General features: G+C 37.3%; 5 protein-coding genes across 8 annotated transcripts in view; 3 read left to right on the forward strand and 2 right to left on the reverse strand.

Moving 5' to 3' along the window:
- Positions 1-2,821: 2,821 nt before the first annotated feature.
- LOC104444815 (prolyl 4-hydroxylase 1) lies at positions 2,822-15,259 on the reverse strand. The gene is made up of 13 exons (XM_010058571.3): positions 15,050-15,259; positions 14,848-14,930; positions 14,388-14,435; positions 13,158-13,226; positions 11,086-11,135; positions 8,493-8,558; positions 6,147-6,221; positions 5,951-6,025; positions 5,719-5,789; positions 5,582-5,633; positions 5,366-5,455; positions 3,885-3,977; positions 2,822-3,290 (listed from the first exon to the last, which is right to left on the reverse strand). Exons 2-13 carry the CDS (start codon positions 14,909-14,911, stop codon positions 3,183-3,185), a joined length of 861 nt encoding a protein of 286 aa, XP_010056873.1. The 5' UTR covers positions 14,912-14,930; positions 15,050-15,259; the 3' UTR covers positions 2,822-3,182.
- Positions 15,260-30,020: 14,761 nt separating this feature from the next.
- On the forward strand, positions 30,021-44,907 carry LOC104444812. Its single transcript, XM_039313199.1, is given in 4 exon segments — positions 30,021-30,038; positions 41,073-41,292; positions 41,295-42,253; positions 44,618-44,907. Coding segments are annotated over 2 exon segments (1,128 nt in total). The 5' UTR covers positions 30,021-30,038; positions 41,073-41,102; the 3' UTR covers positions 42,233-42,253; positions 44,618-44,907.
- Positions 44,908-56,032: 11,125 nt separating this feature from the next.
- Positions 56,033-56,760, forward strand: LOC120293840 (disease resistance protein RPS2-like). The gene is made up of 2 exons (XM_039313611.1): positions 56,033-56,106; positions 56,388-56,760. Exons 1-2 carry the CDS (start codon positions 56,033-56,035, stop codon positions 56,758-56,760), a joined length of 447 nt encoding a protein of 148 aa, XP_039169545.1.
- A 5,591-nt stretch (positions 56,761-62,351) lies between these two features.
- Positions 62,352-66,623, reverse strand: LOC104444811 (pterin-4-alpha-carbinolamine dehydratase 2, mitochondrial). 3 transcript variants are annotated; one of them, XM_010058564.3, is made up of 7 exons: positions 66,521-66,623; positions 66,393-66,439; positions 64,190-64,287; positions 63,574-63,659; positions 63,371-63,494; positions 63,194-63,262; positions 62,352-62,603 (listed from the first exon to the last, which is right to left on the reverse strand). In XM_010058564.3, exons 1-7 carry the CDS (start codon positions 66,560-66,562, stop codon positions 62,515-62,517), a joined length of 555 nt encoding a protein of 184 aa, XP_010056866.2. In that variant the 5' UTR covers positions 66,563-66,623; the 3' UTR covers positions 62,352-62,514. The 3 variants fall into 3 exon arrangements, with proteins under 3 accessions (XP_010056866.2, XP_039170022.1, XP_010056867.2); XM_039314088.1 differs by having other exon boundaries at positions 66,393-66,577; XM_010058565.3 differs by lacking the exons at positions 66,393-66,439; positions 66,521-66,623 and adding an exon at positions 64,807-66,378.
- A 4,524-nt stretch (positions 66,624-71,147) lies between these two features.
- Positions 71,148-72,089, forward strand: part of LOC104444810 (coatomer subunit zeta-1) — a 3,735-nt gene continuing 2,793 nt past the window's right edge. For both annotated transcript variants that reach the window (XM_018874155.2, XM_010058562.3), the window contains exons 1-2: positions 71,148-71,300; positions 71,843-72,002. In XM_018874155.2, coding sequence (XP_018729700.2) covers positions 71,298-71,300; positions 71,843-72,002 — 163 coding nt within the window. In that variant the 5' untranslated portion in view covers positions 71,148-71,297. The remainder of the gene's footprint in view (positions 71,301-71,842; positions 72,003-72,089) is intronic.

Genomic DNA, 72,089 nt, shown 5'->3' on the forward strand with positions numbered 1-72,089 from the left:
GAACCGGCGTTGATAGAATCTTAAATTGAACCAATTTTTAACCACTTTCCTTTTTCTCGATGTAATAATATATAAACTAATATAATACACACACGTGTCGGAACAAGAGTGCACGTGTATCATACTTGTTTTGATCCATCGCAAATGGATCATATAAAATTCGTCACTTACTATTCAGCTGATGTTATTTAAATTCACTTCATTCCTTTTCCTGTCTACCTGCACCTGCTTCTCCACGTTAAGAAGAGTATATGGGAAAGAAAATATCTTTTTTGGTGGACATAAGACTACATATGATAAAAATGTAAAGAGAATAAGTAAATAGATCCAACCGTCCAAACCAAGAACCACATGGACCGGACCGGACCAACCGGTTTGATTTGGCTCTTGGAGGGATTGGTCCGATTCCTTGTTCCATGAAAATGGAACCGGTGATTGTCGGTTCGCTTCCCAGTTTTGGAAGGGAACCAGACCAGAATGGACCAATGGATCAAATTAACTCTTTTTTTTTTAAATTATATTTGTTAATTTCTTAAAAATAGCAATGAACCCTAAAAATAGTAACAAATATAGTATTTTTTTTTTTTTTTTTTTTTTTTGCTAAGTGATCAACTCCATGAGACTGAACCGGTTCAGTTTGATTCCTGATCCTAAGACTATTCGATCCGGTCCTTGGTCCCCAAAATTAGGAACCGGTCCTCCTAGTCTAGTTCTTGATTATTAGGTGGAAGTAGATTGAATCGGGAATCGATCACCCCCAAAATAAATTTCATTTTCAAGTTAAATTTTTAACATAATTTTTTTGGTGCATCCTTGAAAGTGCCTCGATCAATAAGAGAAGACAAAAAGCAAAGGACTTCCTTTTCACAATATCTTGACCATTTATCATAATTTCGTACCTCACGAGAAATTTATTCATCATCGTTATATACGTTTCTAATCTAGATGAATATCAATTTTTTTTTTTCATTAGTTCCAAGGTCCAGCTCGCGAGTTGATCATGAAGCAAGCCTGTTCGGTTCCAAGCCAATTCTAGATTCAACAGGACCAATTTCTGATGCCAAAAATTAGGAACTACAAAGTAAATTCCAGGTCTAGAAATTGCCCTCCTTGAATCGGTTATCCCTAAATAGCACCACATTATCTATAAAAAAAAAAAAAGCTACGAGGTATTCTCCATACTAAGATTGGACTAAACTAACAAAAGTTTTAGATTTGCACCTTTTGGCTAAACTTTAAAATTTGATTGCACAATTGAAGAGTTTTAAGACTCGATTTTATTTTCGTTACAAGTCTTAGAACTTTAAAAGCACTTATCTCCTGTTTTTAATATCTCAACATTTTGATATACGCTTTCGAAGTTTTAATTTTATAATTAGATTCAAACATCTATCTTATATGTTACTACTAACAACATACATCTTAAGTTTACAAATGATCACTTTAACATGTATTGGTTGGTTTCATATCACCATTTTCACTTTAAAGTGACACTGCATCCCTCGTTTCTTCTGTAATTGCACTAAACAATTACGCAAAAACGCCGTCAACCGCTGTCGTCAACAATGCTTCCCAACTCTCCACGCCTCAAGAAGCCATGCCAGCATCTAGGTTGCACGGATACTCTCCGAGACCCTTCGTGTCGTGTCCAATACTCCGACACGTATTCGACATGCGGTCAACTGCCTTTGACACGCGAGTCGGAAATTCCGACACATGACTCCGACACGCATGGGATTATTTTTATAAATTTCCAAAACTTCTGGAGTCTAAATATAATTATATGAAAAAATAATAATAATAAAAGCTAAAACAAATTTCCAATACTTGTTTGAAGATGTTGGGGTGCTTGAAGTTGTAAATTTTTCACTTGATAAGCCGGAGATGGAGCCTGTTTTATTTTAAAAGAAATAGATAATGTGGATGAATAACTTTTTATTATATTTGATGATGGAATGTTGATTGTTTTTTTTTTTATTGGTAAATTTAAATTTAATAGTGAAACGTGGATTACTTGTTTTTTCCTCCAAGTTTTATGGATTATTACAATAAAATGTAGTTGAATTTGTCAAATTAAAACAATGAATGATATTAACAAATATATGATTAATTTTTTTAGTATATTATTATTAAGATTAATATCCTAAAAAACCCTAAACTGGTACACTTGTGACAAATTTACCCCAAACTATTTTTTTTACCATGAAAAACCCAAAACTGGTAAACTTGTGACAAATTTACCTCAACTGACTATAAAAAACCATAAACTTGTACATTTATGACAAATTTCCACAAACTAATTTATTCAACTGCAAAAAATCCTAAACTGGTAAATTTGTAACAAATATACCCTATGCTAAAATGGATTAATACCACAAAAAAATCATAAAAATTGTAAACTGTGACAAACGAAACGTAAAATTCTAAATTGGTATACCGATTAACTATCACGTGTCATTTAACTTAATAATTTGATAATAAAATTTAACGAAAACTAACATAGGGTAAAAGATATACCAGTTTAGGGTTTTTGATGATCAAAAAAATAATTTTGAGTAAATTTGTCACAAATGTACCAGTTTGAGATTTTTCAGGGTATTAACCTTTATTATTATTTAGTTATTTATGCATTTATATATAAAATATTCATTTAATATATAATGTGTCAAAATTCTCTACTTTTGAAAAATAACGTGTCGGCGTATTGTGCCATGTCATGTCGCATGTCCGTGTCGGTGCTGGTGCAACCTAGGCCAGCATGCATTTGTCACCGGCAAATACGGAACAAGCAAGTTATGTGATCAGATAGAAGATTAACTGATTCAATATGGAAAAATTAGGCTCTTTCATACGGTTCCTGGCCAACGAAAGATTCGGGTACTCGGGTTACAGCACTCTGATACAGTACCAGCAGACGGCTTAGCAGAGGGAAAAATTAGGATGACCCGACACGACCCATATTCCATGGAACAAAAAGAATTAAGTTCAAAAAATAGGGTTCCACGATCCATTTTGCCACCTTTAGAACACTTCATCGCTATATTATCCTCGCTCTGTCTATTTCATATCTGTCATCTAAATGAAACTCCATTCCTATTATGTTAATTTATGATGCTTCTATCGGGGTGACGAATGTGCAAGAAAATCCACCCCCCGTGTAATCTAATAACTCAGAAATCAAATTAGGAGGTAACTTTTTGCCTCATCCACTTAGTAGCTGACCATTTCTCGCCAGCTAGAACCTCGCATCCTCCATGTATGCTCTTTGGATCCGATTGACCGTCTAGTCCCTGAAAAGAAATGAAGATAAAGCCAATATCAAAATGAAGAAATTGTAATGCCAATCACATGGGACATGAAATGAAAATAGAATAACCAGAATCAAACTTGGACTCGGGGGAATTTAAAGGAAAAAATTGCTGCTTTGGTTAATCTAACATCTCATCCACTCATCTTGATTATCTCTCTCGCAACTTACGACTATAAATCGAAGTCTCCTCCTTACACTAAGAGTAACTGTGTCCTAAAACTTAGCATTCCTAATGCTACATTCCTAAATCAATCCACAAGCAATGCAATCTTCAGTCATCTCTCTTGTCACTAAGATCCTGAATGAATATGACTACTCAGATACACATGCAAGGCCCCCAAAAACTTGGTGTACTAAAGCAACTTGATGAACTTGGATGAGGACCAGAGGTTTCCACTGCACTGTAGTCCCTGGACCCACCAAACAAGACCCAACTTCCCCGTCTAGGTAATGCTTGTATGAATGATTGCTTAGCGATTTTCCATTAATAAATAGGCACTCTAATGTGTGCCCTGATGCATAATATCTATGTAAACAAGAAATGCCCAACTCTAATAAATAAAGTGAGACGAACCATGCTCCAGAAGAGCACTGCATCTCCTTTCAGTGGCTTTACTGATAAGCCCTTGACCATCTTTCCACCACAGCTACATTCACCTGTTCCAGCCTATCAATGCAAACACCGAGTCAAAGAAAGAATCAGCTTCTAATACAGAGATAATAGATAGCAGCAAATGACAAAATTCAAGAGCATTCGATGCCAATTTCTCGGTCAATGCTGGCCACATCACATGCATCAATGTAAAATTAAGAAAGTGCTAGCCCATGAAGAGAAAAGCAATGTCCATTACGAATTTGATCCAAAGCTTGTCGAAAACCACGGTGAGTATGTAGCAAACCAAAGTAGGCACCATGGAGTGCCAAATTTCAATCATAGCAGTAAGTGTAAAAAGAGCATCAGACAGGGAAGGATCCAAAAAATTAGGCAAACAAAATCACAGAAGTACAGCACTTGTACAGACTCCTCTCAAACGCTCAACTAAATTTGGGGCAAATAGGGCAGTGAATTCTGCAAATCACTACAGAGATTGATCAACCTAGACAGTACAGATTAAGAAGTGAAAGTCCTAGAAGGCCTCAACCCTCACCCTCCCCATAAGGCAGCTCCATATTGCAAGCCAACGTTACAGAAGAGAATCTGATCCTCCACACTATTGTGTTGTCCACACGATCAACATCATTCCAATTTGATATCGGAATTTTGATCATTATATGCTTCAAAATCGAAATAAATACATGTATAATGCATAGAAAAATTAATTAAGAAATAACGCAGACATTAAGAAATGCATATTTCTTATTAAAAGAAGAGTTTCTGAAGGTCATTTGTGTTCAACCCATGATCAAGAAAAAAAAAAAAAAAGATTTACTTGCCCTCATAAGAAACTGGAACTAAAATGACTGAGTTACAAAAGTACTTAAGACAAATGGGAGCTTTCAGGCAGTAACCGTATCCTTTAAAACACAAGTTAATACATATATAATTGGTGGCCACAAGAACATTTGAAAGTTCCAGTTATTCAAGCATTTACAGAAACAAGATACCCGTAGCATCGTTTTATGACCTGAATGAAATTTGTTGGATCTAAACTGAACCTCATGAAATTACTGATTCAGGTGCTATGTATCAATTTAATTTATTCATCCAAGAGTTGGCCCATTTTTAGGTCAGTGCTCTGTCAATTATATTTATGAGAAGCAACTTACTGAGGCAATATATCAATCTAAATCCAAATGATGACACCAACAGGACAGACACTGACAGTGTCCAAATAAATTGCTCATTGTGGCAGTAGGAACATCCTTGACATATATTGAAGCATTCATGAAGTGAGTTTCTGAGTTGTACTGTCACCCTAAAGTGACATGGTCAGTATCCACCCTTCCAAAGGACCAAACTCTGATATCCATTTAGTAGTGAAGAGAAGATACATCCAGCAAAAGAAAAACATAGTTGGAGATGGAAATTAAGAATCAAAGTGAAAAAATACTTACCATAGGAAAAAAAGTTTCTCCTCCCTCCACATTGTCACTCAAATACATAAGCATTGTGGCAACTCGCTGACCACCACGCTGCAAGTTGAACTACAAAAGGGGCAAATAAAATATATTTCAGTTTCATATATAGGCAACTGTCTTTATACAACAAGATAATAGTGCAACACGAAGCAAAAGAAAGTACAACAGCCGAAAGAGACTAGGTGGACTTACAGTGTCAGAGAAGTAATCATGGTGTGGCTTGTAATACTGATTCTTTTCATACCTGTGCTTCTGGAGATGTTAGCTTGGATAATGAAACATATTAGTCTTCTGCTCAGGAGCAACAGCTTACAGGAGAACGTTCCTACCTTAAGACTTGGATGAGCTCCCCATTCTCTATAGGAACTTGAGCATAGACAGAGATGCGCTTTTCAATTGCCTGAATTTGTTAAAGAAATGGTATTGAAAGCTTCGTCTTGAGAAAATTCTCCACAGGCCCATAACAAAGAAGGCAAATTGCACTGGAGGTCACTTAGTTGTATTCGTAAATACAGGCACCATTTCCAGGTTCAAAGAATAGAATCATGATCCTGAACTAACCTGCACCATAGGATATCTCCTCTCTGCATGATTCAGAAACATACCAGAGCTTGTCCTAACTTCACTCCTGATTCCCTGGTCAAAAGTTACAGAAAAGTTCACACTAGAAACTCAATATCATCCGATTGAGATTTTTAGGCACAATTTAAGATAAAACAATGAAATATCAAATCTAGAAAGAAGAAAAAGAGCACACCTTCCCTGTTTTTGCATCCACCACTGTAGAAACCTGAAGCCTCGGACGGGCAATGCCTCTGAGATAGTCACATTCCTGCAACATAAACAAAATTCCAGTTAACCAGCTGTAGTCATCAGTAGAGTGCATCCTCAGATTTTAATAGCAAACAAATCTTTGCTATTCTCCCAAGTAGCTAACTTTTGTAGCATTTTAAAATGCACAAGAAAAATTATGACACTATTATCACAAAATGATACAGCATTGATAAACTATGTATTATCCTTCTAATAATTGTTAGACAATAATTCAAGAAATTTGTTAAAAGATCTATAAAAGCAGTTGAGCCAACTGTTCATCCATTCATTGTCATGAAAGAAGATATTGTTGATAACTTCATACTCCTCCAAAATTATTTCACAGAATTATGGTAAGGCTGCTGTGCTCCACCTTGTTTTCCTTGGAAACTAAATAAACATCATATAGCCAATGTTCTAAAGACAAGCCTCCAACTCTTATACAGGATAAACAGTAGTCATCTTAGACCAAAAAAGGGGGGACAAGAAGATTCTCTGTGTTACAACAGCTTGTTCAAGCCAAACTGCAGATATTAACAAGCATCATATATGTCCTTATCCAGAAAAAGAAACGAATCTTATGTCCAAGAAGATTTTTAAGCTATTGCTGCAAGTCTCCATCAACAAACTCAAACTTAACAAAGGACAAACTGTCACAACTTGATAAGCATTCAAGACATGGAAACTGTATTAGTTTATCCAATTTAATCGAGGTTGGAGACAATGAATGCATGAGAACAACTGCCACAACAATAGGACAGCAAACACACAGAAGGTGGAAATGAGATCAAGAACAACAAAAATAAATTTCAACTTCATCATGTGTAGCAAAGTAAATCTCCTTGCGCCATTTATTAACCCTACTAAGTATAAAGTTCCTTGGGTTGTGGTTCATTTAGGTATGCAGTATGGTTATAGGCATGTGGTTTGGGATTGTCAAGACAAGTAATAAGAGATGATGGACAATATAATGAAAGCTTTAGGAAGGAAAGGACCAATTGTTGTCATCAATTATATACGTTCATGCAGGAACTTGAATGAAAAAAAAAAATTGTGCCTCTATCATTTGTGTGTTGTTTCTATTCGATTAATCAATACTCAAGCTAGTTTAGAAACAAATACAGCAAAGTCTACTCTTTTCTTAATAAGACAGGCAACAACGTAATTGAAAGATAAAAATAAATGGAAAGCATATTCCACAATCATTATGCTGCCAAGTCCAAGTAGCATATTCCACAATCATTATGCTGCCAAGTCCAAGTCTTTTCACTGTGTGCATCAGCACCACCATCAATATGAGCTCGTTACAATCAACAAGGTTGCTACACAGTCCTAAAAGTTGGAATTGACTCTGGAACTAGAGGAGGCTTCTTTACAGTAGATGGCATAGTTTTGCCAACTTCATGAATTTAGTAGGGTCAAAGTCATAGCCACATACAAATAAGCACCACTTCACATCATCTAACTCGAGAGTAGAATTATCTAAAGAATCATAAAAAAAAAAATTGATCATGCACCTTCTAGTGAAATAAGATATCAAATGAATAACAAAGTGGAACAAAACCATTTTATTTGCTATACTAGAACTTGACCTGTTTCTCTTCAAACTATAAATGTAGGAATGAAGTAGTCCAGCTCCACTTGGCTGAAAGCTTGTTATATAGGTTGGGACAACATTTTTAGCCACCCCTACCCTCCCCACTCCCCTATACCACGGACAAGAGAAACTCCAATTCAGCATACCTATAGCAATACCATCTATTAAGCAAGTTGTACTTTTTTTCTCTAGCTTGAATTCCAAAGGACGATCTTTTAGTTTGTGGGTTCCCTTTCAGCTATCCGTGTTTACTGCTTCAAATATGATCTTGGAACCAAAAACTTTGAATGAAAAATTAGTCTACATCGAGATGCTTAGTTATTATTCTCTAACAAGTACATTGAAAAAAAAAAAGTAATTTATAGCAACTAAAATGGAGAGATTCCACCTCATCTATTTCATAGGTTCAACAAACAGGGTGGGCAATAGTTGTGAACTATAATCACCATATAATATGCAAAAGCACCACGATCTTTGAGGTGGATTTCCAACAAGGTTCAATGGATGGAGCATTCAAAGACACAACATTTCTAATGATAACAAGGGTTGCCCATAAAATGGAATCTTCAACCTTTTGCTTGATTAAGATGTACTTTAAGGTCAGTTAATCCGACTAATGCACTTTTACAACTGCCCACAAATTAACAGATGGAAAATTGGTTAATGCAGTAGTATATGTGATGATAGACATACCTCCATGCTTAAAAAGTTGTGTAGTACAATGATTCGGGGTGACCAACTAATGATCTCAGGTTTGACCTACAACAAGAAATATATTCATAAAAAACCTTAGAAGATCTACCACCAAAAATATGATATAACAACAAAGTTAATTGGTACATTAAAAGGGCTACATTTCCAAAATTACAAATGTCAAGATTTATGAAAATTTTAGATGGTGTGACACAACATAGGGCACAATAGCAGCGAGGGATGCAAATATAGATGACTTTCTGTGGCTAAACACAGTTCTTTTACTTTTATGTGTGCAAAGTATGTTTCACAATGAAGATTAGACTTTTATACTACTCTTCTTATGTTAATAAAAGTCTATAGAACTGACTTTAAAATTTGGTAATAAGGTGTGACTACATAACAAAATCGCAAGACTAGTTGGCATAACACCGTTAGCAGGAAAACAAGAGCCCTCCAAGGATATTGATCAAAAAGATGAAAGCCTGAATAATGATCCACTATTTTCATCAGTGGATAAGAGTTTAAGCCAATCTAGCATGCTTGAAACCAGAACAATCTTAACTTGAGCAGGTAGCATGCCCAAGAAGTATAAACACATAAGACATCACCTAGGGCTACTCCGGGACACAAACAATGAACCCCTGACAGACTGATGATGTAAAAGAGTGAGCCAGTAGCAAGCAACCTCTGACATTGGCACATAAAGTGGATCTAAATGATTGATGGAAGGATGAAATAAAACAGCTATCCCAAGCTAAATGACAAGATCATATGAGGCTTGTTTATCACAGGAAGATTAAATAAAATCAACAAGTATTCTCTTCCAAACACAGAAAAAGAGGCGCTGTGGCGAAAAGCTTCCTTCACTCAAATCTGTGGTGACACACTACCAACCTGTCACAATTGTAAATATATACAGCCAACCATCTGTTCTCTACTAACCTCAGGAACTTACTACCAATAATCTTTGAATAATTTTAAAACATCGAAGTTGCACATGTGAATCCAGCAATCATTTCAAAAACAACATTCTTTCATACATATAAGTTGATGTTAGCTCCAAAAAGAGCTTCCTGTTGGGTACTTCCTCAATTGATCTTTGAATACTTGGTTGGATATTGAAATTGATTGTAAAACCAATTCAAGAAACAGGTCATCTACCTTCCACCCCAAAAGGAAAGATCTTAACAACTGGTATATAAGTATTAATGCCATCGGACCACCATTCTTTCATTTTTATTGCAAATCCATTTGACACAAGATTATCTACCAAAATTAACTGTGATCAACAAATATGTAACCTTGTGACAACACCATACTTGAAAAGAAGCACCAAAAGGTTAATTTCAAGAACAAAAGCATCCCTTAGAAAGAAAACACATCAACTTCAAGCTAGTTTTGATTTCACGGCGAGGTTCACTCAATTATGCATCAGAAGTGTTTGTCCACACTACAAAATAAGGTACAACTATGAATACACAAGATGCTAATTTTATAACACAGACCAATTGCCACTAAATGATGTCATCAAGGATCATGTAATTTCAAGGAAAGTTACATGAGGTCACCACCAAATAATGTATAATAAATGGGACATCATTATTAACTAAGTTTCCCTGAGATGCAATGGGCTTGTACCAAAGTGTTGTCCTCCTGCATTAGTTTCGTCTAATAATTCACTTTACTCATGAGAGACGAATGCTGAGAACTTGATTAAATTGATATATCAATAAGAATCAAGTGACTTCAATTTATAACAGTGGAATATGAGAGATAATAGACACTTCTATATCGATACATTGTTAAAGCAGCTCAAAAGCCAATCAATTTTTTAATGCACTGCTTATTATTAAACATTCATTTTTATTTCCTTGAGAAAAGAAGATTCTAGTATGTGAGAGATGTGCAATAGCCAAGGAACAAAAGGGCAAATAGAAATTATTACAACACTAAGACTAGGCAAAATTTGAGCCCATTGACCAAAGACAGCTGAAATAGTACAAAATAATAGCAATGGAAGCTTCTTTACCCTCAAACAATCTATTATTATGTTGTACAAAATCAGCACATTAGGCAAAGCGCTCCAAGATTTTGATTATTGAGATTAAATCACCACCAAAAGCATTCAAACACCTGAATAACTGGATACATTTCTAAAAATGGGGAAAAAAAACACCTTTGAAGTGCTATAGATAGACTAAGAATGATGCCACACAAAAGGAGAAGACTATTAAAACAAGCCATTTTGTGTGGCCAAATGGTCTTAGAGATGATTTTCAACCACTCAAAAGGTTGAGGTGTTAATTGCAAAAATGAGAAGGACAAGAGTGACTCTACAACTGACATGTTTCTAAAGACAATAAAGTTAAAAAACCTACGCCATCACTTTGAAGACTCTAGGCCAGTAATTTAGGAAAGGGAAAAACTCTGAACATTTTTGTCCACCCAACTGCAAAGCCTAATGTGTACATTCAGTCAATGAAATGGGAGTCACCTATAAAGGAAAAGGTTGTATGCAGAATATAACAAGCAAGGGCTTTCCACTAGTTGCATATGATAATAACAAATACCAAATAAAGTCTCTACTTACATAACCAAGGCGCAAGGTTTCAGCTTCTTTATCATTCCATAATGAAATGCCTGGAAAAATGCCAAAACAATTTGGCCTTAGTTAAACTAAAAAGACAATGAGGAAAAAATATCTCGTCATGCAGCTTCTGTAATATACCTTATACAGACTTGCCAAAACAAAGCAAAAAAGTTTGACTGAGAGATTTTGATATAGGACAACGAGTCCACAACAAGAAATAAATCTTTAGGCTTCATCACAAACAAAGGTTCCTAAGCATCACATAGAGGGTTTTTATAGCATCACACCTAAGAGAAGACTTGTATCACACAATTCGAAAGCAAAGAATTGCCAATTCAAACAATCATCAAATCTATCAAAATAATGTATCCAGACTTTCTAAAGTGCCAAGAATACTCCAAGTCAAAATATGAAACTTAAATATTCTAATAAAACTACAAATACATATTCACCGCCAACTAGGAAAAGGAAACATTAAATCCAATTCCAAATATAATAGACTCCAAACACTATATGAAAATTCCTAATTTATCAAAGAATATAAACAACATATCTTCATCATGCATGGCTTTTCTAAGTCTTCAAAGGTTGTTGCCATTGTTCTCCATCAGATTTTTAGGCTTACTTTTCAGAGGAATGAGAGCTATATAGAATTTGATATCCCATTGTATAAGTAATGTTTTTATTGGTGTAAAGGGAAAAGGGGAAAAGAATATTCTTAGGCTCCGCTTGTTTCACACAAAATGATATTTGGGAAAACATGTTCATTTTTTTGTGTTTGTGAAAGATTCTCAGAGATATTGGACTTGAAATTTTCACCAGCATCACCGCATCAGTTATTTTATTACTGACAATTACTATAAATTTAGATGTGTCTCCTCTCTTTCACATGAGTCAATTATTCAAGAAAGACCACAGTTATTCTAATTATAAGAGAAAAAATGGTTTATTTACAATTGAAAGAGATATTTCATTTCATAAATAAATTGTTATGATGAGATTGTGCTCAAATTAATGAAATAGCTCTTTAGAATTTAGATCACCGGTAGAGCTGAAATTCCCCTTATAAAGGTAAAATATTTTCATTCAAAATGGATGAAAATAATTTGACCATCATTTTCATGAGTTTAGCCAAACACCAAAAGATAATCCTTTTCCTAAAAAATGACTTCATGGTAAAAAATTTCCCAAAGTATCACATTTTCCATGAAACAAATGGAGCCTTAATCTCATGTCAAAATTATTTGAGTTCTTTGTTGACCAAGTTACAATCTTATCTAGTCATGAGATTTAAAATAAAATTTCGGGTTAATAGAAAAAGAAAAACTAGAAGAAGTCAAGAATCCAGAATTTGGGACAAATTGCTCTATCAGTAGGTGATCTTGCATGAAGGCAATGCAATCTTCTTCCAACATTGGCATACTAACTATTCTTTCTTTTTTTCTGCTAAGCATGGTAAATCTTCTTTCACCACCAACCATAACAAGAAGCTCAACCAGCTTACATTCAATTCATCAGGATAAAAATCTCATTCAGCAAGCCCTTTAGTATAGACTAGTGACAGGGAAAATATCAATCTTTCTCTGATAAATGAATATTGATTAGAACAAAACAAAATACCATTCACATACATCAGGAGAAATTTTGATACAATGAGACTATGCATACAGCAAATTTTAAACTCTAGAGAAGCATTACAAAACAACTTCCATTCTTTTGGGGGGAAAAAGAACAGACAATGGCATAAGTTTGGATACTTCCATCAATCAATACAGGCAACAGACAATCTTATCAGAAAGCCTAATTTTGTCCTGGACAATGTAGTCCAGAAGATGCAACCCTGTGCAGGACCTCTATCGTTATATTCATTATAACTACCATTAATAAAAGGGAAACAAATAAAGGATGTGATTAGTTATCACAGATCATCCTTAATGAGCTCAAGACCACATAATAGCTCATCCACAAATAAAACCACTATCTGACAATGCCTTTACAATGAAAGACAAGGTATGAACAAGTTAATAACGTGAACCTGTAATCTTCAAAGGGATTCAAGCTTAAATACATACCTCCAGGTAACTTAAGATAGCCATCTTGCTGAATTTTGCGAGATCCTTTAAAAGATGGAAACTTCGTGCCTGTGAATAACAATGCTTTAGAAGTCTGATATGATTCTTTAACAACCCACTTGCCCCCACACAACCCCTCTTTGCCAACCCTCACAGACCCACATGAACAAGGGAATGACAACCTACAATCGAATAAAGAATATTCTACCATCAATCATATCCAAGTCAGAGTTTATGTCTTCCAGTTCAGACCTTAATATGATGTCCACCTATTTATAGATCAACCCCAATATGCATCTTGAAATCCAGAGTCTACTTTAAGGTATACAAGTGAAATTACAGGTTGTACTTATCACCAATATGACTATTCCTTTTATTAATAAATACAACCAATATGACAATTCCTTTTATTAATAAGTAAAAGAAAGTCAACTACAGGACACCAAGAGGGGTACAAACCCATTTTCAAAAAGAGCTCAAAAAACCCAAGAAAGAGCTCAATTACAGGACAAAGCGTCTATTGTTTATGCTAGACATGTAACATATGGAACTATTCATTTGTTAGCAAGGATAATAGAAAAACTAACAACTTTAAAGGGAAAAGAAGGCACAAGAAACTTATAAGAGACTAAAGTCAGAGACAGCTTTACAGTTTCTAGAGACCACACCAAACTATATTCAAAATGCATAAAAAAATAAACAAAATAAGCAGGGAACGAAACCTAGTATGGCCCATCACTCCTCGTAGCTCCCAACTAATTAGTCCATAAGAACTGACTCTGAAACTGTCCTTGAAATTGACGTGCACAATTACAGTTAAATTCAAGACCTCAAATTCTAGCTGCATATGTAAAGAGACATGAAGAACTGACAGAGCTAAATTAAACTTTTGGAGCAAAATTCCAGCAAATCTTGCCTGTTAAGCTCTAATAGGTTCTAGGCCTAACCAAACTTCAGGCAAAAAGAGCAAAACATGAACCGGCAAATACCAAGACAAGAACCAACAATGCAATCATTGTCAAACTTAAAAGTATTCTCAACAGTAAGTGCAACACTTTGAGTTCCCATATTTCTGTAACTTGTTCATGTACTGAACCAATCAACCACCCTCTTGCGTAAGAAACTAAACGCGTGAAATGTATAAGCACAATAAGAACTCAGGAATAGATCACTAGTGAAAATGCTCTGATGCAAATCAACATGTATAAAATCGAGAAATATTATGTGTACCATATGAGTCTTCCAGCCGTCGAATGAATGCTAACTGAAGAAAAGCACCTGCACTCCCCCCAAAAGCAAGCCAGAGTTGAAAGATTATTAGGTGCAGATTTTATAAAGGGAAGTCAAGAATGGCCGTCTACAGTCAGACCTCGATCAGCTACCAAAATATATAAGAAGTTAATAAACAATGCCCCCTAATGGTCCGATCGCAATAAATCAACAAAGCTCAGATCCACGTGAATCAAGATCTGGCTTCAAACCGATCGGTCTCAAAGACAAGAACTCCAGTACTATATGCAAAAGTGATTATTCACGGCCAACACTATTTCAAGAAACGATCAATAAAATGAATCCCTGGCAAATAATGGCACTTCCCAGTTCTTTTTTCTTTTCTTTTTTTGGTTGGAAAAGCATAACCCAAATGACCGCAAAAGCAGGATATCACCGTCAATCGGAAACCTTTACGTACCGATGATCATCCCTACAGTGACGAACGTCAGCAGCCCGAACACAATTTTCATTGCAGGAGCCATATTGCCTGTACAGCACAAACTGGAAAACACCCCCTCTCAGTCACACAGAATCAAGAAAACGTCAGGAGGGATCGCGCAACGCAAGAATGCAAGAGGCGGGGACGATCATCAGGCCCGGTAATTCGATCCAATTTTTACCTTCCCAAGCGAGAGAGGTCGAGACCCGGCAACGACCCGAGCCGATTCGTGTGGTTGGTTCGAGGCGATCTTGGGAAACTGCAGAATGGAGAGATTCTTGCAACGCCGGACCGACAGAATCCTGCGAATTTCCACGGAGGGACAGGCTTTTCTTCCTTGTACTCGTAGGGTTTAAGTTGAGGTTGGTCAGAAAATGAGGATGGCAGAAACGGACAAAACGAGAAGACGTTAGCCCCCGAATTGCACGTTTGATTGTATTGACCCCACTATACCTCAAGTCCACCACGTCACATGCCAACTCTTGATTTCCTATGGCCAACTCTTGCAAGAAAAGGAATTTTCATTGTGATTAAGATGAGAACAAAGTAAGTTGATATTGTGGTAGTTGTGATTATATAAATTGAATCTCGAATGAATTAAAAATATAAAGTGACGTACAATTTTTTTAGGCTATACATAATTAAAACTCTAACCACAAAATATAAACTCCTACTTTTGTCAGGCCATTATGATCTAGTTCTCAAAAAAAAAATTTCAGAATCGCTAATTTTAAATGTCCTTGAACTCCAAAGTTCACCAATTTATAAAATATTTTAGAGTGAGTATGGGCACCGTAAATGAAAACTCAATGTCTAAAATAGGAGACCTACTCACCACTTTATGCAAGCGTAATATCAATTAATTTATTTAGAGGAAGCATCATGATTCAAGTGCTAATAAATTTAATCACAATCCAACATGTCAATCAATTGATCTCTTCTGAGCATTGTACGGTAACGTAAATTTACAAATATATATAAATAAATAAAAATCCAAACATTCATAAAAAAATTGTCACAAGCATATCTAACCATGTCAAATTTCTCTCAAAAGTTGCCCATTGCTGCAATAAGGAGATTAACATATTCACGACAATGCATATTCACATACACTTTTCAAACATATTATTTAAATTCATTTAAGATACTGTAATCAACCAGGATATTTTAATCATTTATGCATATAGTCTTGCCTATTATCAATTCATCATGTAATTATTAATTTCTTTTAACATTATGGATCTATGATATTATCCATACTTAAAGCTAAAATAACTAAAGGATCAATAGCATTAAATGGGTCAACCCACTTTAGTCCCTAGTGATTCTCTTACCTTAAACAAATAGATTTGTGTGTAGATAGAGTTTTGATCCACTTAAAATTAAGTGATAAGATCTTCAATTAGGCAAATGAAGCATCTAATCTAACCATGTTGAGGTAAAAGAAAACCTTATCTTAGAGAATCTTGATCAACAAAAATGGTAACTCTTAGCTAGCTTTGCTCGTGCTAGCATTGCGAATATATCCAAATGAAGACTTGGGCTCTTCGGATACGATTTTAATTAATGGAATTGGGTAGAATAATTAAAGATAATGGTTCGAGAGAGAGCATTATTGGGCAAGCAGGTGCATGAATGAGGAAGTTTGATTTGCAATTTTATCAAGAACATTAATGAGCTAAAGTTAAAAATACGATATCACACATGGCGTATTGCATAGTTAAAATGTGGTTGAAAATGAAGGAGACGTGTCAAGTTTTTTTTTTTTTTTTTTTGAAACTGCTGAAATATTATATTAGAGAAGATAGACATCCAGATGCTAAAGCATCACCGTACACTATATCTTGCAACATAAAAGGAGGGTAAAGGATCCAATTGCGGACCGGGCTGTGGTTCCTGTGGGCTTTTGCGGCCCAATCTGCAGCTGCATTCGCTTGTCTGCGGCAGTGCTTGAGAGAGAGATTAGGGCACTGGGATAGCAGTTCTTCGAATTCAGCGAAGAGGAGGCGTTCCGTCCATGGCGATGGCTTCTTCTCCGCTACCATCTCCACCAATTGTAGGCAGTCCGATTCCACTATTAGTCATTCCTGGTGACGCCCATGCTGGATCAAATGTTGAATCAAAAATATCAGAGCATAAAGCTCCGCCTGGAAAGCCGATTGAGCTGAGAAGCTTCGGGTAAAAACATCAGTGAGAATTCCTTTGTGATTTCTACAGATACAAGCCATTGAGCCTCGCAAACCCTCTGATTGAAAAGCACCATCAATATTGCATTTTAAACTGCCTTTGTCAGGAGGTTTCCATCACTGATCTAGGCTGAGGGATGAGATTGGAAAAGCGGTGAGGAGTTGGGTCGACAACCTTATAGATCCGGCTCTGTGCAAGGGCATCCTCCTTTGCTTGGATGGGGTCTAGACTTTGGTTTTACGAAGATGAAATTGTTGCGGCGCGCCCGGATACGCCACAACAAATTTGCGATCACCTCAAATTCATGGAAAGCCTTCGAATCGGTGGCTCAGGCTGCGACCCAAGCATCAAAACGCTGCACTGAAGTAGGTAAGATATGAACCCTAATATGAGGATGAGTCCATATCTTGCTAGTCCACGTGCAAAAGAAAAATAGATGTTCTACAGTCTCTGGCATGTTTTGAGTGCATAGGCTGCAAACAGGAATGGGTGAGATGTGTCTGTGAAAAAGGTTTGCTTTAGTAGCAAGGGCATTCTGACAGGCTAACCACATAAACACTCGAATTTTAGGAGTGGTTTTCATATGCCAAATCGTTCGCCATAACTTAATGGGGTTCTAATAAGAAGTTGAAGGCACATTGAGTTGGGTATTTAGGTGTGAAGACAAAAGATGGTAACTGCTTTTTACTAAATAAACACCGGAGGAGTTAGCAGTCCATACCGGTTGGTCGGTAAGTAAAGGATTAATAGGAATTTTAAAATCTCTTCACGACACGAGAGTCAAATAGATTGGATATAAGAGTTGAATTCCACGTGTGATGTGAGTTATCAATGAGATCAGCCACTAAAACCGGTTCGCCTTGAGCAACTGTGCCTCCCAATGTACCCATAGGTAGCCAATTGTCTTCTCTTATATTAATTTTGGAGCCATCCCCAACTAACCATCGAAGTCGTGGAAGAATGGCTTCTCTTCCTTTTAAAATACTCGCCAACCCCATGAAGTACGATTTCTGCTTGTGCACCTTTGAAATGATGAACTCTGAAATACAATCCCTTGAAAAGTTGACTCCATAGAGCGTTAGGTTGTTGAAACAGACGCCAAGCTTGCTTACCAAGCATTGCTTTGTTGAAACTGACAAGGTCTCTAAATCCCATTCCTCCAGAGTCTTTGGAGAGTTTTAAAGATGTCCAATTTTGCCAATGAATTCCTGTTTTGCCATTATTATTGCTCCACCAAAACATTGATATCTTTTTTTCTATTAATCTGCATAAAGATAGGGGGAGCTTGAAGATCGACATGGCATACTGAGGTAATGCATGTATAACAGATTTCAAAAGTATTTCCTTTCCACTCTTCGATAACAGTCTTTCCTTCCAGCCATCTAACTTGGCATTTACTTTGGCCAAAATCCAAGAAAACATCTCCCGTTTCGATCGCCCCCAATCGAAGGGATACCCGGGTACTTCCCATAACGATTCATCACGGGCATTCTGAATTCACTTGCTATATTTTGTTGTAGAGACAACGGGCAGTTTTGCTGAAATACAAACCAGACTTATTCCTATTTATAATCGGCCCGTAGCTAAACAATACTTGGTTTAGAATATTGGCAAGGTTTTGGGCTTGAGACCATTTGCTTTTAGGAAGAAAACGAGTCATCGGCGAATAATAGATGGGATAAAGTGGGGCATGCTCTATTGAACTTAATTCCTTGTAAATGACCCATTTCCACAGCTTGAGTAATGAGAGTTGAGAGCGCATTTGCGAGTAAAATAAAAATATATGGGGATAGGAGGTCACCTTGTCTAAGTCCTCGAGATGGTTGGAAAGAAGCAAGCTGTTCCCCATTGAAACGAACACTTAGGGAAGTCGTTGTAATGCAAGCCATTACCAACCGAACCCATCTGTCATTGAAACCCAGCTGCAGCATGTAGGCTTGGAGGAAATCCCATTCAACCCTATCATACGCTTTTTTTGCATATCGGTTTTAAAAGAAGGTTGAACTTTTTCTTGCTCTTGCGCACTTTAAGCGATGAAGCACTTCTTGAACCACCATTATGTTGTCATGTATCTGCTGTCCTTAACACATGCTTTTTTCTTTGGATATCAAATTAGGAAGCCAAGGTTTAAATCTATTGGCCATAACTTTGGAAATGATTTTGTAAGCGAAATTACAAAGACTTATTGGTGCATCTTGATCAATGCTTTACGGATGATAAACCTTAGGAACCAACACAAGTATCGTTACATTTAGAGAGCGAGGCATGATACCTGAAGTGAAGAAGTCTCGAACTGTTTTAATGACATCTGCTTTGATAATTTCCCAGTGCTGCTGAAAGAAGAGGCCATTAAGACCATCGGGCCCTGGAGCCTTTGAAGCACCCAGCTGAAAAGTTGCCTGGTATACCTCATCTTCCATTACTGTTCTCAACAAATGATCATTTATGTTCTCAACAAATGATCATTTATGTCTGTAATTACAACTTCAGGGTATTGATTTAAAAAGGGGCCAAAGTCGCGATAGCCGACTGACTTATATAAATTGGAAAAGAAACCCAATGTTAGCTCCTTTAATTGTTCTGGCTCCCTTATCCAGTCTTTGAGTTCATCTTTTAACGAGGCAGTTCTGTTTCTTTGTCTTCGTTATGCATCTTTGCGCGTGGAAAAATTTGGAATTTTTATCCCCACCGCAGCCGATTGATGCGAGATCGCATAGCCCGAGGCTGCTCCTCTTCTTTGCCCGATTTGTTGAATTTCGTCTCGGATTGAATGGGCCAGCTCTTTATCATCTCTTTGATAATATTTTCTGTTCATGATAGTCTGTAGCTGGTGTTGTAAATGAACTATACGAAGATGACCGTTACTGAACTTTGATCTACTCCAGCGTGCTAATTCATGAGAAACTGCCTGCAATTTTGCCACCATAGTAGTTTTATGCCTTTGGATATATTCCACGAATTTTGAATTATTTCTTTGCATTGTTGATCTTGGTTCCAAAAAGCTTCATAAGTAAAAGTCTTCTTTCACTTGACAGGACTTGTAGATGTGGTTAGCAAAAGAGGGCAGTGATCCGAACCTAAAGCAGGAAGGGCTAGCACTTCTGCAGTAGGATACAACAATCGCCATTCCAAAGAGCAAAAGACTCGATCCAATCTCTCCTTTACCAGGTCAGCCCATGTTATGTTATTAGACCAGGTAAATTCACACCCTTTGCTTTCCAACTCTAGTAAAGAGCAAGCACTAATCACTTTGCTCGAAAGGATGCTAGGCGAGTATATAGGCTGGTCTCTTACCCACTTTTCCCGGGGGTAGAGAATTTCATTAAAGTCGCCCACGCACACCCAAGGAAAGGTATTTACAGCACTGATCTCCCTGAGTCTATCCCAAAGCTCTTGTCTAGCCCTATAATTAGAAGGAGCATGCAAACATGTGATATGCATAGAAGTAGCTGCAGAAATATCATAGCAAAGCAGATCAAAATAATTCTCCACTGACTTCAAAATAGTTAAAGCATAAAGCTCAGTCCAAAAAATAGCTAGACCACCGGCCCGGGCCCACTTGGATCCCTTATCAAGGAGTGTGGAAAATGAAACCGACGTTGTAATCTACTTAAAACTGAAGCTACATTCTTAGTTTCCATTAAGAAAACTATTTCGGGCTTTTCTTTGGCCAAAACGGCCTTTAGGGCTTGAACTGTCAGTGGGTTGCCCAACCCCTAACAGTTCCAACATAGGAGTTTCATTTGAGATGCGGTGGCTGTTTGGGGCCAGCCGCCAATGCCCAATGTGTTGTCTCATGTGCAGCATAAACAGGGGTGTCCATGAGTTGAGTCTCATCCAGATCTGATGAGTAGCCAGTTCTAGTATCATACGGAGAGTATCTCTTTTGTTTCTTACCTGATCCCGTAGCATTATTTGTTTTCAGAATTTTTGGCTTCTTTTGCTTAGGAATCTCCAGGGAAAGAGTCTGAACACTCTTCAATTTTGCCATTGCGGGTACCAGGTCAGTAGTCCTTGGAGCGGGATTGACTATTTCCATCATAAAGGAGGATCTTGAGGGGATGATGGGGGTCGTTGCTTGAGCTGCTAAATCTGGCACAATGGGAGGCAGGGCTAGGATTGGCAGTTGCATGGCAGGGGGAATTTCAGGTACAGCTTCATCCATCTGCTCCATAGATTCCTGAGGATTATAGAACGTGTCCCAATACGGGCTATGTTGTCGAACCTCCGCACGTAACCAGTGACCATAGGCGAGTTTCGATAAACCATCGTGTTTGTCTTCCTCATAAGGATATTCTTTACAAGCTGTCGCATAGTGTCCTAGCTTCCCGCATGAATAGCAGAAATGTGAGAGTCGCTCATAGCGAAAATCTAACCATAATGTCTTTCCTTCGATACGAATTAGCTTCCCCGTCCTTAAAGGTTCTCTCAAATCAAGTTGTATGCGGACCCTCCCAGAAGTATCTAGTTTAACTTCGATTACACGACCTACCTACTTAACTGCCTTACGCAAAATGTGTTATGTGTTCCACTCCAAAGGTAATCCTATGGCATGCATCCAGAAGGCACAGTGGGAGAACTCATAGCAGTGTAATGGCGTATTTGGTCGCCATGGTTGGAAATGAAACAAATGTCTTGAGAACAGCCACGGACTCCTTGCAAGTACTCTTTGTTTTTCGATTTCTAACCAAAATTTGACTATATACAGGCCACCATCACAAAGGGAGATATCAACCTGGTCTAAACGCCATGCTTTCTTCATTGCAATTTGGAAAGCAGGAAGATTGACAGCAGGATTGGTAAAAATATTACCCACCAGGATGAGGCGACACTCTTTCAGCTTGTCTATGGAAGGTAAATCATCCCAAACTTCCAATTCTTGTTCTGAGCATAGTCGTCCCAGTCTTTGACACAGCGCAACAATGCGCGAGGAGCTGTCTCGCTCTTCCATTGCCATAAAGCTTACAAGTACGCAAAACCCTGTGCAGAATTAAGACCCAGTTGTTGCATGTCCAGAATTGAAGACCGACAGCGCTGTACATGCAAATTCAACCTAGAAAAACCACATGCGAAATTAAGACCCGTGTTGCATGTCAGGTTGAAGACCGACAGCGCTATACATGCAAATTCAACCTAGAAAAGATGATTCAGTGGACAGCGATGATTCAGTGGACAGCGCCATAAGGAGATGGGAAAACTCGGGACAGGGGAGAAAGAAGGCCTCGATGATTCGGTGGACTCAAAAAACTTCACATGCAAGCCACTCCAAGGAATAGGAAGGATTCTTTTGAAAGGAAAGGAGGTATCAGCGGGAGAGCGATGGAGATTAGAAGGAAGAAATGAAGCCGAACGGGAAGTGCAGATTGAGCACGAAAGGAGAGAAGAAATTACAGAGGAGGAAGAGCTCGAGCATATCGCGAGAGGAAACTCTAACATAGGCGAGAGGAAACTTCATTCCCACGAAAGGGGAAAAAAGTATCCGATACCACTATGAGACATGTCGAAGTTAAAACGAGCAATAAGTGACTATCTCTAGTTGGCAAAGCTTGTGGATATAAGAGAGGGGAAAGTGAATGTGATTGAAACATGTGATGAATATCAACAATCGTGCGAAAAATATAACAAGACTCATGTATAAACTAATCTAAGTTTGCATCCCCAAAAGCAATTTGGGCAAGATCTTGACTATTATCCACAGCACATAGAGTCGTATACATATGTTGTCACATCATTCCTAATTTTAATGTGAGTTTCGAATTTAAGGATTCATGAATTGGTTAGCAGAGGTGGATCAATTTTTGTATTACTCTAATAGCTTTGAGTATAGTAAAATTTGAGTGATGAAGAGACGACAAAGCATTGGTGACAATTTTATCGAAGAAGGGAAAGATACTAAAATTGATGATTTTGGCCTAGAGACTCAAAACAACCTTTCTTGTGATTAGAACTTAGAAGTGTATCCGGGGCTAAAAGCAAGTGCATCAATATTTATTCAATTGCTCAATTACAACCTACCTGAAATTGATGCTTTCTAAACCCAAGTTCAAAAGTTTGTTCTGCGCTAGCCTCTAAATTAGATTAGCCAACACATTGATGGAGTAGGAAGAATCAACATTGAAGTTCTCGAATTTTCATTCCAAAGTTAGAAGATTATGATTCGAAAGATGAATTTAAAGAGATTATTGTTTTGAAGACTTGCAAGGCGAAAGAATTTTCAATTGCTCATAAATTTTGCCAAAGTCGACTTTGTAGAAAACGATTCTCTATTGGCACATAACTTCAAAGGATCAATCACTAGTAAGGCTCCGATTATTTCATGAAAAATAAATGATTTCAAAAATATTTTCCTAAAAATAATTACTTATATTGCTTAAAAAAATAAATAAACGAAATATATTTTCATTGTATACAAAAATCTTTAAATATAAAATTTTTCAATTACAAAATATATATATTGATTAATTATTTTAAATAATATGAGTGATCGCTTATAGAAAAAAATATATTAACAGAGCCTAAGCTAGAAAATCTGTGCGGTGAAAAGTGCGCGGATCATTCTCTAGTCGAGGTAGATCGGTGCTTCTCTAGACGACGTGTCGGAGGGGAGCTTTCCCGGTGGGGAAGACTGATGTGGGGAGAGAGAATCATACATATTTGCAATTTTGTTTTATTTAGTTATGCATAGAATTTTTTTATTTATTTAAATATTTTGATTTGATTTCCTTTTAAACAATTATTTTGATTAGATATCGGTATTTTTTTTTTTTTTTTTTTTGGATTTTCATTTAGAATAGTTTTTTGGCACTATTGGTTGAGACGTTGGGGGACTTGCAACTCGAGTTAGACATCATCCGTCCAAATTCCACTAACAACATGCAAATTACTTTGGATCAATGTCATTTACATAGGCCAAACATCTAGATTTAACCGATTTATATGTTATATATTGTTGTATGGGTCTAGCGTAATTAGATCTTCCTACTCGTACCCTTAAATACAAAAAATGCATCTTTTGTGGGGTTATCCTAAGAATATTAGGTTATTATACATTAGTATTATTCTCTTACATAACACAACTTTTTACATGAAATTAAAAAAAAATTATATTAAAAGATTTCTTTTGTTGTGCTTCGGGCGTGTTGCGAGTATGTACTCAGCCTCGTTCTCACTGCAACTCTCAGAGAAAATGAGGAAGACAGAAATGGACAAAATGACAAGACGTTACCCCACAATTTGTACGTTTGAGTATTTTGACTTCACTAATCCTCGTTTTTACTACTTCACATGATATCGGAGCAAGTACTTAGCGAGGTCTGCGAAGCTCGACACCAGCGACTTTAGGGATAACCATCTTGCCGATGACAATTAAGAGGTGTAGGCTCTTTGACAACGGTCTTAGAGTATCTCAATGGGCCATTGACCGTTCGGTCGGAAGGCTAAGGTGACCATTAGTTGATTGGAAACATTGAGAGTGAAGAGAAATTCGGATTAGAATAATGAAGCGGCACTCGACAATCATGCTTATCGTTCGAAATAATTAGGATGTTTCCTTTAATTTCCCACGGCCAACTCTTGCTCCGATTGTGTAGTGCAACCGATGTCCAGCTTGGAGGAAAACTACTCACATGGTAATGAGCCGAATTGCAAGAAAGGAATTGTCGGTGCGATTAAGATGAGCACGGAGTATGTGGATATTGTGGCGATTGTGATGGCTATTGTTATGATCTGAATTTTCCATGCAAATTCATACTCGAATGCATACAAAATTTAAAGTCATGTATTTTTTTTTTAAGTTATGATCGCTCCACGAATATAACATGCATTCTGCAGGATTCAAGTGCTAGTAATCTAATCCCATTCGAACATGTTAATAAATTTATCTTTTGTGAACACGTGCTATGACGTAAATTTACCGACGTATAAAAAAGTTCAAATATTCATTAAAAAATCGTTACAAGTAAGTAGTAACCAATCATGTCAGACTTCCCTCAAAATTTGCCCACTGCTGCAATAAGGAGATTGACATACTTACAACAATGAATATTCACGTACAATTTCGAGACATATTATTTAAATTCTCTTAAGATAATGTAATCAACCATGATATTTTAATCATTTATACATATAGTCTTGCCTCTTATTAACTCATCATGTAATTATTAATTTATTTTAACAATATGGATCCATGAATGATATTATATCCATACTTAAAGCGAAAACAACTAAAGGATCAATATTATTGAATGGGTCAACCTACTTTAGCCCTTAGTGATTCGCTTACCTTAAATGAAAATATTTGTGTGAAAATAAAGTTTTGATCCACTTAAAATTAAGTGATGAGATCTTAAATTAGGCAAATAAAACACCAAATCTAACCATATTGAGGTAAGAGAAAACCTTATCTTAGAGAACCTTGATAAAAAAGAATGGTAACTTTTAGCTAGCTTGTGCTAGCATTGTGAAAATATCCAAATGAAGACTTTTATAGCTTGAGATTTTTAGATACTATGTGAAGAAATGAAACTGGGTAGAATAATTGAAGATAATGGTTGGAGAGAGAGCATGATTCGGCAAGTAGGTGCATGAATGAAGAGGCTTCATTTGTAAGCTTATCAAGAACATTAATGAGCTAAAGTAAAAAGGATGACATCACGCATGATGTATTTACGTAGTAAAAAGATGTGGCTGAAAATGAGGGAGGCGTGTCCAAATTAAAACGAGAGATAAATCTTTAGTTGGCAAAGCTTGTGGGTATAAGAGAGGGGATAATGAATATGATTGAAACATATGATAAATATCACCGATCATGTGAAAAATAAAAGACCCATGTATAAACTAATCTAAGTTTGCGTCCCTACAAGCATTTTGGGTAAGATTTGACTATATATATATACGTCACATCATTCTTAATTTTAATGTGAATTTTGAATATAATAATTCATGTGTTGGTAGCACAAGTAGATTGAACTCTTTATTACTCTAATAGCATGGAGCATAGTAACATTAGAGCGACGAAGAGACAACAAAGCACAAATGACAATTTGGTCGAAGAAGCAGAGGATACTAAAATTGATGATTTTTGCCTAGAGACTCAAAAACAACCTTTCTTGTGATCAGATGTGCATCTAGGGCCAAAGGCAAGCACATCAATATTCATTCAATTGCCCAATTACAGCCAATTGAAAGTTGATGCTTTCTAAAGTCCCGACTTTGAAGGTTGTTTTGTGGGTCTCTAGATTAGACCAGCCAACACATTGATGAAATTGGAAGAATTGACATTGAAGTCTTTCGAATTTTTGTTCCAAAGTTGGAAGATTATGAATCATAAGATGAAATTTTAAGAGATTATTGTTTTGAAGACTTGCATTGAGGCGAAATAATTTCGTGTTGGTAGGAAAATTTGCCAAAGTCAACTTTGTAGAAAACAATTCTCTATTAGCATAGAACTTCAAAGGATCAATCACCAGTAAGGCTTCATTTATTTCACCAAAAATAAATAACTTAAAAAATATCATTTTAAAAATGATCGCTTAAAAATGAATAAACGCAACGTATTTTCATTGCATATGAAAATGTTTAAATATAAATTGTTATTAATAAAGAAAATATTTTTTTGTTGACTAATTATTTTGAATGATATGATTGATTGTTTTAGAAAAATATATTAACAAAGCCTAAGCTAGAAATTCTAGGTGGTGAAAAGTGCGCGGATCACCGTGCAAAGTAGGATCATTCTTAGAGACTAAAAATTTGGAGGGTCAGTATTCTCTAATTGAGGTGGATCAGTGCTTTCTAAATGACTTATCGGAGCGGAGGTTTCCCAGCGGAGGAAAATGATGCATTGGAGAACCATCCTATTTGCAATTTTGTTTTATTTAGTTATGCATACAATATTTTTTATTTAAATATCTTGATGTTATTTCCTTTTAAACAATTATTTTGATTAGATATTAGAAGAAATTTTTTGGGATTTTTTTTTTTCCCCATTGGGATTTTTATTTAGAATAGCTTTCTTTTCCCCAGAATTGGTATCATTGATTGAGACGTGAGGAGAGTTTTTTTTTTGATACCCAGGGAACCCCGTCAGCCGTTCATCGCCTTGCAGCGGTACATAGCCGCCAAGTAAACCCTAGAGTGATGCTAGCGGAGGACCCACCACCCCGACATCACACTTAAGACGCCGATGCTTCCCCTGGGGTTTAACCCCTCGACCTTTCCCCCAAGGTTGAGGTTTCTTATCCAACGGAGCCACCAAGGCCGGTGGTGATGTGAGGAGAGTTTCAGCTCAAAGAGTTGGACATTGCCGGTTTATAGAGTTATAGATCGTTGCCCGGGCCTAGAATAGTTAGGCTTTCATGCTCAAGCTCTCAGATATAAAGACACATCTTTTGTCGGGTTTTCATAAGAATTTTAGGTTATTATATATTAGTATTATTCTCTTACATAAGACAACTTTTTTACATGAGATAAAAAATAATAATAATATTACGAGTTTTCTGTTGTTGTGCTCGGGAGTGTTGTGAGTACGTACTCAGCCCTGTTTTCACTGCATCTCTCGAATGCAAACAAAAAAATGAGAAGGGATAAGAAAATTTTGAAATTTCATCTTCCTCCCCCTTACAAAAATTTTACATTCTCTGCCATCTTCTCCCATTTCCGTCTTCCAAAAAAAAAAAAAAACCTAATATTAGTAATTTCTTTTTTAGCATACTAGTTATTGTACACAAGCTATGCGCAATTTGAACCACAAAAGAAATCAAATAACATATGTACAATCTAAAAAGTGAGTACGAACTCAAATGGAATTGGAAGTACATACCCACTAAAAAAAGCTAGCTAAAATGTGAATGGGGATAATTATCTATAAATATTACTATTTTATACTTAGTTTATGGAGGAATCATTAAAGTGATACATCTTAATAAAGGAAAGTTAAAAAAAGTTTCATTCCCAAATCAATTCACATCCCGTTTGATAAGAGATGCAAAAGCACCTAAACTAAAGAGGCAAATATTCCCTTAACTACAAGAAAATTACCAAAATAGTTTTAAATCTATTGCAATTTTTTAAATTCATTTCTAAATATTTTTTTTGCCAATTTAATTATAAATCTTTTGCATTTATGTTACTTCAACCCATCCAACCAATTTTTATTGGTCAATGCCGACTATCTAGCCGACACTGACGTGTTATTTTTTCCTCTTTTTTTTCTTTCCTTCTTTCTCTAGCCTATCGTTGAATCGGCTAGAGGCTAAAAGCCAAGAAGGTCGACCTCACTAGCCATTGGGGAGGCCACCCCTAGCGAGGGCTCACTGTCATTGGGTGAGCTCAACCTCACTTGGCATTGCAACGGTAAGGGCGAGGGCGATGTTCGACCTCGCCAATGACAAGGAGGGTGAGTCTCCACAGTGGCCAGTGAGGTCAACCTCTCCAACCCCAGCTTCGAGAAAAAATAAAAAGGAAATATAAAAGGAAAAAAATTGACATTTCAGTGCTAACCAACCAAAATCAGAAAAATTGCAAAAAAAATTAGGACTAAATTGACAAAAAAATGTTATGACTGAATTGGAAAAATTGCAATATGTTTTAGATTGATTTGGTAATTTCCACCCTCAACCACAAACTAAGTTGTGGCCTCTCTCTCTCTCTGGTCATAATATGCCACTAGATTCGCCATCTTCAACCCATGCCTCCACCTCCGTGAACAATGACTATGATGCCCCCGCTCTACTACGGCAAACGAGACATGTCATCGCAAGTTAGTCGCCCCACTCCCTCCATTCACGTTTCTTGTTTTCAGTGTGTCTCTGTCGCTCCTCTACACTTCGCTCGACTACAATTGGCATTGCGCTCAAACTAACACTTGATGCAACAGCAGGACACAAATTTGACAAGCTTGGCCAAGATGTCAACAACCATGGAAGAGCCACCAAGCTCGATGACAGGCATAATAGGAGTAAGGGAAGATAGCACGACGAAGGGTGGCTTAACAGTGGTAGTACAGGTGAAGATGCGGGGAGCATCAATGGGAAAGATGAGGAGAACGCTAAGCAATGGATAGGCGTGTTAGGATATTGGGTACATGACATTATCATTACAGGTTGATTTGGATTAATAAAAGGGATAAAATTGAAAATGAAAAGCAAAAAGTGAAGATGGCAATTGTATAGAGCATCAAGGATGCAAATTGACGCCTAATCCAAATGCAAATATAGTTATTGAAGTTTTTGCATTGCAGTAAATTTGAGGGAATATTCCAAATAAGTATGAAATAACCAACTTAATCTTAATTACAGGCTCGAACTTGCATGTAAGAGACTTTTCAAGACATGGTTGAGGGTATTTTCGTCTAGGAGCTTTTATTTTTCTTTTTTATGTTTCTTTTTTATTTATTCTTTTCTTGGTTCATCTTCTTCTTTGTTCTTCCTTCCACAGCATCTCTCTTTTCACTCGCGCTTTTCACTCGCGGCCATGGCTGCCATATCTCTGACCTCTTAGCCATAGCCACGCTAGACTTCCTTACTTGGAATACTTGGAGAGGTTGAGGGTATTGCAAATATAGTCATGTGAATTCTTGAAAAGCACACCCAATTTATCACGCTTGAAGAGCTGTAGCTTAGTGACTTATCCTTAATTAGCGGAGCACTGAGGACCATAAACAAGAGCTTAGACTCTTAACTAATCTAGGCTGCCATTCTCCCCCGATTACATCTACATGCACCTAACTGCCTATATTTCTCTCGCATTAAACAACATCAAGCATAAGCCAAAACCTAGACTGTTTGTGTAGCTTTGGCTTCTCTTCCATCTTAAATCCTAACCAAAACTCTACCAAAACCCCCAATCCCCCTCCATGAATCTCTTTTGGAATATGTTACGTTTGAATTCTACCAAAAAAAAATGGTATTTTTGGAGATTAGGTTCATCGAAAAGGGTTTTGATGTGTCATTGATATATATATAAGTGAGAGAGAGAGAGAGAGAGAGAGAGAGAGAGAGAGAGAGAGAGAGAGAGAGAGGAAGAAGAGAGAAATCTAGAAAAATTTCGGGTCCCCTTCTTCTATGTCGAGAGGGTATATTTATAGGGGGATCTACAGTGAAAGTGCTACATTGCTGAACAGTGTAAAGTGAATAGTAAATAGTGAACAGTGTATGTCTATTACGCTACGATGTATATCCTTTGCGCCGCTTGTAACAGTGTCTGCATGTGATGTCTTGAATTTAATCTATGTCTAGGTTGATCCCATAGCAGTCGTCTTCATTGATGTTTCAACCTTCCTCCTATAATCACTATCACTCCAAGTACTCATAGAAACACTCCTCCTCCTAGTATGCATAGAGACACTCTGGCTTTTTCTTATGAGTTTTTTTATCTAAGAGATCTTGTATTTCTGCTTGACAGAATTTCAAAACTTCTTGATTCATTTGTGTTGGGTGAGCTTTGGTAGGTATTTTGTTTTAAGAAAAGTCATGTTCATAGGGTAAACCAACGATATGCTTCTTTCTTTCCCAAAAGGCATTGGGTAGAGTAGAGCATATAGTCTTTTCTATGTGTTTTTGAAGGGAAGCTATCTTTTCTATGATGTTTGGTTTTATAAGATTTTATTCTATTCTTTTGAATTCTAAATCTTCTTTTAAAAATTCAAGCTGATTTTCTTTGTCTTTTATAAGGCAATTTATTTCTGAAATAGAATGTTCTTGTAAAATATTTAGGCTTCTCTTCGTGGTTTTATTATGAAGTTGAAGGTGATTTTTCTGTTTAAAGCATAGGTTTCGATACCTTCGTTAGTAACAGTAAAATGTTGGATTAATTTTATGAAAGGTGTTCCAAGAATTACCTGTTGCCTCATAGAAAAGATGTTTTGTAAGACATTTGATCTTTTATTATTAAGGCTTCTAGTAATTTGTATTAGATATTAAGCTTATCTCCTGAGGCTGATTTCAAAGATTCGGAAGTTTTATTAAAGTATATTGTTGGAACAAGACCTTCTTTGATACAATTGAGATCAGCTCCTGTATCAAGAGTTCTGTTGTTTCAATAATAAACTCATTATTGATTTTTATCATAATATTTATTATACATTTTCTAGATCATGAGGTATTTGGCCATTGTATTCTTCTCTAATTTTATCTCTAACTTGATCACCTATAATTTTGGGTAAACCAGCTAAGAATTTTTCTTTCCAAAAGGGTTGATTGCAATCAAGTTTGATAAGAACCCTTTGAAGGAAGAGTTCTTTGTATTCTCTAAACCTTCCTAAAGATTTACAGCGCATATTGGATAAGAGATCTTGATTCCTATCTCTAATATGTGAAGGGTCTCCTACGAAATGTTGTGAAATGAAATAGATAAGAGTATTCACCGCATCTTGGATGAGATGTCCTTGATCATCATCCATGCGTTGGCCAAAATTATCAATTTTATAAGCGGTTAAAATTTGTATTCTCTGTTCATCAGTCAAATAATTATTCCACCAACCTTTTAGTTGTCCAGTAAATCTGGCCACTAAAAGATTAGCAACAGCATGATCAGAAACATCTTGCTGAGTTTTGTAGGCATTGGCAAGCATTACCATGTTGTTAAGAATATTCATGATATTGCTTTCGGCAACACCATCTATATTTCATTCATAAATGGTATCAAGAGAGTATTTATTCTGTATTTTATGTGATGATTCTTCTTGGGCAATGTCAGGTGGAGTAGCTCTACTATAATAAAGCTTCTGAGGTTGTTTCCAATTGAGTCTATTAATCTCAGCGACCGATTCATTATTAAAGTCACTAGATTGTTTGGTTAATGTACTAATAGTGGGTTGGTCAAGAGTGTCTCTAATGATAAGATTCTGGAATTTAGGGGTGTCTATAATAGGAGTAGGCTCTAGCTTTGATTTCCCTAGGAGTTTTTTCTTTTGTTCTATGGCTTTGGCAAACTCCGGGCTAAGATTTTTTGGAAATTCAAAAGCTTTAAAAATGGGTTTTTTGAAAGTGTCCACTTGTGATGTGGGGAGTTGGGTAGGATTCTGTATGGTGGATTAGATAGACTACACTCTTCCCTGAATATTACCTCCAAACCCAATACTTCCTACAATTTAAAAGACATTTTGAATAGGAACAAGAAACCTTAGTCCAAACCCATTAATATAAATGACCTCAAAAACGAAATAAAACAACAAAAATTAGAAATCCAAGCCTTGAAAGCAACACAGTTAGAAATGAAGCAAAAGATTTCTGACATAAAATCGACATGACTTGAAATGGCAGAAAACAACCAGACATTCCTACACCAAACACCTTTGAAAATATAACACATATCACCTGATCCCATGTTAGCCTTTAATCAGCTAGCCGAAATGATACCAAAAGAAACCATTTTATTACTTACACAGTCTATACAAAACAAGACAAAGAAAGAGCCATCCAATGCCATTGAGGTAAGCAACAATCATTCCCCGCTGGTTACACAAAAACCAGCAGAATATAAAAGAATTTTGAATGAGGTGGTTATTAGGCCACAGGCAACCCCTCAATCTCAAAAATCAAAATTTTTCCCCAAAACATCATTTCAAAAAATATTGACTATAGAAGATGGATTCTTCGATGAAGATCCAATCAAATTTGCAAAAAACATCTTTCCAAAAAATTGGTTATTCAAACCACAAATACAAATAAAATCCTTATTTATTATGAGCAAATTCTAGTGGAGACGGAATTAGCAAGATTTACCCATTGCTGACAAAAACAATACATAAAACATTATATACTCCACTATATCCATCAGTAAAGTCATACACCTCTCATACTGGGGAGCCTCACCTCATACACCCAAAAATTCCAAACCGGACTTACCCAAAGCCTACTATATTCTTCCTCATATATCTATTGGGACTACCAACAAGCTTGGTGGAACGTTTTCTTCAGACAAAATACAAATTTCCAACACACCTGGTTGTTATTTTTCAAAGATAACTTCCCAAGACAAAGCTTACCAAATTGGTTTGACTCTTGGTGAGATCTCTTTGGTCCTTTGGACATAATACTACACCCCACAGTCAAACAAGGTTATAAAGTTTTTAGTGAATACTTTGTACCAACACCACATGATATAAGGTTCCCATGCCTTATGCATTTCTTTATAATATTCAGAATCTCTTGGGTAACAGCATGGGAATTTGAATACAATACATCCACAAAACCTGGGGTACCAGTTCTTGTCCGAAAATACAAAATAAAATGGTGGGATGGATTCAAATACCATGAACAAGGATCTGAAGCTGCGGTTAAAACATGGCTAAATAGCCAGAAAAACATGATAACCACAATCCCATCAAATACAGGAATTTCCCAATTCTTTATAGATTTGTTGAAATCTTCTATCCTTACTTCTTCTCTATGTATAGGACTTGGATCTGAGTCCATTTGTGATAGAGAACTAGAGGAAGATGTAGATCTTCTATGTAAGCTCATACTTAAGATCGAAACTATTCCTTCTTCAGAACCATTACAGAGCTAAACCAACGATCTAACAGCCACTCAGGGACTTACAGCCTGGACCACTCTATAGAAACAAGAAGGATGCCAACGAATGGCTCTCGATTAGATGGATCCTCACAGTCACATCACAGTGGAAACACCAATGAAGACGGCTGCTATGGGATCAACCTAGACAGAGATTAAATTTAAGACATCACATGTAGACACTGTTACAAGCGGCGTAAAGACTATACATCGTAGCGTAATAGACATACACTGTTCACTATTCACTCGGTACTATTAACTTTATACTGTTCAGCACTGTAGCACTTTCACTGTAGATTCCCCTATAAATACACCCTCTCGACATAGAAGAAGGGGACCCAAAATTTTTCTAGATTTCTCTCTTCTTCCTCTCTCTCTCTCTCTCTCTCTCTCTCTCTCTCTCACTTGTAAACCATCATCTCTTCCTTCTCCACCCTCATCCCTTCCATCTCTAAGCTCCCTTACCTTGTATTCCCTGGTTCCAAAGTAAGTTAGTTTGTTGTTCAGTTTATATCAAAACATTGGAATTCCACTCAACAAAATTATTCGACAATCAAAAAAGAAATACTTGCCATAGTTTTGTCTATATCAAAATTCCAAGGAGATATATATATATATATCAATGACACATCAAAACCCTTTTCGATGAACCCAATCTCCAAAAATACTATTTTTTTTCTACCGTTTCCACCCCATCCCCATTGATTTCAATGATGCAGCCCTGACCTACTCCTTGCAATGTTGCTTTGCCCTTGGATTGATGCTTGTTGATGCTGGATTCCTATGGTTTGTAGTTTTCAATCACTAAGGTCTTCTTTCCCCACACATCATCGCCCTCCCTTCTTCTCGACCCTACAACCATTACCCTCCTTTACACTGCTACTGCTGACAGAAGATAGAATGTTGGATTCATTTTTTGGCCTCGGACTCAAATGCTTTGTTTTTGGCAACTTGCTTCTTTGAGGTGAGCTTTGGTGTTATTCCCATGTTCTTTGCTCCTATAATAATAATAATAATAATAATAATAATAATAATAATAATAATAATAATAATAATAATAATAATAATAATAATAATAATAATAATAATAATAATAATAACAACAACAACAACAACATGCATGGAGGGTGAAAATGGTGAAACCTAGCTTATGGGAGACTCCTATTAAGTAGTGGAGGGGTCATCCAAGTGGGCTTTGGTTTACTTATGCGGTAAATGAATTGGAATCATCAACGGTTGGCCACACCCCTAGTAATTCAAGTTTTGAGGGTCCTTGTGACCCAAGAGAGGCCTAGTATTGTGTTCTTAATGGAAACAAAGAACTAAGAACAAGTGGTACATTGGTTAAAGAGGCAACTAAAATTTCAGAGTAGTTTTGTGGTAAATCTAGTGGGTATAACGGGAGGCTTGGCTATTTATATGATGAAATAGTGGTTTTATCTATTGAGTTGCATTCCAAATCTTTCATTAATGTCCAGTGTGAAAAACAAGAGAGCATGCAGCGGATGAGAATCGCCTTTCTACATGCCCTTAAGGAGTTTAGAGAAAGTATTATTGTGGGACGAAATATATAGGAAAAGCTTAACAAATCATTTGTGCTAGATTTGTATGGAAACTTCTATGAAATTCTTTATTATTAGGAGAAAGTGGGTAGGAAGATGACAGAATTATATAGACTCACAACCTTTAGAGACTTCTTGAATGCTTGTTCCTTAATGGATATGAAAAGTAAAGGTTGTACTTATACTTGGGTAAATAAAAGGGGAGGAGATGCATATGTTAAGGAAAGACTGGATAGAGTCCTTTGTACAATGAAATGGAGGGTAGCCTTCCTAGATGTCAAAAGGTTTTACATTGCCAGCCATAGGATCTTATCATGGCCCTTTACTCTTATCATTACTCCTTAGGATTGTGTGTTGGAAAAATGAATTCAAATATGAAGCATTTGGTCTGAGAATGAAGAGTGTGCTCATATAGTGAATAGAACTTGGAACTCCCTTGAATCTCGGTGGATAAACGTATTGGAAAAATTACAATAAATGTTAAGGAGGCTAGCTAAATGGAGTAAGAATAGATTCTCTAAAACACATAATAATATCCAAGCTAAAAGATGAACTCCAAATCTTAATGAATAATCCTAAAGTTTGAAGTGATAAGGAAAAAATCTAGAATTTCAACAATTAAATCGAATTTATGTGGAGACGAGAGTAGATGTACTGAAGCATGCAATCTAGAATTAAATGGCTAAAATGGGGGTGATTGAAATATAAAGTTGTTCCATGCAACAACTATACAAAGTAGAAATTGAAATCGGATCTTCATGCTAAATGATTTAGAAGGGGAATGGGAGAGTCAAGGAATAGTTAAAAGTGATGACGAAGGATTATTTCTCCAATTTTTACCAGATAGGGGGCCAAGAAATTTTCAACCCGTATTCAATCAATTCCCGTGCCTAGTCAATGAAAACATGAATTATAAATTGATAGAACCTGTGAAGTCTCAGTTCTGCCTTTCAATAAGGACCCATAAAGGCCCCTGGTTTAAATGGATTGAAATGGATTATTCTACTATTACCACTAACAAGACATATAGTTGGATGTATACAAAAAGAGGTACAACAATTTTTGAAAATTGATATTTAAACCTTGATACGAATAGAACAAATATCAACTTTATCCCAAAGATCTCCAATCCAGAAAAGCTTGAATAGTTCCTTCCTATTAGGTTGTATAATTTCATTTAAAAGATTATCTCCAAAGTAATGACAAATTGATTGAAACCATGGCTAACCAATCTAGTTGTAATAGAACAAAGCGCATTTGTTAATGGAAGACAAATTCAAGATAATATCCTAATTGTGTAGGAGGTTCTTCATGAATTGAGGATCAGATAGATAAAAAGAAAATTCCAAGTTGTTTGTGAGTTAGACATGTATAAAGCTTATGACTAAATAGAGTAGGATTTTCTCTAAGGAATGTATGACCAAGATGGGTTTCCATGAAAAATGGGTTAAGTGGATTATGTAATGTGTAACAACAGTGTCTTTCAATGTGAAATTCAATGGTGAACCCTTGTTGTATTTCAAGCCAACAAGAGGTATTCATCAAGGTGACCCGCTATCTTCCTAGCTTTTTCTTTTTATTTTATTTTATTTTATTTTAGTAGCTAATGTGCTCTCTCACTTTGATGAACCAAGCAATCTTAGTAGGTAATATTCAAGGAATTAAGTTGAATGGCAATTGTCCATATTACCACATCTTTTATTTGCCAATTATTCAATTTTTTTCTTGGATGAGAATATTAGTGAATGTCAAAATGTGGCCGTAGTACTTCATCAATACTATTACAGATTTGGCAAAGCTATAAATTTAAATAAATAGTGATGTATTTCAGTAAAGGTTGCCCACAAAGTTTGAGAAGGAACGTGTCCTCAGAATGAGAGTGACTGATAGAGTGATTGATATATCAAAAACTAGGAAATACCTTGGAATCTGTTAGATTTGGGAGCATTGAAGAAAGAGATGTTTACTTGGCTTCTTGCGGGAGTCAACATGAAATTAAAAAGTTGGAAAGAAAGCCTAATGTCAAAAGCAAGGAAGGAAGAATTGATAAGGTGGTGGTATAGGCGTTTCCTCAATACGCTAAGTCAACTTTTAAAATCTGTCAATTTGTAAAGCCATTGAGAAGAAAGTAGCCATATTCTGGTGGAGAAATAACATCAAGTCAGCTTGTTTACATTTGAGAAATGGAAAATTTTAAAGTTTAGAAAAGACAAAGGCAAACTTGGGTTCATAGATTTATTGGCAATCAACAAAGTCATGTTAGGGAAATAAGCCCAGAGGATATGGTAGCATCCTGAGTTGCATTGGAGCCAAGTTACGAAGGGATTTTACTTCCCTTGATGTAATTTTTGGCGAGCTAAAAAAGGGTCTCATCCTTCATGGGGTTGACAAAGTCTTGTCATAGGAAGAGATGTGATTGCTTCTCATATTAATGGCAAGAAAATCATTAGTAGAGAGGTCAAGTGGTTGAAAAATATAGCTATAGGTGGCTCGGTGATGAGAGAAGAACCACTGAAAGTGGTTGCTTTGATCAAGAGAGGAGGCAAAGTGGAATGAACCCCTTTCGAACACTTTGTTCAAGTGACTAGAAAGCAAAAGAAATACTGGCAATTCCTATAGGCCTACGTATTATAGAAGATAGACTTGCGTGGGTAAACAACAAGTCAGGAATCTACACTATTTAAATTGGACACTTCAACAGCAAAGAACTAATAAAAAAAAGAAGAAGAAGAAGAATAGAGAATTAACAATCACAACCCACATAGAAGTAGTATTATCCTCCTAGAAGCCAAACCTAGAACTATGGACCTATTTTTGGTAAACCAAAACTATTCCTAAAATCAAGTTTTTCTTGTGGAGTGCCTATCAAATACCTTGCCTCCAATGGATAGTGTCTATAAGAGGAAGGTAGTACTTGAACCCATCTGGGCATTATGCAAGCAAGAAGTTGAAACAATTGAGCATGTTTTGCTACTATGTCTATGAACAACCTTGGTTTGGAGAGAAGTGACCTTGAATATCAATATCAATAGAATGGGGTTAGCTCACATTGACGAATGGTTGGTTGGAATGAAAGAGGATCCTAGAACTTTATCGGTGTTCAAACTTATTTAAGCAATCTTATGGTTCATATGGAAATCTCACAATCATTCCATCTTCAAAAGGCAAACCCCAGATCTGAAGCATTTCGTTAGCATAGCCATGGCCATGAATGAGAATATTGTGGCATGGGCAAGGACAATGAGGAAGAAAGAGGTGCAATTCAAAGACTTACCTCATAATTGGAAACGTCTTGAACCGAGGATACTAAAGATCAACATCGATGCCTTATTTGTAGTCAATTTGTTGAGAAGTGCTATAGTGTGTGTATACTGAAAATCATTTGGAAAATTGGTAAATGGATTTATAAAATTGGTAGATGTAAGCTCGGCGGAACAAGCGGAAGTAACAACGCGAGTCAAAGCCTTAGATTTTCTCTCCTTGATCTGAACTAAAACTGAACATGGAGTCTAATTGCAAAGTTATTGTGGAAGGAGCTTTCGACAATGTTCAATTACAATGGGAAGTACAAACATTTGTTCAACTAGCCTAGATAATATTGAAAAGCTTTTAGCTACTGCAAAAGGGACACCACAAAGTTGTGAATTGGATGGCTAAAGCTCATTGGACAAATTGCCTTCTAATTGGGTCAAGTACCAAGCCGCTCCCCACCCCACCACCCCCCGGGCACAAGGGCCCCCATAAAAAACTTGGAAAACTTTAGACTTGTATCCACTAAATAATTTTAAGTGAATGAAAGCAAGTTGTTCTAGAAAAAAAAAAATCAAGCACTCCATACCATGATTTCATGGAAACTTAGACACATTTTGCACCGCCTATAATTTTCAAAGACTTACCTCATAATTGGAAATGTCCTGAACCGAGGACACTAAAGATCAACATCGATGCCTCATTTGTAGTCAATTCGTTGAAGTTCCATAGTGTGTGTTTACCGAAACTCATTTGGAAAATTGGTAAATGGATTCCCAAAATTGGTGGAAGTAAGCTCAGTGAGATAGGCAACAATAACGGCGCTAGTCGAGGTCTTAGATTTCCTCTCTCCCTGATCTGAACTAAAACTTAACGTGAAGTCTAATTGCAAAGTTCTTGTGGAAGGAGCTTTCGGTAATGTTCAATCACAATGGGAAGTGCAAAAACTTGTTCAACCAGCCTAGGTAATATTGAAAAGCATTTTGGGCCTTACTCTAGCCTAGCAGAAGGGACACCACAAAATCGCGAATTGGATGGCTAAAGCTTATCAGACAAATTATCTACTAATTGGGTTAATTAGGTCAAGTACCAAAACCCCCCCCCCAAAAAAAAAAAAAAAAAAAAAAAAACAACTCGGAAACTTTAGACTTGTATTCGCTAAATAATTTAAAGTTAAGCAAGTTGTTCTAGAAAAAAAAAATGAAAAAAAAAAAAAAAACATCAAGCACTCCATGCCATGATTTCATGGAAACTTAGACACCTGTTCCATCGCTTATAGTTTTTGCCCTTTTCATTTTATGCATGAATATTATCCTTTTAGCTTCTTTAATTTTTCTGTTTTTCATATTAAGCTCTCAAAAACACAACAATAAAAAAGAAGCATACATATAACAAAGTATACTAATGAGTCAGTTTCTTGGATTGGACTCCCACAAAATTGCACAAGCTAAATCCCAAATTCATGCTCTGCATTTGACTGGAGTAGGTGTTATATAATAGAATCCAACATAATTTCCCAGGCTCGTAGAATTACTAATGCCCAGATTGGAGTTGCAATTTGTCGAATCGGATGCCATTCGAGATTTTTCCACTACATTTTTTGACTCATTGCACATGGCTGAGGGCTCGCAGATTTGACGGCCATAGCCATGAATGTGAAGAGAAAAACAGTCACCGGCGTCATCGGGCCAACGTAGGATGCAATGGCATTCGTTTGCAATGCAGGTATAAAGGCTTAATGGCGATTTCGTCAAGCAAGACGGGGGAGCAGCTTGGCACGGGTGTGCAAGAAAAGCAAGAACAAAGAAGAAATGAACCAAGAAAAGAACAAATGAAAAAGAAAAGTTGCTGAACGAAAATACCCTGATCATTACTTAAAAAATAAAATGTGAGAGACATATACCAATTAGGGCTTTTAATAGAGACTAAGTTGACTACTTTGGATTCTTATTTAAAATAAGATTATTTTAAGTCTTTTTTTGTTAGAAAATGACTTAACTTCTTCCATTTCTTTATTTGAAATTTTTCCTAAGTTTGACAGCGGTTACCGATTTTGAAAGTTTTCCCTATTAATTAATAGCACATAGGGGAGGGAAAAACCGCCATGAGTAGTCTCCCAGTTTCACGTGCCTCTCCCCTCCTCAATTCCCTATTTTACGCAACTTATTTAATACCCTCCCTCAACACCGACAAGACAACCAGGAAAAAAAAGGGGAAATAAAAAGACAAAAATTCGGGAAAAGAATAACAAAGGCCGCTTAAGACCAAACCAAACAGTCCATCTTCACATTGGATCCCCCCAAACAAAACCGACCCCACACGTCCCACGATCCAACGGCCAGGAACGCCCCGGATGGTGATCACGCTTATCGTGGATCAATCAAAGCCACACCCAAAAAAAACCCTCCCTTGTCTTAATTTCTTTCCCAATCAGGAGCAGATAACTGAAGGCCCCTCACCCATCGCTCTCCCTCCCTAGTCAACCCGGCGAAGTGAAGAAGTGAAGTGAAGAAGTGAGCTTAGAAAAGAAAAGGATTGGAAAGCTACTCAAAGCAAAAGGGTCCAAAGCCAAAGGAAAACGACCCAGAATCAAGATCAAGATCAAGAACAAGAACAAGACCCAGAATCAAGATCAAGAACAAGACCCAGAATCAAGATCAAGATCAAGACCCAGAACCAAGATCAAGAACAGGAGAGAGAGAGAGAGAGAATCAACTGAAAGATGGGATTCACCATGGGGCTGAACCTGGTGCTGCTGATGGCCATGGTGGCCACCAACATCCTCTCCCTCTACCACCTATCCAAAAACGTGCAGTCCCCCAGGGCCCCCACCCCGCAGCCCGTCCCCGACCACCTCCTCAACCAGCTCCGCACCATCCGCTCCACCATCAACCACCTCACCCGCCTCCAGCCCCCTCCCCGCCCTCCTCCGCCTCCGCCAACCCCGCCCCCACCATCCCCTCCGATCTGCTTCTCCACTCCCAGCTCTCCCCCATTGCCTCCGCCTGCCACGGCTACCCGGACCTCCTCCACCGCTTCATGAACTACACCCCCTTCTCCCTCTGCCCCCACGACCCGGACCTCGCCGAAGCCCTAATCCTCCGCGGCTGCCACCCCCTCCCCCGCCGCCGCTGCTTCTCCCGCACCCCGCCGAAGACTACCTCCGCCTCGTTGCCGCATAACCCATTCCCTCCTGCCCTCCCGGACAGCAACGTCATCTGGGCCAAGTACTCCTGCAAGAGCTTCTCTTGCCTCAACCACTACAACCCCAACTTGGGGTTCGACACCTCCCATGAGTATTCCAAATTCACCACCTACAGGTCTGAGCTGGATCTCCCCGTTTCGCAGTTGCTTCAGATTGCTAAGTCTGCCGGCTCGGTCCTTAGGCTCGGGATCGACATCGGTGGCGGCACTGGCTCTTTCGCTGCCACCATGAAGATGCAGAATGTGACCGTTGTGACGACCACTATGAACCTTGGTGCGCCTTACAATGAGGCGGCTGCGCTTCGGGGGCTGGTGCCGTTGCATGTGCCGCTGCAGCAGCGGCTGCCGGTGTTCGATGGGGTGGTGGATCTGGTCCGGTGTGGGCATGCGGTGAACCGGTGGATACCGGAGACGGTGCTTGAGTTCATGCTGTTCGATATCGATCGGGTGTTGAGGGGTGGTGGGTACTTGTGGTTGGATCACTTCTTCGGCAAAGGGGTGAGTATGGAGAAGGTCTACAAGCCCTTGATCGGGAAGCTTGGGTATAAGAAGGTGAAGTGGGCAACAGCGAATAAGACGGACTCAAGCGGGTTGAAGAACGGGGAGGTTTATTTGACTGCCCTGTTGCAGAAGCCTGTCACCAAATGAAGAAAAGTCATGGAAACTCAGGTAAATTGCTCTTCCTTTTATGTCATTTTGAATGTATCAACTGGCCGACTTTGCATAGCGATCGGAGTGCATTGGATTGATTAAATCTGCATTTACTGCCATTGATCTTTGTGTCATCCAAATATGGTTAGTGATTGCCCAAGTCATTGTTATGGCACTCTGATTAAGTACAGATGATCTGAGCTATAATCATGCCACAATTTGCTGCAATATCACTTTATTGTGCTATTGAATTGTTCCGAAAGTGATCAAACAAGTACATCTTCTTTAGTCACACTCCATTCTTAGATCATAAATATTGTACTAAAGAGTATGTCTCGGTTGTTATAAGAAGGCAAACCAAACATATGGTTTCACTGTCATTTCCGCCACATATTGCTAAATCTATATTTTATGGGTCATCAAAATCAAGATTAGATGTGGACAAAACAAGAAGTATGAAGTATAGAGGCATTAGAAAAGCCGCTTTATTCCTTTATGAGGAGGAAACTTAAGTATTGAAGGTGGCAAGTCATGCTCACCCATTGAATAATTCTGAAGAATCAATTACGAGAAAGGAAATCAAATCAGCAATGTCCCATCCACATGGCTTGACCATTGTCGAAGGGATTAAACAAGATTGTTTTCTTGTTCTACATTCTAAAGATTATCATCTGTGAAATGACCACTCTAGTCCATCCAACGTCCTGACTTGGTCCTGCTCCATTCAGATGTACTCCCATATTTGATAGACATAAGAGCAATTACGAATTCATCAAATTGCTGTGTAGTTGAGGGTTATTAACTGATATAACTGTTAGTTAGCATAAAAAGCATTACAAATCATTCCCTTCATTGGAGATTACCCCCTCAAGCTGCCTTTAAAAGAATTATCAAATTTAGCATTCTTAGTCATTCTGAAATTTTTCACATTTGAGATGCCACCAAAATTGTTCTAGATATTCAACAGAAGATGGCACCTTTTGATCTCTCACGATGCTTAGCTTCCATCCTTAACCTTCTTTGTCACGTAATCCCACTTAAAAATTCCCATTTATTAAGGTGGTGAACTTCAAAAACACTGATGTCCATAGCATTTACTTGTTCCTCGAATAGTACTCCATCTGATTCATGTTGTTTTTTCTTTAGGAAGTAACAAATAATTAAGCCCCCTGCCTTTTTCTCTGTATTTCTATTTCATTTGAGTATTTCCGTGTCCTGGTCTGGTATATTGCACTGGCCAAAATTCTCCGCAAAAGTCTTGGTCTTTTCAAACACCATGGTAGGAATCCTTAAAGACATTAAGTATTTAGTGACTGAAATAGCGTTAGGCAAACTATAAGGGAGCTAGGACACAGTGATGGGAAACTTCCTTGCTTGGAAATTTCCCCTAAAATGTCATTTTCACATGGACACACAGGAGAAATGTCATTTTCACATGAACACACAGGAGAAAAGGGACCATAGTCTTTAATCACAAGAATACCAAAAACGGTGACAACTCAGAAGGAGGTTGACAGGTCGCTGTCTTCAGACAAAAAAAAGAAATTAATATGAAATGATTTTGTTCACATGTGATTAAGTAATTCTCCATTATGACGGATCACTATTCTATCTTTAATTTATCAAATTTGCTACCAGATACATGAAATGCTTTTGTCATGCTGAGGCAGAATGCTGCAGTCCAACTATATTCTTTTCCGTGAATAACATTATCAGAAAAACACAGAAAGTGAGAGTTCCCAGCCTTGATGAGGTTTTGATTTCAGACTTTCAGTCCATCTCACTGCATCACCTTTTATCAAAATGTTGACTTGAAATTGTGAGGTTAGTGGTCAAAGATTGCATACTTGTCCTGGTTGGAGTTCATATTATGGATTTTGATCTTGATTCAATTTCTGTAGACTGTCAAAGTGCCTCATATTTGAGGAAGCATCAAATAGCTAATATCTTGAATTGGCATCAATTTTGTGTGTCTGTAGCATTCTGGTCATTGCTGTAATCATTCAAATAATTCTTACAGGGTCTGAGTATCATTGCCGTGCTTTATCATTATAACCAAAATATGCTTGTTGGAATGTGGTTTTCTAGAATAAACCATTTTGACTAATAAAAATATGGAGCTCTCTTCATTCTGCGTGAGAATTATGAGCCAAATGGGCATTGTAGGTAGCAATAGGGGCTGATTTTGTCTGTGTCCATGTTGAACTCTAGATCTATATTAAGCCAAATGCAGCTTTCCACTTCACTGAATTCTTGGTTCTATTTGACACTATTTGACCTAGTAGTAAACAATCAGTTTAGTCCCTTGGTTCCTATCTTCTTTACAAAACCTTTCATTCCCATTCCAGTAACCCATTGCATACTCCTGTTCCTTTTTCTCAGGAACCACATCGAGATTATGAAAGTTCTGATGGGAAAACAAGAAAATTCCCCCAAAGATTTAGACTGGGTCGAAGACTGACTCCTCCCCCGCCTGGTGTAATGAAGAATTTATTCCTTTCTATTACTTTAAAAATAAGAATTTGGAGCAACCACACAGAAACAAGATGGGAACTTGTAAAGGGGTGTCGAAGGCATTCTTCTGGGGACAGCATGAACAATCTTTCGTTGTTTTTGTTTTTTTGCTGTAACAATTATTGCGTAATAAGCAAGGAAAAAGAAATTGTTTGATCTGTTCATGCATGTATGAAAGCACTTTTAAAAAAGCTTTTTTGTGGCATGTGGGTGTCGGCTAAAAGCAGGTCTCTAAAGCGAAGTCTGATTCAAAAGGCCTGATCTGAATTGAAAGAAAGAAAGGCAGAGTTCCATTCCGTGCCTTTTGCGTTCAAAATGCTGCCCCAGTCTTCAATTCTGATATAATTCCTTGGTTTTTGTTCTTTTCCCCTTTTCATGAGTGCGATTCATTCACTTGTCTTGTTCATTGGCGACTGCGTAGCCATAAACTTGATTCCGCTAAGGACAGTTTTCGGACTTTCAAGGTCGTCTGCTTGGCAATGTATGCTCGAGGCCAGTGAAGGTTGGCCATGGCCCGAGACGCTTATACTTATTCAAAGGGTTTTTATGTCCTCCAAAATTGAAGGGAAAAGGATAGCACAAGAATGGCACTCACTTGGTGCCGAAAGTTTTCGATAGATTACTTCAAAGCTACTTTGGCTAAAAACATCTTTTGAGTATGATTTGTCAATTTGGGATGCTGAAATTCGATGTGGCAAAATTTCAGCCTAAATGTGTTAGACGATGTCCCTACACACGATAATTAAACCCTTATTTCCCCTGTTCTTCAAACCCTAATTAGAGCATTTTGGGACAAAATTAAGAGTTGAATCTTGCAATGGAGGGCAGGAGTAGGACAAGCCGGAAGAATGTGTCGTCTCTCATGTTTGCCTCAAATTCAGCCTCTTCTTCGAACCCTAACCCCCACACGAGGATTTGGGCAAAATTAGGTGTGTTTGTTTGTGTTTCTGTTTAAAAATTATTATGAGGAATAGAAATAGAAAAAATCTATTCCATTTCTGAAAAACAATTTTTGACCAAAGTGAAACGCGTTTAGTAAATTTTGTTTCGGAAATAAAAAAAGAATCGAAACATGTTTGATAAATTTATGTTTTTTTTATTTCTTTTAATTTTTTTATTTTATTTTTTTTTTCTTTTCTTTTTTTTTTTTTTTTTTCTTTTGGTCGATCGTCGACCTCGACTATGGCCGGTGAAGGCCGTGAGGGCTGGCGGCCTCACCCAGCCATAGCGAGACTTGCCGAATCTGGGCGAGCTCAACCAAGGCGAGGTCAAGCCTCACCAAGGGCTAGAGACGCTCCGGCAAGGTCATCGGCCCTCAACGGCCGGTCGCCGGTCATAGCTGAGGCCAGTGACTAGCCAAAGAAAAAAGAAAAAGAAAAGAAAGAAGAGAGATAAAATTTGTTTCTTCAAATTGTTCTAAACAAGAAATAAATTTTTTTTGTTTCTTATTTATGTTTCAAATTTGTTTTTGAAAACAAAAATAGATTTAAAACAAAAACACAAACAAATGCATTTCTGTTCTTTTTTTTCCCAGAACAAAAAAACAAGAATTTTGTTCATGAACAAAAATTAAGAAAAAAACAAACACTACCTTATTCGTGTGATTTTGTTCCGCCAGAATTGAAATTTACTAGTGGAAAAGGACGTCCGAACTTGACAAACGAAACCCCATTCCGACATTTTCTTTTGCTCTGTCCAGTCTTTCTCAATGAGCAGTGTCTAAACAGTGAGAAAAGGGATAGGTAAAAGATAAAAAGGGAAAGAAAAAGCGGAGAGAGATCTCCCCCTTGGAATCGCCTGAGTTCTCTTTTTCTTTGGCTCTCTGCTAGAAGCCCGCCGCTTTATTCGCCACAGAAGAAGCGGAGAGAGAGAATGATTAGCGTAATACAATGGGGTCGCTTTGTCAAGGACGGCAGGTCACTGTCCACATTGGACTTACTCTTTTCATCAACAAAGTTAAGTAGGAATTAAAATTGTATAAGAAAGCCATGAAGGACGGATTGGAATTCATTGTCAGAGGAACTTAAAGTATCATTTTTCCATGTGGCACTCAAATGATTGCTCAAAATTTTTGACACTAAAGTAGGTTTCAACTAAGTTATAACATGTATGCTTTTTTTGCCCAAATTAAAAAATCCATTAAACCCTACACATCGGGCATTGTTCTCTTTCTCACAAACTTCGCTCTTGCACCGTGAGGCTTTTATATGAACAATTTTACCTCCCAGTCATAGTACCTAAGATTCTTGCTCGAGATTTATCAGAATTGGGATACCCACAAATCCTGATCTTAATTCCCGACTCGGCTCCTCCCGCATGATGAGAAGGCCCGAATTCATACAAAAACAAAGTATGACTAGCTTTGTGCTATAGATTCACAGTAAATCTCGACACTACTGGCTGATTGACAACGTAAGATCAATACGTTCTAAGAGATTGTCCATACCAAGAGGTCTTAGGAAGCGATATCAACAAACCAGTCCTATCCTGTAGATCCTAACTGGTTCATAGGGTGTCATTGGAGCGTACCAAAAGGCAAGAAAACTCGTATCTTTGTTCCGGGAGATCTATCTTTTTCGACAGCAATGCTGAGTTCGCAGCTCACATCATGATTGGAGAGGAGCACCTTCTCTTAGATTCAATGGGCTGAAATACATTCATTGGCAATGAGCGTCTCAAGGTTGGACCGAACTCGATTCACTCAATTTGGAATTGCTCAAGACTGAGGTGAGAAAAACATGTCGTGATGTGTGATTGATGCTATTGCCAAAAGCATCTCTGCGACATTGCTTGATGAAATAAAATTAGAGCCTCAATCGAATTAACGATTATAATGATAATTGCCAGGCAAAATCTTCGGGTTGGTATGGAATCAAGAATTGATGTTGTGTGTCACACCAAGAAACAGATAATCCATTATTGAGAAAAACATCCCCTGTCAAAATTTATGCAGAGATCCTCAGTATACCCTACATGAAGATGAGCATGTCAGAGCAACTGCCGTTGGAAAATTAAGAATTTAGGTTTGAGTATATCCTCAAGAGATCACAAGCAACAACATCCACACAAATCCAATTGTAAGGCTACTTCGCAATCGCTTTGCTGCTACTAGCATCAAATGTCGAGCAGATAAAATTTGAGAGGTGATTAAAGAGACCAGGAGCAAAGAGTCGTTTACCTTACAATACGAGTCGACCGCTCGATAAAGTCCATCAAGTCCTTGCAGATTCAGGCAATGCCTCGGCAAGGACTTGAAACTTTGTCAATGAGAGGTTTCTGTCTCTGGACACCTCGATGAGATAATTGTCCACTAGTCTAGCCACTCTCATCTTCGCATTTTGCTTGTTAACTCGTTAAGCACTGTCATAGCCGTGCTCCTCCAAGGACGACTGCCAGCTCGAGCTCAAGCCCTCCATCTGTTCCTGGACAGGAAAATGCTCCAGAAGCCTCTGAACTAGATCAACGTTATACAGAGTCTCGCTCTTATTGTACAATGGGATAAGGAGATCAGCCAAGGTCGCCTGTTTGAATTGCATGCCGACCCGTTTCTCTAACTCAGTAGCTAATGCAGGAGCCACTTTCAACATGTTCGCCATTCATAAAAGCCGGAGAAGGAAGCTACACGTGACGCTGTCCTTCTGCGAAGCAATTATACCGATAAGGCTCTCTATGATCATCCTCTGGTCTTTGGCCTGAACCGTCGAAGGTTCATCCTTAGCTCCAGCCACGACCATGTGAAGCCCGCCTTTCCAACTAATGCTTCCACTGCTGCTATGGCTGTTCCCACTGTTGCTTCCTTCATCTCCTGTTGCTGCTCCATCTCTTATCAAACCTGGAAGCCACTCCATGGCTGGCTTCCATATTGATGCTTAGCTCTTCTAGTCCTTCCTTCTCGATGCTGGATTATATCATTCACTATTGAGGCTGGAAACACAGAGGTGAGGCTTTCGCATCTAAAATGCTAACATAATATAGACACTAGAATTTAACTTGGAGGCGGAGTTCCTTATCCCATATACATTTTAGCTTATTGCATTCTTGCACCAAAAGCAATATTGTTGTGTCGGTAGCTACCAAGGAGGCTGATGGAAAACGGATTCCTAAAAAACAATTCGATATTTGAACGATTGAATACTGAATAAATACGGAAACGGGTCCGATGATACATGTAACACCGATCAAAAGACATATCACAAAAACAGACATATCTTATTTGTAATGGATTAAGTACTTGTTGCAATCTTAAAAGAATTGATCAAAATTTTGGAGTTCCGTTCTTCAAGAGTGTTCACTGTTGTTAAAGGGAAAGTATGTTCTATTTTTTACCATTAACTTTCCCTTTTCCTTTTTCTTTTAATATATAACAGTTATTTTCACTTAAAAAATAACTATCTTTCTCTGTTATGAGCCATTCCCTAATGGGCCAAGTTTGGCCCAACATAAATGGATAGGCTTAGCTTGGCCTAATCAATAAAAAAAAAACCCATCATCTTCATTCGCACATGGTGAGCCGAACATAATTCTTTTTTATCCTCTCTGTAACATTCATACCAATAAATAATTTATGCAACCAGCATACTTCGAGAACTCATTGTCATACATCTATTAGAAATATATAGTAGCTCAAAATAGGCATCACATTTTAAAGTAAATAACGTATACAGTACCATAGATCAATCGATTATATTTATATATCTTTCGATCTCTTTTCAATTATGATATATTCTAGTCACAATTATTATTATCCCAAAATAATCATAATTGGTCAACCATTGAATACACGACTACAATGTGATATGTCAAACTAGATTTTCCCTTTTCCTTGAAACTTTCAGTTTCGATTCATCTTACTTTTCTAAAATTGTCCCATGAGGTCGAATAAATTTATGATCATTAATAATATTCTAAGATAGCAAACATTGAATAGAAATCTTGAGAAGAAGTATAACTCATGAGAGTACTTAATTGAGGAACTACTTTGCTTAAGAGTCTTATACGGCATAAAAGTTGAAATAAAACTTTTTGCCACTCTTATTGTCTTATGCATACATAATATGAAATGCGTACTGTAGTATTAACTAATTTTCCATAGAGCATATGTCTTCACTTTCAATACTATACAAATGATAGTTTAAACATATTTAATGTGGACAAAGTTCACTCCGAGTGCCAAAACTTGGCACGGAGGAACACTTAAGTGTCAAAAGTTTGGAAAGTGACACTTAAGTGTCAAAATCAGAGCAAAATTGATCACTTAAGTGCCACTCTAGCTGGATTTTGGCCGAAGTGGCACTTAAGTGTTCATCCGTGCTAAGTTTTGGCACTCTAGGTGTCCGTACCTCTATTTAATGTTTAACTTGAGTTCATATATTCACTCTTTCAAAGAATCCATCAAAACTCACATCTAATATCAAAAATTGATAAAGTAAAATATACATATTATTTTCCTTTCGAATAATAAATATTATGTACTCATCTTAACATTATGTTAATGCGACATCTACATTTTAAGCTTAAGTTTTATATTATTATCTAGATAATAAGCTTAAAAATTATCTCATTTCTATTTATCATATAGTAAATAAAGATGATTACCCATGTGAATATGCTAATCTCTTATCCGTCTGACATACTTTCTCAATATATAATGCACTTAGCATTAGAATGCATAGACATCAATCCAAAAACTTATAGACATTAATAACAAAAGACAACTTCGTTAAATATGAATATTTAGGGAAAATATAATATTCAGTACATCAGCCTCTACATAATTCTAGAGATTTTATATGGCCACTAAATACATCTTTAGGTATTGTTTCATCATAAGATCCACTATCATTTCATATGTAGATATGTATGGCAAATTCACATATTTTTGTGCAATCATATCCTTGACAAAGTTATACTTGGTATTTATATATTTGGTCTTGTCATAATATTTTGGATACTTGGTGTATGTTACCATTGTTTAACTATCATAATTAATCAATAATGAGTTTGCAATATCCTTAATAATATCTAAATGATCCAAAAATCTCTTAAGTCAAACACCTTCTTATTGCTATTGATGATGCCACGAACAAGACTTCTATCGTGGATAAGACTATGCATGTTTGTTTCTTACTGCTCTAAGATATGGCGCCATTATTTAAAAAGAAAATAAATCCAAAGATAAATTTCCTTTCATCTAAATCCCCCTCAATTAGCATTTGAATAGATTTTAGGCAAAAGTATTAAAAAAAAGTTCTAAATCTAATGTATTTGTGCCAATTTAGTCCTAAACATTTTCATTTGGTGCCAATTCAATCATTTCCAGCTAATTTTGGTAAGATTTTGCTAACTAGGCGTCGGTCGGCTGACGTGACACAATCGATGTTGACATGAACAACTTTTAATAATATTTTTATTTTATTTCATTTCATTTTCTTTTCTTTTCTTTTTCTTTTTCTTTTTTCCTTATCCTCCTCCTTTTTCCAACCAATGACTAGACCTCGATGGTCGACCAGAGGTGGCAGTTGGCAAGGCTCTAGCCCTTGCTAGTAGTCGCGAGGGCGAGCCTCACCAGCCTAACACGAGGCTGCCCTTGTGGCCAAGACCTCGCTAGAGGCAGGGAGGAGGCTAACCCTTGCTAGATCAAATGAAGGTGAGCCCCGCTAGTGGCCGGCGACCGATTGGAGGAAGGAGGAGGAGAAGGAAAAAATTAAAAAAAAAAAATTCAAAAACATTAAAATATTATTAAAAGTTGTACACATCAGACCGATCGTACCATGTCAGTCGACTAACGCCCAGTTAGCAAAATTCAGCCAAAATTAGCTAGAAATGATTAAATTGACACTAAGTGAAAATATTTAGGACTAAATTTGGCACCAAAAAAGGTTTAGAATTAAATTGGCACAAATGTAAAATATTTATTACTTTTTTAGCACTTTTCCCATAGATTTCAAGCCATAAATCCTTTTTTTGATAACACAGTGAATAATCAATAGTTCCTTTCAAAGATCTCAATATTCTTTCAATAACTGTCCAATGTGCTTTACTTGGATTAGATTGGTGTCTATTTACTATTCCAATTGCAAAATACATATAAGGTCTTATATACATCATAGAGTACATTAAAATTCCAATAGTACTAGCATAAGGAACATACTGTATTTATTTATTCTCTTATGGAATTTTTGGACACAGTTTATGGCTCAATCATTTACCTTTGTAATAGAAGTATCTATGAATTTGTAGTCTTGCATGTGAAATCGTTCAAGAATCTTGTTTGTATAGGTCTTTTGCAAAAGAAATAATGATCTCTTTGAACGATCTCTTGAAATCTTTAACTCCAAAAATATATGCAACCTCACCCATGTCTTTTATCTCAAAATCGGAACATAACTAACTCGTAACAATATTAACAAATTTTATATTACTTTTGACAATCAATATATCATCAACATATAATAATATGATCACAAATTGATCTTTGGATCTTTTGATATATACGCAATGATCATCATTAATCATTATAAAATCATATGTCATTATCTCAATAACTGCTTAAGGCCATCTATTGATCTCAAAAGTCGACATAACTTTTGCTCTTGACCTTTTGAAATGAAGCCAATGAGTTGTTCTATATATATATTCAATTATTCATTGAGAAAAACAGTCTTTACATCCATTTGATATAGTTTAAGATCCATACTGATTACTATTGTCAGAATAAGACAAATTGAGGTAAATTTCACTATAGGGGAAAATGTTTCCTTATAATTAATTCATTCCTATTAATTATACCCATTCACCATAAAGCGAGCCTTACATCTCTCTATTAAACCATCAGTTTTATACTCTATTTTGATAATTCACTTGTTCTTGATGGTTTTTCATCTTTTTAGAAGATTAACTAGTTTCTAAACATTGTTTGATTTCATTTACTCAATTTCCTCTTCTATTACACACATCCATTTTTCACTATTAGGACAATTTAGAGCATCATTTACATTCCTTAACTCATGTTCATCTCATGGAACAACTATGAAAGTTTCCTATTCAACGTCAAAATTGTCGATGGGGAATATTCTTACGACTTGTTCGCCGTATGGGAGAGTGTACATTTTACACATCATTCTCCATTATGCTCTTATTAAGATTAGATAATGATGATATCGTCTCATCATATGGTTATAATTGATATTGGGTCAAATTTAATTCCTCAATTCTCACATTACCCCCACTTGGATGAACTCTATTAAGTTCATTATTTTGATCCCAGATTTCAAATAAGCAATAGTCCTTATTTGTTTTGCATTTCTTAAGAAATTCATTAATGTGACATCTCGTAATTTAAATTCAATTATACTCACACTTTCCTGCTCACTTATAAACGCATACATTTTTGAGTGTTTTGAGTATTTTATGAAAATACTCATTTTGCCTCTAAGACCAAATTTCCCAAACTTGTTAGAGGGGATCATGAGTATAAGTAGTACAACCCTATGATTAAGAAAACTTCAGTAAGGTTTTCTACATATATATAACTCATACGGAGCAGAAGTAACTAATTTGGAAAGTACATAATTAAGTATATAAAGTATTACCCCAAAAAGTGATAAATTAGTTAGCATGCATCATCATAGACCAAACCATTTCCAGTAAGATTCTGTTTTTCTTTTCCGCAATACTATGTTGTTGAGGAGTATAGAAAATAGACAACTATTATTCTATTCTTTTGAATTCATCATATAGATATTCTTGACTTTGATTGAATTTTAATATTTTTATTTTCTTATTTAATTGATTTTCTACGAAGCTCATAAATTTCTTGAAACAACTTAATGCTTTAGATTTATAAGAAATCAAATAAACATGTCCAGATTTAGTATAATCATATATAAACATGACAAAATAAATAGCTTCATGCCTTACTCTTATATTCATTGAACCATAGATGTCAGAATAGATTAATTACAAAAGAAAATCAACTCTTATAACTTTTTCAAATAGTTTTCTTGTCGTTTTCCTACTAGACAATGCTCACATATGCACAAATTGACTTTTTTAATATTGCCCAACAAACTCTTTTGGCTAGTTTATTCATTTGTTGTTGGTCAATATGACTAAGTTTGGCATGCTACACATTCACATCATTATTATATGAATTAGAAAATGTGAAGAAGGAAAAACAAACATTAACATTATTATAGTCAACATCCAACATAATAAACTATCTAAAAATAACCACAACTGTAGTAATTTATATCCAAATACAAATCCCTATCGATATTATGTAAGTTTAATTTGAAACCGAATTTAAACAATACTAACATAGATACTAAATTTCAACGAAACCCGAAGTATAAGGTACATCATGTAAGAACGAAGTGTATCCATCATGCATATTTAATCGGTAAATGCCAATCCATTTTACTTCAACTTTAAAATTGTTCCCTACATAAATCCATTTTGTTCCAATTGAAACTCGTCAGAGCTCTATGAAGGCATCTTCATCCTTCTCTACATGGTTTGTTATTATCAAATCTACATTCCACAAAGAATTAGATTTAGTTAAAAATACATAACTTAATACATAAGTAAAGCTTTCAAGAATGCAAGGGATTTTTACTTTCTTTGGCTCGTTACAATCGCCAGCATAGTGACCATTCTGCCACAATTATAACACTTCACCATTGACATTCTCTTCACATAAAGACGTTTTCCTCTCTTATGTTGGTCGACTATTGGTTTCTTACTTAAAGGGCTCGATCCCTTGCCTTTCCACATCTTGAATGAATCGAGGCACTTGTGCTTGGAACATGAAACCCCTTATAAGCTAGAACTAGCACAACATATATCATTTTCAGCTTAACCGTCGGAGGCGGTCCTCTATCAACTCAAGGTGGTGCGCAACATTCTCAAGTTCTCCTATAACTTGATTAAGAGCTTCTAGTGCCTATTACTTTTCTTGCACATATTGAATTCATATTAATTATCTTATAATTCTCATTCTTCAATATCTTTCCCTGTCTAGTTCTGCTATTATGTTCTTAAAAGCTAAAGCCATTATATCTGAACATTTCAAACATATTTGCACAAATTATTAATTCCTAATATTTATACATCTATATACATAAACTAATCATATTAATAAATAAGATCAATTAGGGCTTTAGAGTCAAAAGGTCACTTTATTTTTAATCATCATCCAAAAATCCTAATTTAAAATTATCATTAATATAATCATTTATGCAAAAATAAGTTCACCAAGGTCACTAAAATTTTCTTGAACTTCTCACAAATAATTATAAATTAAAATAATAATTTACAACAGTAAATAATATTGAACTTTCATTAATTAAACATGCCATTTACACGAAGCAATATGTTTAGTAGTAAGATATCAACAACAACATGAAAAGAAATATTTACACCTAAAATATCTCAAATTAATCTAAGAAAAAATAATAAATAAATAAATTTTAAAATACTTATTTATCTCATAAATAAGAAAAGACTCTTCTAATTTCTTAGAAAATTCCTCTAAGAATTTTAAAGACACATTGGGCAATCACTAAAAGATCTTGGGAGAACCTTTATAGCTCATCTAAGGCGCATTCATTCTTTGCCGAGTGACACTCAACCTGAGGGTTGAAGCTTTCATTGCCTCACTTCTATAGTATTATCGCACAAAAGCTACTACAAGTTTCTTATAATCCGAGATCACATTGACCTCCCATAACCGATCTAACACTGCTTGCCATTCAGATAAAAGTGTGTTAATTAAGGCTAGCACATTCTGAAAATCTAGCATAAGATAACCATTCTAGATGATTCCTTGTATCACCAGGTTAACATTGACCATATGTGACATTATATCACTGTTATTCCACCGATAATTAACTAATTCTGTTATTAGCCTTTCAAGTCTCGTCTTCTATTTATCTGTTTTCGAGAATATAGGCATGCACACGAAATGCATCATTGTTCTTGCAACAAATGAAGAACAAGAGGGATTACAGTTGTTTTTACTTAAAAACTAACTACTCTTTCTCTCTTATGGGCCCTTCCCTTATGGGCTGGATTTGGCCTAACATGGGCGAATGGGCTTGGCTTGGCTTGATCCAACCAATAAAAAACCCATTAGTGGTAGAGTACCTAGTGGCTCCGATTGGTCGTCAATGCCACTACATGATATCCTTTGACGGCCACGTTCGCCAACTTAAGGATGAAGTTGAGAAGCTAGGGGACGGAAGGGATAAGGTGTAGCATTCCATCAATGCAGCTCGAAACAACATGAAGCGAATCAAAGCCAACGTCCAGAGATTGATGAAAAACATGGAGATTGTTGCCAACAAGGCACGCAATGTGTTAGATTATGACAAAAGAGCTAAGAAAACTTGCTTTCATGGGTGGCTTCCCAACCCAAAGGCATGTTATCAACTCTGTAGGGAGACGAGGACAACAGTCTAGGCCATCCGAAAACTCATTCAGGAGGGTTGATTTGAGAGTGTCTCCTACGAGGGTGCTTTGCCAAAGGACATCATTGGCACTTTCGATGTGGGCGACACTATCAAGTCAAGAGCTTCCTTCCTAGAAAAAACAATGGATGCACTAATGATGAGAAGTTTAAAGTGATTGGGGTCTACAGGCTTACTGGCGTGGGGAAGACTACCTTGTTGGAGGAAGTCGATAAGAAACTCAAAAGCGAGAAGAGATTGTTTGGCATAATCGTCAAAGCGAAAGCATCGCAGACTCAAGATTTGAAGAAAATCGAAGATGATATTGCTTATGCCTTTGGTCCAAATATGAAGGATGAGCCAAGCGAAGAGGGAAGAAGAGATCGTCTGTTTCGGAAAATACAAAGCAGTTTGATGAAGAAGGTTCTCATAATAATGAATGATCCATGGGACGAACTTGATTTGAAGGTGATCAAAATTCCTTTGGGGGAGGAGAGCAACATATGCAAGTTGTTGCTCACATCGAGATTGGAAAATGTGCTGAAGCGAAAGATGTGTGCCTAAAACATTTCATCTTAAAGGTTTAGAGGACGATGAAGCTTTCAAACTATTTGAAAAAACGGTCAGCAACAAGCTCAAAGACAATGAGGAATTGCAAGCAATAACAACTTAAGTGGTCAAGAAACTTGTAGGTTTGCCTCTTTTGATTATCTCTATCGCACGCAACTTGAAACACCGGGGTTCTTGTCGTCTCCTTCCATCTATTGCAAAACAAAAAGAAACTGAAGATTGGATGTAAACTCTAGGCAATCAAGGCCTAATAACACCTCTAACCTCCAACACGTAATCGAGACTCCGCTACCAGCCCATACCCCCAGCCCGCGACACGCCCACCACCCGCACGCCCACCGCACGCCGAGAGGTGATTTATGCAAATCCATTACTTCTTTGGTAGAATAAAGAAGTAACTTCTGAAGCATCTGTCAAGAGGTGATCTATACAAATCTATTGAATAAATATTAATATTTTGCAACAGAGCACTATAATAGTATAGTAGAAACATAGTACTCTTGGGATGATGAATAAAAATGAATGTCTTGTAGGACTATATGGAGTTACATATGTCACAACCCCAACTCCATTCCTAGGGTTACGAGCAACAAGGGTTATTTTCACGACGTCTTAGGCACATCACCGTCCTGTTTCTTTTTAATATTTGATTTAAGAACATGCGGAAGCATACATACAACCCAAGACAACAACAAACAACCAAAAGAACAACCACTTATGAACACATAATTACATCAATTACATTTATAAGTCATTCCATTACGAGCCATTATATTTACAACCACTACATCTTCTATGTTCAGAAAACCGAGGTAAACCTTAGCTCCTCTAACGAGATTGTAACTTCCCATGCCTACAATTCTGAAAAATAACGAGATTGTAACTTCCCATGCCATTGATATTTACAATATCAATGGCAAATCGATAGTAATATTACCGCTTCACCTCGACCATACATATGTATCCCTTCGGTGTAACTTCCATGCATACTTACCTTCGGGTTATTTATGAACACATCGAGTTAAGTAGTAATAAACATACCGGCATACATAAAATGTTCATTAATATACATCATGCCTCAATCAAGGCATCCTAGCTCAACCAAGGCATCAAGTTTCAAGCTAGGTATTCTGGCTCAACCAGGCATCCCGGCTCAACCAAGGTATCCCGAGGCTAACTCACTTAAGGCATCCAAACTCCATTAGGGCATCCCGTTCTCACGAATGAGGCATCGCCACCAACGCTATGTGATAATGGTCTTATTCTTTCATTTAATGATCACATATTATGTGTCATACAAGTTAGTTTATTATCTTCCATCTTAACCCACACATGAACAAACCATACAAAATGGACCCGCAACATAAAAACAACTACTCATGAGTAGGTACACAACTAAAGCTTGATGACGTAGCATATCACCCTAGCCAAGGGTTATGAATTCTACTTACCTTCGATAAACCTCGATAAATTATAGGTGGCTTTACCAAGAGAGGGCCATCTTGTGAGGCGGTGGGCGAGCAAGGCTGAGAGAGAGAGAGAGAGAGAGGCATGAGGAGGAGAGGGCATCCAAGAGGAAGAGGAATGAGAAAATGGATGGCAAGGCGAATAATGAGGAGAAGTCCTATTTATACTACTCGGCGCCATCATTACCAAGCCAAATGGTCCATTCTAATTTTTCCAAGTGTCTTGCCTAAAGTCCTTAGTTGGCAAGCTTATTTGTCTAGTGATTGCACCTAAAGAATGAGTTGGACAGCTAAAAGATCTTACTTGGCAATCTAGCTTGTAGGCGTCATCAATGATGGCCCGCTTTTCGCCCTTTCATTAATTACAATAATAAGTTCAATTGAATTAAATGAATCCAGAAATCATACAATCAAGTCATGTTGAGTCATATCAGTTTTTTAATCAAGGGATGTTCGTATTAGGAGCACATTTGGATAATAGATTAAGCTTGCTCTTGGTCCCCACCATTTATCACCTTCAACTTTTTCTTTTTCTTTTTTATTTTCAAATCAAAGGAAATTTTCATTCATTGCCAAAATGATACATGAAAGGATTTATAGAAAATCCTGAAAATCATCAAACAAAGCAAGCTCATATAATTGTAAAACAAACCAAAATCCAGAAATCAAGGTATATCGTCAGAGCATGATTGGCGGATGTAAACATGTGCTCATCCTACAAGAACAAAATTGTAAATACATCCAAGCAATAGAGTCAATAGCTGATCACTAAATCGCATATCGTCATCATGTTAAATGAGAAAAGTACCAAAAGAAATCATAAACATATTATATTAGTACTAATTCGGTCTTAAAACTTTTAATTTGATCAATTTAGTCTTGAACCTTATTATATTAGTACAAATTCAATTCATTGGGCCAATTTAGGCAGGAACCAAATCACACATCATCATCATCATCATCATGTTAAAAGGGAAAATTACCAAAAGAAGTCATAAATCTGTTGTATTTATACTAATTTAGTTCTAAAATTTTTAATTGGACCAACTTAATCTTGAACCTTGTCGTATTGGTACCAATTCCATTTATTGGGCTAATTTAGGCAGGAAATTGTTAACATGAATGCCAGTCATTCTACATGGCACGGCTAGCTCCAACATGAACTTTTTATTTAATTTAAATATTTTTTTTTGAGCTTTTTTATTAACCTTTCTTTCTTTTCTCTTTTAATTCTTTTCTTTTGTCCTTATTTCCCTTCAAGTCGCCAACCTTCAAGATGGCCCTAGCCCTTGTCGGTCACAAGAAAGGCTAGTTAACGTGAATTGTTGCGGAAAGATCATTCTACAAAAGCCCAAATGGTGTGAATTGCAAACCTCGACCTCCAATTCAACTTGTGATTGGCAACCTCAGTATGAACGCGACCTGTTGACGAACACGTGTCAACCAACCAACGTTATAGATGCCACGAGCGAAAGAATTTGCTATCTCACTCAATAAGTCGAATCAACCATTACAAGGGAACCTTGATAATGTCAAGGCCTCAAAAGAACAATAGAAAAGAATCTCTCAATTTTTTCCTTAAAAAAAAAAAAAAACAATCCCCCAAAGAAATTCAGCTAGTCTTTCCTATTCTAGCCGCCACACAAACTCTAAAACCAACCCTATAAATCTAATGCGTGATATTCTAGAATATACCTAAACAAGAATATATATTAACTTGGTCAAATATTTGGTGACTAGATAATCAAATTGCGCCAAGATTTCCAAGATTCTTCAAGATTCGATCTAAGGTCATCTCCACGCCAAAAATTATGCTAATATTTACAAGATTCTTCAAAATTTGATCCAAGGTCATCTCCATGCCGAAGATCACGAACCATGACGCCAACAACTTGCCTCAATTGCTTGGTCTGCGCTCAAGTAATCGAACTAGTAGGAATAGACAATGGGTCCCTAGCACCTCCTCCTCGATATGGCTCGATGTTCACATCATCAGCCCCTCGCTAGCCTTTCGTGAGGGCTAGTGAGGGTTGGGCAAGGCCACCCCTTACCAAATCCAGCAAGGGCCAACCTCACCTAAGCAAGGTCCCTCGCCAATACTAGAGGCCCGACAAGGGTTGGGCGAGGGTTTAGTTCTCTAAACATCAAAGCAGAATACTAATCCTGGATAGACACAAAGGAGACCATTATGGCAACAACAACAAGATGCCCACAGCTACCACCAATCTAGAGGCCCCTCCTCCTTGCCTTCACCAAAGGCTAGTCAGGCCCTTTGTCGGCCTCTAGTTAGGGCCATGTGACAACCTCTATCAACCATCATAGATAGGAGTGAGCATGGCTCTAGGTTCAAAGGAGAGATGATTCGGTTCCCAGTTCCACTTTTATAAGAACCACTTGAAAAAAAAGCACCATCCATTTTTTTTTTTTTATCAGTCCTACTCTATTCCTACTTTACACTCACTCCGTGGGAGTCGGAACCCACTCCTGAAACTTACACGTCCCCATCCCATCCCCTGAGAATGTGAGGATTTGAACCCCTCACATCCCCCTTACATGTTGGAAGGATGGCCACTGGACGAATCCTAGTGGTTTAATTTCAGCCACTTTAGCAAAGCAAGTTTTACCGGAATTGAATCGATATATCCCACATATTTCGCCCAATTACAGGGGGACGGAGATCACGATTTTTCTGGAAGAGAGGGCTAAAAATCCGCGAGTTTTAGGGCATGAACTGAGGAAGCCTTTTGCAGAATAAAAAGGCGGGGACACACGCACTCACGGGGTTATCGCATAAAAAGAGAGCGTCGAGAAAAGGAGGGAGCACGCTACTGCGGGATACATGTTCAACCAGAAGATACATGCTGCATCGTTCATGTCACCGTTGTCGTGGGTCTATCTTGTTAAGATGTGTGTAAGTTATATTAGAAAGAAACTCCATATTGGAGAATTGGTATATAATGTAAAACGGTTAATGCATTATAATAGGCTCATAACTTATTAATTTAAACTTTTCGAAGAATTGGTATAATATAGAATGATTCATGTATTCTAGTTAATCCATGACTCATTGATTTAAGCTTTTGAATGAAAGTTGACCCAATTGAAAAAGTTAACAAACTCAGACTTGGACTCTTTCTTATTAATCTCTCCAAGTAAAGGTATCTTTGCTAAATGCTCGCAACACATCGTCTGAAGCCCCTATGTTGCCCAACATATTGTCTCAAGCCCCCATGTTGCCCGGCTGTTCCCGAATTTGATAGCCCAGACAGCAGTTCCTCAGCGACAAGGCATTGTTGATTTGTTCCCTCTTAATCCTCAGCTATAGTTCAATTTGTCGTACCTATTGTCCAGGTTTGATACTTAGGCTTTATTTATTTAGCAAAAACTAAAATCACTTAGGCCCCACATCACTTGCAGGCATATATCTCCATTTATTTTGCCGAAAATGAAAACGTTTAGGCCCTACATCATATGCAAGGCATATCTAGAAAATTCATGAATACTTAAGTATTCAAACCTGGAAATCATGTATGACAAATCGCATTAGGAATTACCATCCTGTAGGAGAATTTATGCAGATTGACTACATTTATGAAAATAAAAATCCTTTTGGATAATTCAAGGATAGTTATTGAGTTTGCAAGCCTTTGACAATTGCAGAAAATTTTTGTTAGGCATTTTCCTCGATAATCATCAACTATCAAAACCTTAGATTCATGAGCATCCTAATCCCTAGAGACAATCTAAATATAGAACATTACAAATAAGAATGGATTGCAAAGCCTCCACTCATGTCGAAAAGAGACAACACTCGATTCTGTCGCTAATAAGTGGATTCAAGTAAACATGAAACTGCATCTACCCTGAAACTAAACTTTCTCCATACAGCTAATTGGAGCTTAAGCTCATTGCCAACAGCCTCATAAAGGTCAGACAGCACCTCACACATACAGCTTAAAAATCTAGTCCGAGCTCTCACATGCAACAAGAATGTCAGTCTGCTCGTCACACATCAGTCTCATCATACTGCTAATTCAGTTGTCTCAAGTATTAGCATGCTACTTTCAATTTGATGTTACAAGCATGCAAGAGCCATATATGCATGGGTTGAGGTTACCATTGAGCTCCCCAAAGTGTATCCTTTTTATAATAAGTTAAATTTTCCACAAAATATCATCAACAAACCTTCAGACACAATAGTACCGAGGACTCTCAATGACAAAACATTATGTGTAGAGGAAAATATCAGTACCACAGTACCAAGGGACTATCTTAGAGCATATCAGTTCTTGGCTTTCCTCCTCAACAGATCTTGCAGGGGCAGTCCATTGATCTTAGCAGCGAGTATGAAGTCATTTTCTGTCAATCCACCTGGTAAAAACACAAGCACAATTTCATGCATGCAAAACTAGGCAGAAAAATGGCAGAAACCCAAATTTTCAGAAAGGCAACTTAAGGTATGCCTTGGGTATTTCAGCAGACAAGATTAATGAAAGATAGGAAGGCATTTCATGTATCTCAAAATGATTAAACTTTCTTGAGAAGATCTGACAATGGAAATAAAATTCAACTTTTGGTTTATACTAACTGTACAAATCAGGCAACATATTGATTGTCAATTATTTTCCCTTTCATACCAAAATGAAGAATTATCATCAAGTTTAAAGAGGGGAAATAAAAGTTCACCATTAATAGAACGACAAATTTCACACAAATGAATTCAGCACAAGAATGTAGTATCACACTCACAAAAATCTTAAGGAACCAAGCAAGATAAAAGCAACATTTTCCTTCACTGACGAGGTTAATAATGCAGCTCTAACAAAAAGAGAAGAGTCTTTTGGTTACTGTTGTTCACGCCATTGTCAACAACTCAACTAATGCCAGTACATCAACATGGAAAGCACAGAGAGAGCAAAAGAGGGGGAGGGGAAAAAATAGAAACAAGAGCAAGTACTCACCAACTGCATGCGTCCATATTTCAATAGTAACATTATTCCATCCAACAAGATGCAGATCAGGATGATGACCTGCATTAATACATCAAAGTTACTCACATGTCAATAATATTGTCTACTCCACAGCAACACTAAATAATAAAAGAATAAACTCATTATCATTTAGTCAACATCAGAGACCTTCTGATTCTGCAACTTCAGCTACAAGCCTGAACAATTCCAGTCCTTTAAGGAAACTCTTCACTTTCCAAGAACGATTCAGCTTCAGAACACCACTTTCATTCACCAGGTTCCAATCAGGTACCTATCGACAGAATCAACTACTAAGAGGATTCCTTGGGGCAACAATACTGAAACAGAAAAAAAACACACGAAAAAAAAACCTTAGAAATTAGTTCATTGGCAGTTTCTTCAGTCATGGGCCTCAAGTCCTTTGCGTTGCATGGTACACACTTTTTTGCCGAAAAATCTATGCAAAGATCACAATATCTTAGAGAAGAAGAAACTGTATAAACTATCGTATAGAGATTATAACAGATAGAAGTGAGGCATTTATAATTGCAAGCAACTTTTTAGATGGTGCTCAATTCAGTGCTAATTGTAGTGCTTCACTTTTCCTCTAGCTGGCACAAATTAGGGGAACTCTTCCCTTTAAAATTTTGCATTGTAGCTTTTTGGCACTAATACTTCATCACATACTACACCAGATGCAAGAGACTATTCAATATACATGAAAGTAATATCCAGTTTCTGATTAAAAGATACAGCCCCTCAATCGATAACTTGAAATTGCTCGATGTAAATGGTATATGAAAACAACTGTTTTAAAAAGTCATCTTATATCATCCCGATAGTCCAATACAAACAGTAGCTTACTAGAAGCTAGAAGCTTCTCTCTCTCTCTCTCTCTCTCTCTCTCTCTCTCTCTCTCTAGAAGAAGATAAGTACTGTAAAGAACTAGAATGCAAAGCAATTGAAGTATGAAGCTTATGCACACACCTTCACTAGTAGAAAAAGTTCTAAATCCACCCTGCAACTTCCTACTTGACGATAGTGCCACATGATTCTGGAATATCTGGTTTACTTGAGTGATTGTGCTGTAAATAAGTACGTCTATTCATTCAAAAATATCACTTCCCCAAGTGGTATGAAGAAATAGTTCAAAATCACACCCACTCCAAACTGACAGAGGAGGAAAAAGGCAAAATGGTCATTCAGCCAAGCCACAACCCTTTGTCTCAAGGAAATATAGGATGAAGCTCCAGAGAAATGACGTTTTATAAATTGTTACTAGGAAAATTTATGACATCTTTGTGCCTTGGCAACTGAAACACAGGTAAATGCTAATTCTAAGCATTAATTATAAGTCACAACACTCTCAAACTCAACAAAATGAGTAACCAACTGATGGAAGCTTTCATGTGACATAATCATTGAGGATTTTAAGCCAACTTACTCGCAGCTTTCGTTCATGGTAACATAGAGATGCTAGGAATTCTGACAAAGAAATGGATAGTCTTATTTTAGGTTTTAGGAGAAAAAATAATTGACAGGTTATTCAACTGCTATAACAGAATAAACATGCAAGAAAAGCATTTTGTCGGAAGTCAATCTACCTGCCGCAAATACGAAGTTCTGACCAAAAAAATTGACACCATCTCACCCACGCTATCATACAAGCATCATTCAGCGAGTTTCATGCCACCAACATTCAAAGTTGCCACAGTTTGAGAAAGCACAGATGCTGCTTTTTAAACATCAAAACACAATTTGTGACCCCCCCAAAAAAAAAAAAAAAAAAAAAAAAAGTCATCCTCTGTGCTGATGGTGCAAAAATGGAAAATAGGAAATCTTAATAAAAAATTTTGAACTTGTATAGAAACCAGATTGCAGAGGGCAACAAAAGGTCAGATGGTTCTTGACCACCAGACATCTTATGCTTTACATTCTTCTTTATTTGGAGTGTGAGCTTTCCATAAAAATGACCTGGAAAACCAGAATTTCCACTAGGAATAGGCTGCCCAATACCACTTATGGAGGAAGCAGTCCAGCCAGAGTTCCCTGAATGCTATTTTACAAGCTGACATCTGCAGAGGAATACCTGTTTTTTTGGAAAGAAATACAGCCTCGTTTGATTAATCACCTCTTAATGCTCTGCTTTGGGATGGGACAGCTATGGGAACTGATTTGGCACTCTCTTTTGGACATATAATGGTAGAGGATTTGTCAATCTCATTCCCAAATTGACCATGGGCATGGAAATGAATTGGTGATAAATAAAAAGTGTAATGGCTATAAATTATAAGCTTCTGGGTTACCAAAACAATGAGGCACCCTAGCCATTCCCTGTTAGAACTAATTGATACCTTCCCTTGTAATCAATCATATTGGAGCAGTAGTTCTCCACACCTAACCAACGAAACAAATCTCTAGCTGCAGAATTGAGGGAAAAAAAAGAAAAAAGAAAAAGAAGGGAAGCTAACTCACATCTCCCTCCATCCAAAAAGAATCCATGGGAGAGACTCCATCTTAGAGGGAACCATCACGAGACTGACAGTACACAATGAAATGCCTGGGGGCTTGCTCTCCACGCGCACCAACACAAACCAGCACAAGTACATGCGTTTGCGGGAACACAGCCAAATGCACAAATATAGTCACTCTGATTTACATTCCTATCCACATGCATATGCATGCAAGCTCCCTCCCATCTCCAAGCGAAGAGAGTAAATAATGCGACGAATCTAACTCTAGTCTAGACTCGAGACTGGTTCGCAGACAACTTATAAGGAAGAACATGTGAGTTTGACAAGGACCCATTATCAGATTGAAGACACTATGCACCAAGTACAAATAGCTGCTTCTCTCCCTGCCCCCCAAGAAAACAAGCAATCTTCTACTAGTAATCCGATACCGGAGCAAACTTCAGTGGCAGAAATACAACAATCAAACACAGTTCAAAATTCGGTGAAAAGCGAATGCCCTTTCCAGCCTAGCCTCCAAAATCAATCCACGAATGAAACACAACGCACGAGCTCTCATCAACCCAATTCTCAGCATAAAGACATCATCAAAACCCACGAGCCAAAAAAACACAAAACGCGGACGAGCACAAGAAAGAACAACCCACGACGTTCGATTGCAACTCCAAGAGAGAGCCAAGGAATCACAGTAAACAAGGCACCGGAGAAGGAAAACCCACCATCCATGACCAGCTCGCAGCCGCTGGAACAGTGACACCAGCCTCACCTGGCGAAGAAACGAAGGCACGAAACGAAGGAAGAATGAGAAGAAAGGATGAGGGAGGAAGGACGCGAGAAGAAGATGCACCTGAGCTTGAGGTTTGGAGAGAGCGTGGATCATCCGCGACATGACACGAGGAGACGCACCGAATCGGTTCCGGTCTCGTGGCCGCGGGGCTTTAAACAGTGCGCTGTTGTATCGAGTAGGGGTGTCAAGAACCGAACCGAAAATGAATAACCGAACCGAAAAAATCGGTTTTTTCGGTTCGGTTGTTTTCTTTCGTTTTCGTTAAAAACCGAAATCTCTTTATCGGTTCGGTTTTTATCGGTTAACCAACCGAACCGAACCATCTTTTATCGGTTCGGTTTTATTCTTTCCCGTCCCGTCGCCCCGTAGGTTTTACTCGCCTCGACTCGCCCTTTCCTCTCGTCTCGTGTCTCCTCTTGGTCGGCTTGGAGGTGCAACGGCGACGGCGGCAGACTGGGACGGCGACGGCGACGGCGGCAGGGACTGCGACGGCGACGGCAACCGATTGAGGGACAGCCCCTCTTCCTTCGCGACGCGCGCGCTCCGTTTGACTCGGGGCGGCCAAAGTCTCTCCTTCGTCACTTTACACGCTGTTTGGCTAAGACCAAACAAAATCTCCTCCTCCTCGTCTTCGCTACCTTGGGAAACCGCAGCGCAACCCCACCCTCTCTCTTTTCTCTCGTAAAGGTGACCGCTTTTCTCTCGAATCTTGGTTGATGGTGATTCTTGCGTGCAATTCTTGCATCGGGTGTCGAGGGTCGCGATTGATGAATTTTGTGGGTGGAGTTCAGCTTGACATTCACTGGACTAATCGATGAACTGGCTCTACTTTCGTTTTGTAAAATTGCTTTTGTCCCCTGGGCAGGAGTTGATTTTGGAATTATGGGATTTGAGTATGCTTTGGCTATGCTTGTGGTTTCATCCTGTCGATCTCTTGCTTGCTCTTGTCCCACTTTATTGCAGACTTATATGCCAAAGTCCCCTACAGATTAAAGAGTTTATGGAAACTTTTCCTTGTAAGTTTTATATCACATGATGCGTGCATTGCTTTTTTGAAGTTCTATATTTTGAGGTGACCAAGTCCTGCCTGTTTTTCAAGTTAATAATCCAAAGATGTCTATTTCAAAATAGTGTAATGGCTTGTTCATTCATTGTCATGTGCTGAAATATTGGCTATTTTATCCTTGCTAGTTGCCGGCTTATATAAAATGAGAGTGCTTTAGTTAGTATTGTCTCATACCGCCATTAATCATATCATTGCTCATATTGTACTGAAAGCAGAGCAAGGGTATAGCGTTGTGCTTCTAGAGAAATTGCAGATGGAAAGTGGAATGTGTACCGGTATGTTGTTATATATGTCTTCAAGTCTTTGCTGTATTGCTTTGTCCCACTAAGCTAAAGTTTGATTGACCGATGACAGATTGGTTCGTTCTCCTTTGAAGCTTGTGAGCATTTCCTAATCATCCCGAAATTGGTACATTGCATGATAATTTTGTGTAAGCATTCCCCATTTGTCTTGGTTAAAGCTTTTCATTCTTCCATGTTGTTAGCTCGAAATGTTTTCTGACTGCTATCTTTTCCTTTTTCTCTTGTGACTCGGGTGCCGTATGATTCTTCTCGCATTCATTTTGTTGAGAAAATAATCTAACATGTTCTCTCCGGTAATGGTCATACGGGCATTCCGTAGAAACTTTTCGAGATTACAAATATCCGGGTACTGAAAAGTGCGGGTAGATGGAACTGTTGAGAGTAAGCATAGCCTTTGCTTTCCTTACATCTATGAATAGGTTGCTGTTTGGCGTTGGTATTCTTTAGTGACATTATTCAAATATATGCTGAAAGGTACAAATGGATGACATATGGAGAGGCAGGCACCTTTGCTCGAGCAGCTTTAGGTTCCGGGCTAATATATCATGGTATTCCAAAGGTGAACTATTTGCTCCAATCTTAGTTATTTCTATTCTACCTCAACTTGGAAGCATGTACTCGACTTTTCTCTTGCAATGTTAACTCTGAAATCGATATATATATATATATGTTTATTTTCAGGGATCTTCAATAGGATTGTACTTTATTAACGACTGTAGTGGGTGATTACCGATCATGCGTGCTCATATACTCTTACATTTCCGTTCCTCTATATGACACTCTAGGTATACACTTGCTTGTCACCACTCGTTTGAAGCCCGATTACTCCATATTTATCTTTTCTACCGAACATATCTTCGTTTCTATCTTTGCGACCGGATGCACAAGTATATTGTGAACCATGCTTTGCAGTACAAGCCATCTTTTGTGTTCCCAAACACTCAATGGGGTTAGTCCATCCCTCTTCTGTCCGGGTGATCACCGTTTATTTGAATTGGTCTTAAACCGGAATTGACTAGTATTATAAATTGGTCTCATTGGTGCCTGATGGTTTGTGGATGAAATAGGGAGTGTGCCCTCTTCTTGCTAGTGGTCATATTGCCTTATATGTTCGATTGCTCTCCGAATTCCGCTCATTTGTATTTAGTTGCGATTTCGTTGTCCTCACTTTCCTTTGTGTTAATGCTGAATTTGCAGTTGTTGAGCTTCCTTTCTGAGATTCCCACCGTACGCCTTATAGTGGTAATTAACCGAGCCTACTCTTCTATTTAACCGGCAAGAGATGGTAATATGCATCCAGATATTTAAACTGTTTTATCTTCTTCTAACCCTATGCTTGTTTGTCTCAAAGACATAGATGTTCGTTTCTTGAATATAGCACAAAAACTAGAGAGAACGTCAATCAATGCTTCAAGGAGCTTATATAGAAGGTAAGCCGTCCTGAAAAAAAAAAAAAAAAAAAAAAAAAAAAAAAAAAACGAAAACCGAAAACCGAAACCCAAAATTTGAAAACCGAAAAACCGAACCGAACCGAACCGAACCGAACGGTTCGGTTCGGTTCGGTTCGGTTCGGGACTTATTCGGTTCGGTTCGAAATTTTCTCTAACGGTTCGGTTCGGTTTTTCAAAAACCGAACCGAACCGAACCGTTTACACCCCTAGTATCGAGTATAAATGCACCTTCAGTCTTAAAAATTATTATAAAAATATATTTAAAATTTAAAATTTTAAAAAGTACAATTAAATTCTTAAATTTTTAAAAATTATGCAATTAATTCCTTTCATTTTCTCCATCCAACTTTTTTTTTGTCAGTCCTACTCTAATTCTATTCTAAACTCACTCTCAGACTTTTGCCCTACCTCTTGCAGGGCGTGGGAATCGAAACCCACTCCTGAAACTTACCCATCCACACCCCATCCCCTAAGAAGGTAAAGATTTGAACCTCTCACCTTCCCCTTCCATGTTGGAAGGTGGTCGGCGAATCCAATGGTTTCTCCATCCAACTTAACAAATGAGAAATACTAAAAAGTTTTAAAACTCGATTACACAAACTTCACAAATTCTATGATTTAATTACATCAAATTGATAAGTCTTGGAATTACTTGCATTTTTTAAAGTTTTAAAACTCAATTATATTTTTGTAATAACTTTTAAGACTTTATTGTACTTTTTAAAAGTTTTAAAATTTAATTGCGCTTTTCGTGACAAATTCTAGTATACTTTGCTCCTATAAATAATTAAAATAATAGCTTAAAAAATATATTTCAAGTGAGAACATACTACTCACGTGGTTAACGACTAAGAGTAGATTTGCCATAATGGCAGCTATATGTATATATAACTAGAATAATAATAATACAGAAATTTATTGATTAAAGTTTCAAAGAGAACCTTGTTAGAGTTAGCTTTAAATGCACATTGAATATATAATTTAGAAATATATTTTCAAGCGGTTCCTATTATTTTCTCCCGTATATACATGATATATGACCATTTTATCTTTCATAACTAATACATGATAAAATTTTAGCTAAAATCAACGCTAGGGGACGCATTACCATCTATTTCAAGTGGCCAAGGGGGTTACCTTGTAAGAATTGAAATATCATAGGGCAACTTGTCGTGATCCCAAAAAATTAAGTGGCGGATCATAATTACCCCAAAAATGAGTCTCGAGAAAATCGTAAATCTTATTACAATATATAGATTGTATGAGTATGTTTCTAAAGACTGTCCTTCAGTAGGGTAAAGTGCAATCTCTATTGTCAACTCTCACCCACCCTCACACATTTTTTATTTCATCTTTCCTTTTTTTCAAACTTTTTACCCCCACCAACTTTCACTTGCATCTTAATTTTCTACATCCTACGATCTTTCTCCTTTTCACTTTTGCTTTAACCCTTCTTTATGTATCTATTCTTACCTTTTTCCATTCATTTAGACATATTTTACGCACTTTATTTTAGGTTTCTTCTTTTTTTTCCTTCTCCTTTTAATTTTTTCATTCTCTTCCATAATGTGAATTTTATCTCAAATTAATACATACAAATATTCTCCAAGTGTTTCCTATAAAAGGCTTGATACATAACACGAAATTCGACATTTTTTATGTTTTATCCCTATTGAAATGATCCTCGTTGAAGAAAAATGAAATGCCAGAATAATATAATACATATCTTTTTAATGATTTTAATATGACAGAATTCGATCAAACCTGAATTTCGCCACATATTTTTAAATTTCGCTCTCTTTACTTTGGTTTTTAATATTCTAATTTCCAAAATAATCAAGTGGCGCTACGCGCGCGTGCGTGGAGGGTTAAAAAGTCCTTCTTCAAGCATATTTCAGTTTTCTTTTGTCCTGCGTCCGGTTTCTTCCAGAAGTCAGCACCGAGCTTAGGCGGAGGTTTCCGACCGCGCGGGTGTTCCGAGAGTCCTCCGTCGCCGAAAACCTGCGAGGCGTCGCGTCATGGTGTGTTGGGTCTCTCTGTTTCTCGGCACAGTCTCATGTCGCTCATCGTTTGATCGAATTCTTTCATATTAAGTGTTTTATGGTAGCCCTCTGGGCCGTGAAAGAAGTTGCGGGTTCTTGTTCTCGCGCTGATCAGTGATCATCTTCATGCATGTGCTTGCTGCTGGAGAGGATTCTTGTATGTGGGTATCAAGGGTTTTGATCTGGGACTGTGTGTTTTGGTTTCGTTCTTGAAAGTTGGGACCTTGTATGTAACGAGATTGTTTCTTTTCTAGTCGACTTTAGCTATTAAATTTTGGTGGGGGTGATCCAAGGCTGTTTTTGTGAGCATTCTTGCATATGGGTATTAAGGGACTTTTTTTTGGTTTCCTTGAAAGTTGAACTTTGTATGTAACGTTTTTTTTTTTTTTTTTTGGCTAGTTGACTTTAGTTATTAATTTTGGTGGGGGTGATCCAAGGCTGTTTTTGTGAGCATTTAATCAATTCGACAGCATTGTTGATCTTGGGATTTCTTTTCTTGAGAATTCTTTGATGGATTGTAGGAGCTGTGCCCTTCTGTGAAGAATGTGCTCTTGCTAGATTCTGAAGGAAACCGCATTGCAGCTAAGTACTACTGTGATGACTGGCCGACCAACAGCACGAAGGAAGCTTTCGAAAAAGCAGTATTCACTAAGACCCAAAAGACCAATGCGCGGACTGAAGGTAAAAAGAGAATAGAAATTTCTGACCTATTTGATGGGTTAGTTGCATAATTGTGTATATTCCATTGGATCAGATTAATGCTGATGT

This window comes from Eucalyptus grandis, chromosome 5 (genome assembly GCF_016545825.1).
Source record: "Eucalyptus grandis isolate ANBG69807.140 chromosome 5, ASM1654582v1, whole genome shotgun sequence".
NCBI classification, from domain to species: Eukaryota; Viridiplantae; Streptophyta; class Magnoliopsida; order Myrtales; family Myrtaceae; genus Eucalyptus; species Eucalyptus grandis.

Bases quoted from the DNA above. Each gene is read 5' to 3' on its own strand.
- LOC104444815 (XM_010058571.3), bottom strand. From the start codon at position 14,911: ATGGCTCCTGCAATGAAAATTGTGTTCGGGCTGCTGACGTTCGTCACT. The intron at 8,559-11,085 runs GTAAGTAGAGAC...TTCTTGTTGTAG, and splicing joins AAACCTTGCGCCTTGGTTAT to GTCAAACCTGAGATCATTAG. The intron at 3,291-3,884 runs GTTCGTCTCACT...ATTTCTTTTCAG, and splicing joins CAGTGCTCTTCTGGAGCATG to GGACTAGACGGTCAATCGGA.
- LOC120293840 (XM_039313611.1), top strand. From the start codon at position 56,033: ATGAAGCGAATCAAAGCCAACGTCCAGAGATTGATGAAAAACATGGAG. The intron at 56,107-56,387 runs GTTAGATTATGA...TGGGGTCTACAG, and splicing joins GCCAACAAGGCACGCAATGT to GCTTACTGGCGTGGGGAAGA.
- LOC104444811 (XM_039314088.1), bottom strand. From the start codon at position 66,562: ATGTCGCGGATGATCCACGCTCTCTCCAAACCTCAAGCTCAGGTGCAT. The intron at 63,660-64,189 runs GTGTGTGCATAA...ATCTTTGCATAG, and splicing joins AACTTTTTCTACTAGTGAAG to ATTTTTCGGCAAAAAAGTGT. The intron at 63,495-63,573 runs GTTTTTTTTTCG...TTCTGTCGATAG, and splicing joins CCAATGAACTAATTTCTAAG to GTACCTGATTGGAACCTGGT.